Genomic DNA, 70209 nt, shown 5'->3' with positions numbered 1-70209 from the left:
CCCCCTCACGAAAGCGAGGTTCTCCTGCTACAGGTGACAGCTCTGCCTGGCACATAAGGGGTTGTGCTGGCATTACTTTCACCTGTTTCCCAGTCTTATTGACTGGGAGTTTTGTCTCCTTGCTAGTTGCAAGGGTCTTTTGCTTGCCGGAGTGGCAAGTGGAATTTGAATGAAAGTTTGAATTTCCACATAAAATTGTGGTGGTTCCTAGCGATGCCAGGGATCAGTGTGATATCAGACAAAAAGTACTCAAAAAAGTGTAAGGTGGGTGTCCTAGAACCCAGCTGTGAGTATCAAATATCTATGATTCACAGTGGGTAGGACGATAGTGACCTCCCTGGGTCACGTGACCCCCTACATACATGGACCGTGACCTGACAGCATGCCCGGTTCACACCCTGCGAGGGCCCCTCTGCCAGGCGATACATCTGGACCCCCTCTACCCTGAATGCATCCCTGACACTGCACTACTTATGCTACTGCCCAGAAGGCATGCCCTGACATGGATCCAACATCACCTTCCATCCCCCCAACTCTTCCCCTGTGTCAGAGTTAAGTCCGGACTGCTTACACACAACTGATGACACACCTGCCCCATACCCACACAGCCTGATCATCATCCCCAGACTGGCACAGACATTTGTTATATTTCCTTCTGCAGAGCGGCCCCGCTTCGCCGGGTATACTGACTTTATCATTCCCTGGGTAGCGAGTGAGGAAGATAACTTTCTTCTCTCACTTCCCCTCGCTGCTCAGCTGGAATCCCTATCGCAATCCGCTTTGCTGGGTTCCCCCATTGAGACTGATCCTGTCCCCCTCGGCCTCAGCTCCAGCGAAGGCTTGGGATCCCTCAACTTAGAGTCCGAGCAGCTCGGTACCCTGACACCCTGCCAATCTCCACTAAGGTACAACCCCCCATTCCATCCAGTACCCTGACCTCAGACAACCACACCATACCTCCTGTGAGGTCTCAGGGGGGTCACTCAGCATGTTAGATATGGCAAGTTTGGATGACTCTGGAATGGAATCAGAGACTTAGTGTGGAAGGAGCTTGGCCTCAGCAACTCAGGTGGAGCACTGTGCCATTGCTGGTTGTCCTGGGGGTCCCTGATTTCAGATCTAGCAGAGGGAAAGTCTCTTAGGGGGGAATCAAGTCGATTTTGGACTGAGGTTACAAGTTACTAAGTACATTGTATATAAAGGAGGGGTCTGGAATCAAAATGAACAAGGGTAGTCTGGAAGTAGACAAAGGGAGCTGGAAGGGGGAGCAACACTGAGGGTCAAGGGTTTGACTCAATGGTGTTTCCCAAAGGAGGAGTGAAGGGCCAAGGCCCAAAGAGGAAGGAAGGAGGAAGGGAGTCAGGAATGGCTAGCTGACTGTCAGGGACAGCTCCAAAAGTGGCGAGGTCCTGGTGTGGGGGACTTGATGGGACGAGTAGCAGCTATGTGTAGTGGTGGTCCCATCACAGGCGTTAGATATGGTGGATTTGGACAACTCCAGAATGGAATTGGAGACTTAGCATGGAAGGACCTCAGCCTCAGCGACTCATGCGGAGCACTGTAGGCAGGCACAGCCAGTACAATGCAAACGAGCTGATCATCACGATTCTACCACCCATGTCAAGCACCTCACTTCTCAAACACATTTACCACTGTTCCAGATACCCCTCCCATGTTTCTCATATTTTTTCCGATTTTCTTTAACCATTCCTGACCATGCACAACCATCAGTTTCCAAATTGGGTAACTGTCACCCGCATATTCCACCGCTTCCTCTGTATCTCCATCAATTCTCCACCGATCCGGACGAATTTGGTATCGTTGGAAAGCCCTTGTCAACACGGATCGAAAAATATTACGAGTGACGCATTTGGTTTAGCGGTTGTCCCGATCGCCATGTTTCTTTATTTCCTTAACAACATCAATATTACTTTGATATTACTTTTTTCTTATTTGTTCCTTGTGGATCTGTTGCCATCCTGAACCCGTCGGATCATTCGGATTTACACATGTATTTCTTTCATATTTATAGTTACCTCTTTCCTGTATTTACAAAGAGGACTCCCCCGACAGAGAGGTGGTCCCAACAAGAACATGAAGTTTTAGCAAGAAGTTTACCAGCGCTGTAGGTGGGATAATCACCCATGCACAGACTCGGCTCGGATACCCGATTGTAAGTGTGTGGTTATAAGCGCCTCACACTCCCGGTCCGTCACACAAATACACTTTAATGAGCTATATTGTTAATGGGGGAGTAAAGGCTGAGGAGCCTTTCCTCCTACCTGCATGTCTTATATATATATGTGTATTTACATGATGTAATGTGGCTTAATATTATACAGGTTGTTTATGTTACTGGAGCACAACTGCAGTCGTGCTAGATGTGAAGTATGGAAAAGACAGACAATGTGTGGGTACACATTGTAAGTCCTTACACTCTCCTCCCTTGCGATATTCAATATCGCAAACGAGAATCAAAAAAATATTCTATTGTGAGCAAGAAATAAAGATATACAAAATTTAACAAGAAATGCGACAAACATGCATTCTGTCATATCCCGGATTCCTGACCCTGTGCACTCCCACCACACCACACCTTCCTAACAACTTCACCATCCCCTACACCAAGCCTCACCACTCCCCAAGTCACCTCCCTTCCTAACTGTCTCAGCTCTGGTCTGGTTGCAGCACACCGAACCTTGGCCACTCCCACCCCGGAAGCTCAGTCCCAAGTCGGAACATTCGGAGACTCCGGATTTGCTCCAATACCCCGATGGACCTCTGACATCCCGTGACATACCCCTAAACCATTCCTCCACCCATTTCATTTATTGGAGTCACCCAACATCCTTTGGATACGCAACTCCGCTTTCGGAGCTACCCGCATCCTTCGGTGACCCCTCTCATGTCATCATTTATTAGTCACCTTCCATTCTTAGCATGACTATTTTTTTCTTACCATTCAGTCAGCTAACCCCCTCTTACCCATTTCTCGTTCCCATTCATTCTCTGGCCTCTTACTCCGCCCCCCTTGACCCGACACCTCGGTTCCCCATTAAAGATATCATTCGGCACCTTTTGGTGTTCTTTATTGTCATTCGGACTTTGACTAAGTCCTTCCCATTCCCCCTTATAAATACCTGTAGATTAGAACCTGTAGTTTTCCTCAGTTCTAAAAAGCTACCCCAAGTCCCTCTGAGTGAATCCCAACCCCTTCCTACAAGATACCTCAGACATAAGAAATACAAGGACTAACTGAGATGTAACGGAGGCACAGCGCTCCCTCCGAGTCGCTGAGGCCACATCCTCCTTAGAGCCTCTTGTACCATCCAGCAGAACCGGGCTTCCTGGGGAAGCTACCGGAGCTCCCAGATCCCATCTAGTTGAGCCCCCGCCTGCATTCAGACTCACGCATTTTCCCCTACGATCCCAGGGGGTTTTTGACACATTCGACAAGAAGGTAATTAACAATAGACACAAGGAAACAGAGGTGGTCAGACCCCAGTTTCTCTTTGTGGATGCCAAGGCACAGGCAAGTGGTTAGACCTCAATTCGCTCTGCATCAGAGTCGCAGGCCTTGCAGGTGGTTAGACCTGAGATGCTCAGTGTGTTAGAACTGGGCGAGGGTGGACGATTCCAGAGGGGAACTGGAGACTTAGCAAGGAGGGACCTTGGCCTCAGCGACTCAAGCAGAGTGCTGTGCCCTTGCTGTTTGTCCATCTTAATTTCATAGGCAGTGAGCAGGAAGTCTCTAGGGGGCATTTCAGGTCGATTTTAGACTAAGGGCCTAAAACGAGTATGTACAAGCACTGGTATATAAAGGAGAGGGCGAAAGCATGAGGAAACAAGAAAGATCCGAATCAGAACTAAGGCATCCAAATGGGACAAAGGGAAGACGAAAGCGGAGCAGTACCGAAGGTCATAGGTCAGCACCCATGGTATGTCTGAAAGGAGATAGGGAGGGCGAGGCCCAGAGGGGCAGGAGGGTGAGGGGAAGTGGGGATGATGTCAGGGTCCGGCCCTTGTTCTGTGACGGGCCCAAGGGGATCCTCCGAGTCGCTGGGGTATCTAGTCCCAGTCCGAGGTCTTCAAACTCACTGAGGGGGCTAGCCCCAGCCTTCACAGGAAATGAGTTGAGAAGAAGGGTAACCTTCTCAACCTCCTGTGAAGCCGCTACAAATGGGAGCCGGGAACTATACAGTTTTCGGCTCTTTGCCGACTTTCCATAATTGGCACCCCCCCCGTGGGAAGATTCTGGGCGAGCTGCTCACCCAGAATCTTCCCACGGTTGTGGCTGTGATGGTTTCTGGGCGAGTAACTCGCCCAGAACGTTCCCACGGTCTGCATGCATGCGGGATTGTGGAACAGTGAAGGGAAAAATAGGAGAAAATGGGGAAAGGGTACCTAAGGGTGTGTGGGGTCAGGGGCTGTGCCCTGACAGATGATGACTAACTGGCTAGAATGGGAAGTAGCAGCAGTCCAAATAAGGATGAGGGAGAAATGCGAAAGATACATTACAAGTGGCGAAAGTGCCGAATATGATCTGTGGAGCTCGGAGGTCACAGAGCTTACGGAGCTTACGGAGGTGGGGTTGAAAGTCCAAGGGATATTGGTAATGGTGTTTATGTAGTATGAGGTCACCAATGCAATGGACTTAAGCCAAGGTGGAGTCAAAGTCCGAGGTCAGAACTATGACAGGATCTCAGAGCGAAGGTATGAGCGATGTCCAAGTACAGGGTACGGAGTGGCGGAAGGTTGTAACTTGGCAGAGGTATGGCAGGAGAGGGTCAGAGGGAAGAGGGAGAAGAGAGGAGTGGGGTGAGGAGTGGAGGAGAGGAGAGGAGTCAGGTCCAAAGGTGAGTATCGGAGTGGATGGGGGAAGGGTAGGAGAGGGACAGAAGGGTGGAGGTGTTGTGAGAGGAGGAGTGGTGTCAGGTCCAAAGGTGAATATTGGAATGGACAGCAGTAGGGTAGGACTCTGAAGGTGGTGAAGAAGGAGGTCTGGGAGTCGGATTGGGATCAGGTATGTATGGATATGACACAGCAAGGAGAAGGGTGGTAGCCAGGGCGGTTAGGCCCCAGTTACTCAATTGAACAAGAATAATTGGGCAGAGGTGGTTAAACCCCAGCCTCCTGGAACAAGTATAGAATGCGACGAAGGTGGTCAGACCTTCAACACTCTTGCAGAAGTTAAGCTAGGCAGCCAAGGTTGTTAGACCTTTTCTGCTTGTTGGGCAAGAAACACCCCATCCCACTCATCGAGTGTGGGCAGGGGTTACCAAGGGGACATCAGTCCTTCTTGGCTTTGCCCTTTCAGGCGGGCATGGACCCACTAGCCTGGGGCCCTCTAGATGGGCCTGCCACTGCATTCTCAGCAGAGGGGGCCTGCATCCTTTGGGCCACCGGGAAACGTCTTGGCCTTGGGGCCTCTTCTACCACACCGTCATCCACCAACATTCCCTCAGTGTGGGGAATGAGGTTATGGGGCAGGGTGGGTTCTATTACCTGCGAATATGGCAATGGTGGATTATTATCCACCATTGTATAGTGAGGAGGTGGAACCTGGGGGGTCCTGAAATGGCAGAACTGTCAAAATTGTATCCGGTGTGACTACTAGACTTATCCGGAGCTCCAATTCAAATGGCTTCAAATCCAGGTCACATGGCAAGGACATGAAATTATGGACAAGCCTGGTATCAAACCCAGTGTCACATCCATACCAACTCCACCTCACCTCCACTCCACTCCACCACCATTCCGGACCACCTCTGGTTTGTCCTCCCCCTGCACCTCTGCTATACCCTCCGGTTCACCTTCAGTTCACCTCTGCTTCCAATCTCTGGTACCTTCTCTGGTACCTCTTATCTTCATCTTACACGTTTATTAATATTTCTATCTACCCAATATTACTATGGACCTCCTAGGACCTCCACTCACTCTGCAAAGGTTCTCCCACTTCTAGTAGCTGTCGCTAATTCCACCCTTCACCTACCCACTCCACAATGCTTGATAAGGCGATTCTCTCATGAGCTCACTGACCCGGCAAGTGGGTAAGTCCCCCTTGGGTTTTCCCCTTTGTTCCCATTTGTCCTCTCTTATGTATATAAGTAGTTGATGGCACCTGAGTGCAAAATCGACGACTACTCCCCCAGAGTTCGCACCCTCTTGTTCTCAAGTTAAGGACCAGACTCCTAAAGCATTACCGAACATAGGCACAGCGCTCCTCTCTGAGTCACTGAGGCCACAGTCCCTCTGCTCATTCTCTACCTCTGGCCTCCTTCTGGGGAAAGGTCCAGGGACACTGCCCTCCTCGTGTGTGCTTGACACCCAGGACCTCTAGCATGCATTCATACACTACTCACCCATGAGCCATGCCAGTATAGGCTGTTAAACTCTATACTATTGGGAACATATTATATTCTCCAACAAGAACCAGGGTCACTTACCTGCAACCTGGAATGGCCATATGCAGTGGTGCTAGTCACCTTCATTATTTGTGCCGCTTCTGAGTGGTAGTGTTTCCAGAGGCAGTGTCATATCCATACATACCTGATCCTGATCCAACTCCTGGACCCCCATCCTCACCACCTCCAGAGTCCTACCCTATCTCCATCCGCTCCAATACTCACCTCGGACTGAACATCACTCCTCTTGCCACCCTCCTCCTCTTACTCCTCATGACACCTCCACCCTTCCATCACTCTCCTACCCTACTTCCGTCTGCTCTGATACTCACCTTTGGACCTGACACCTTTCCTCTCCTCCACTCCTCACCCTGCTCCTCTCTTCTCTCTCCTCCCTCTGACCCTCTTCTGCCAAACCTCCAGCAAGTTACGACCTTCTGCCATTGTCCCATACCCTGTACTCAGACACCACTCATACCTTCGCTCCGAGATTCCATCATAGTTCCGACCTCAGACTTTGACTCCACCTCAGTTGCATTGGTGACCTCATACTACGTAAACACCATTGCCAACATTCCTTGGACTGTCAACCCCACCTCTGTAACCTCTGTAAGCTCCGCAACCTCTGAGCTCCATGGATCATACTTGGCACTTTCGCTGTTTGTAATGTATCTTTCACGCATTCCCCTCATCCTCCTGCCCTTCTGGGCTTCACCCTCCCTATCTCCTTTCGGATGTGCCACAGGATCTAACCTATGACCTTTTGGTGCCGCTCCACTTCTATCCCTTTGTTCCTGTTCGGATGCCTTTGTTCCATTTTGGACCCCCTTTGATTTCCTTGTGCTATCGTCTCCCTATTATATACAGGTGCCTGTACATACTCGTTTTGGACCTTCAGTCTAAAATCGACCTGAAATGCCCCCTAGAGACTTCCTGCTTGCTGCCTCTGAAATTAAGGACCAAATGGACAAACAGCAATGGCACAGCGCTCTGCATGAGTCGCTGAGGCCAAGGTCCCTCCTTGCTAAGTCTCCGGTTCCCCTCCGGAATTGTCCGCCCTCGCCCAGTTCTAACAGGCAGCAAAGAAGATACTTCTTCCCTGCCTCGTTAGTATTTTCGAAATTTCGGGGACGATCCCCAAAACATCCATTGAGTTCAGTGGCAGACATGTTCTGTCTGTTCACGAACTTAATGTCAAAGAATTGACCATGAAGTTGATGAGCCTCCAGCGAAGCACTGTTGAACCCATTCCTCATTTCATGGTCAAGCCATTTCAAGTCCACCATGAACTTGAACCCTTCAATCAAGTTCAAGAATGGGTGAACCCAGTCATTCCACCGCTTTTGGTGGTGGTTATGACTGTCCAACACAGGCCAGTTTTGGCCACTGATAGTGACACCAAAGCAGAAGTCACCCTGGAAAAACCGTGCCTGGGATAGGGACATTTCTCCAGTTCCCAGCAGCGGGAGAGCGATTCGCCTCAGCGAACCACGAATACCCCTCTGGGACTAAGTTAGGCACCTTGCTGGGTTGGGGAGGAGGAGGTGCTGTCATGGCACCAAAAGAAGATGAGGGCCCTTGAGGCCCCAGGGGAGGAATGGGAGCCGCATGGTGACCATAATGGCTGTCCATGAGGCCAGCAAGAGGAACCCTTACCCTTGTTGGGACAGGAGGTCTTGCAGCGTGGTTATGCACCTCAACATTTGAAACAGACATAGGGACCACTGGTGCCCTATGCTGGCTGTGTTGAGATGGTATGGGTGGTGTACCTACTCTCGACATGTGAGGGATCTTATGAGGGCGAGAGCCCTTGTAGGTGTTAGCTTCCTTTTCCATGTGATCGATCTGTTTTTCGAGGTCATTGCACTTGTCTCGGAGCCATGATTGGTGACAGGAATAGTTTCTCAACTTGAGATCGAGATGAACGTTCTCGATCTTGAGCCCGTGGAAATTCTCCTGTAATTCCTTATTCTCGTTTCTGAGGTTATTTGTTACGGATATGGAGTCTCCAATGACCATATCCATTGCATAGTCAAAGACTTCTCCTCTCTATTGCTCCCCCTCTTTCTCCCTTTTGCCCTCTATCCTGATACCCTACCCTCCTTACTCGTTCTACCCCTTCCCCCCCTTGTGCAAAGCTTTCCCCATTGGGGTTTTGGTGCTGGCTGAGGTTACTTGTGTTTCGTGGGATTTCCCATGACCTTACCATTTGTAGATAGTCACGTGTCTTGTACGGAAACTGCCAAAGGCGGTTCCCACTAACTAACAACTACTCTCTACAACTGTCTTGTGTGTCATCTTCTGTAACAACCCTTCCTGTGACTCAACTGAACCTGTGTGACTGTACAACTCACAACATGTCTTATAAGTCTGGTTATGTTGAGTCCTCTAATGGTCCTCACCATGAGAACTCGAGGTCGCGAGTCGAAGACTCTCAACATGTGTATCATCCTATGGAATCTGTACCCTATGGGACTTCATCACTCCACTCTCCCCCCAACACTTGACAGATGACGTCACATCACGATCTTGGAGATCATGAATACTCTGAGGTCCACTTTCCCATGATGCCGGCACGTTCGCTATGTGAATGCCAAGTAGCTGTCCATCCACCATCTGTTCCCTCCTTTGTCAGTCATCATATTCCCCTGCCAACGGTATGTTCCCTTTGGGAACGCCAAGTCACCGAAGGCCCCGTTAGTCAATCCTCATTGCATGCTCATGATATCAACCTGCTACCAGTACATTTGCGCTGCGAATGCCAAGTACCTGATGGCAGTTATACAAAGTTCTCACCCACCTCATGAGTCGCGACCTCGCACACAGTATGCTCCATTGAGGAGCACCAAGTACCCATGGCTGACCCATCCGTCCTGACGTCTCCGACTACCTACCATCAATCCCTTAATAGCTCACTACATCACCAATCACAATCAATGGGAATTTGATTGTCCACTCCCATGCAAGACTGGGATCATTCATCGATTACATATCCCATTATGGTACAGACTAGATACAGCGTTCATCATCCCACTATAAGAACGGATCAAGGAATGGGGATTTCCCCCCATCCCCGTAACATTGGTGCCCCAACCCCAGTGCGAGAAACTCGCACCATGCCACCAAAGACGGTGTCCCTGTTGGGAGATGAACCAGTCACCCTGGTCCACGTGACACACGAACCATATCCTCCTTCCTGCCCCACAAGGATCAGTCAGTCAGATTGTAGATCCAACTCAAGAGATACCTCGCCAGTAGGCAAAGATGTGCATTCCTTGCCTGGCGCATTCCTAAGACAACAAGCTCTCAGGCAAGTCATTGAAGCTCTTGGAGAGTTTGAAGGTGGAATTTTTGAGGATTCGAATAACTACATGAAATGTATACGAAATTGGCGTCATCTCGCTCCCGCTGATCTCAAGAAAGAGTCTGTTGGAGCCAGTCTCGAAGGAGAGCCTTTGAGATATCGACTAGGGACTGTCTGGCAGGTCGAGCTAACCGACCTGCTCATGAAATTACCGAGTTCACCCAGCTAGCCACCAAGGCCAACTTAGCCGCAGGTGATTTCGTAGTGGATCCCCAAGGCGACCTCGCCCTGATATTCACCATAAGAGGATGGTCATCACCCAAAGAGTTCAGCATTGCATGGAACTTCCTAGACCAGCGCTTCAATTCCTTCGAAAAACATTTCAACGCCATCAAGAAAGCTGCTCATCCTTCACAGGAATTTGACGAGTCGCACATGAGTGGACTCAGGTTGGTGAATGTCTTGCCCACCAAGATTACGGATCCTGGGCAAGTCGAGGAGGTGTGGTCGACTGAAATGCGACCCACTCATCAACCTGAAGCCCTCCCGTCAGGATGGACCACATTTGAGGATCTCATATCTCCCGCTGAAGGGACCACTTTCGTTTGTAAATGCACCCAACTGTCCAGGGCTTTCCCGGTGCCTAGACCAGTATTAATGTCACTGCAGGGATGCTACCCAGAGACGAACCCTCGATGCCGTTCGTCACAATTCATCAAGAGACCAATGCTTTCGAGAACCCCAAGGAGAACGTGGGTTACATGGAATTTGTGAGAGGTTTGAAGGTCGGAAGGAAGACAGAGCTGGGACCTGTCAAGGAGAGACTCGATCCTGACAATCGTGGACCCAAACCCCCTCATGTTCCTCACCATCTGGCGAATGAAGGACCCATTGGATCCAGAGATCCAGATCACGATCCAAGACAACTGCCTCTCGACCCCTGGCAGCCACCACCACGAGGTGCGGGTCCACCACCCCCATCAGGACCACCACCTCCACCTGGACCACCTCCTCCACCCGGTGGGGCTCCATACCCGGGGCATATTCTACCTGTCAGATATGCTGGGGCACCACCCCCTCCCCCACCTCCCGGACCTGGAGTGTTGGCAGCGCCTCAGCAGAATCCTGGATACAGACATCCTCCTCTCAACTGCATGCAACCTTATGTGGATCGCAAATATACTATGTCAGACTTCCCGGAGTTCAATGGTTCAATCGACAGCTATATAACATGGTGCAGCATATGTCAGAACCTGGCCAGGCACTCGCCTGCTTTCGCCCAACAAATGACCTGCATACTTCCTGATCGTTTCAAGGGTGCTCTGGCAGACTGGTGGTCAACTGTACCGGTCGCTGACAAGTTGTATTTTACCACCAATTGGGAAGATCTACACAGATATGTGCTACATTTCTTCTTAACACCCGCCTTCCTCGACAAGATTCAAGATCGATTCCATGCTTGCAGGTACTGTAAGGGTGAAAGGTACTCTAAGGAGTCCCCACACGACTTCGCGACATGCAAACTATGACTCTTATGCATCCTATATCCACTTGCTGATGTTCCCGGACCAGAGGTCTTGAGGGGCAAGGCCCAAAGACTTCTAGAAGACATCCCGAAAGGATGGTGGTGTCAGGGCACACCCGCCTGACCCCGCATCCCGCGCCGCACCACCCTACTCCGCTTCCCCCACTATCACCCCCCGTCCCTCCTTCCTCACTTTTCCCCTTTCTCTTTATTTCTATTCCACGGTCGATTCCCCTTTTGTCCATGTATTACTATATACCTAACCCCATTCCCCTGATCGCCGCATGCGCCGCACACACTCCTGCCTACCGAGCAGCTACCTCCGGGATCTCCCGCGGAGACACCCGGGAAGGTGCGGCTGTGCGCGGAGATGACGCGGCCTCCTCCACATGACCCTGACCGCATGTATATAATAGCGCCTGGGGTGGGAACAGAAGAAGCAGCCTTCTTCTCAACTTCCCACTTCAGGTAAGTACCATAGCTGTTCCCTTTTAATGATAAACCAACTTCCCACTTCAGCCTAAGTGGTCGGGGACGCTCACCCCACGACAGGACCGCCGCTACGCATAGCCGACACCTGTCCCATCGAGTCCCTTGCGCCGGGACCTCGCCGCTTTCGGAGCTGTACCTGACAGCAGAAGAAGGCTTTAACCTCATTCCCCCGCCTCCCCCATCTCCCCCGCTATGGTGACCGAAGAGCAGTATGACGAGCTGCTGTCCCGATTTCAAGAGCTCCAGGCTATCGTAGAAAGCCAAGCCCAGAGCCAACCCCCAGCTGCGCCCGCACCCGTGCCAGCGCCCGCACCCGCGCCCACACCCGCCCCCAGACCCAAACCGCCCAAAGTTGCCCCCCCCACCCCCTTCTCCGGAGCAACCGAAGACCTTGACCGCTTCAAGGCTGAATGCGGCATCTACTTCCATGTTCAGGCGGCGGAGTTTCCCGACGCCCTCTCCCAGATTCTCTTCGTCCTGTCTTACATGAAGGGAGGGACCGTGGGAGCATGGGCGACGCAGCGTACCATCGCGCTGTTGACAACGGGCTCCCCCGGGCTTACCATGGACGAGTTCAACACGGAGCTCGACGCCATGTTCCAAGACCCGAACCGCGAAGCCACGGCCAGGCAGAAGCTGGCCACCCTGCGACAGGGCACCGACTCTGTGGACAAGGTCATCCAAGAGTTCGAGATCCTCGGCCCCACCTCGCAGCTAGGAGATGTAGGGCTAGTAGACCGCTTCGAGCAGGCGATCAACTCCCGGCTCCGAGAGAGCATCTATCGCCTCCGCCCCATGCCAACTACCTGGGCCGAGTGGAAATGCGAAGCCACCCTCCTTGACAACCAGTGGCAGTGCTTCCAGGCAACGCAGCCCCGCCTACCCCCAGCCAGACCCCAACTCCCACCCACGAGACCCCCGCTCCCTACTACCTTCCCGCAAGTGCGCCCAGCTCCTCCATCTCTTCGCCCCCCAACCACCGCCGCACCGCCGCCTCCTGCAGCGCGCCCCGCGGTGGGAGGAGGACCACAGCCCATGGACCTCGACCGCTCGAGGATAGACCAGAGACGGAACGGGCTGTGCTATAACTGCAACGCACCGGGGCACGTCGCGCGAGACTGCCCGCAACCGAAAACTCGCCGAGCCAGGCGAATGCACCCAGAGGACCTTAGGGCACTCATGGAAGGGCTGAGAAGGCAGTTGGTAGACGAACCAGAAACGGATGGAGGAGACGGGCAAGAGGCAGAGCCCCAAGAGGATTTTCGGGAAGGTGACCGGTGAAGGACGCGCTCCGGCCGCCTGTAGGCGATAGTAGTAACTCGTGTAGATACCGTGAGGCACCTAAGCAAGTGCCGACCTCCAAATTCCACCGAGTCATCGCCAAGAAAAAGAGGAAAATCGCATCCTCGAGTAGTAAGGGCAAAGAAGCCCCAAGCGCAGCACCGAAGGTAGCGGTCCCGTCACCCGCCATCTACGTGCTGTCCAAGCAACCCCCCAGATCCCTCAACATGGCTGTAAAGCTGACCACCTTAACCTCCCTCGCCACCGTCTCCGTATCAGCGCTCCTAGACTCGGGAGCCACCGGGAACTTTGTAAGCCCCGAGTTCATTAGGAAGCATGGGCTCGAGACGACCCCGCTCCCAGAACCCATCCCCGTCCGCAACGTCGACAGAACCCCGAACGAGAATGGAGCCATAACCGAGGAACTAGAGGCCCTCCTGACGTTCGGGTGGCACACGGAGCGGGCCCGTTTCGCCATCGCAAACCTTGGGCGACAGTCCCTCATCATAGGACACTCGTGGTTGCTGCACCACAACCCAGAAGTAGACTGGACGCAGCAAAAGGTCACCATGTCCTGCTGCCCGTCCTCCTGCCAGTCAGCATGAAGACAGGCTAACCCAGACCCCGTGGTGGAACCTGGGGATGGGATTTACGCCACTATCATCCCTCCGGGGTGGGGACACGAGCTGAGAGCGACCACGACGCCATCCCAGCGGATGGCCCAGGAGGCCCGCGAGCCAGAGGCGGAGCCGGTGCTGTTCGAAGCGCTAGTCCCAGAGCAGTACCAGGACTTCAGAGACGTATTCTCGAAAGAAGCCTTCGACCAGCTACCCCCACGGAAGCCCTGGGACCATGCAATAGACCTAGTGCCAGATGCCAAGCTCCCGAGGGGGAGGACCTTCCCCCTGTCACGGCCAGAGCAGAAGGAACTGGACGAGTTCCTGCGCGAAAACCTGCAGAATGGCCGCATACGGGCGTCCAAATCCCCGATGGGAGCGCCGGTCTTCTTCGTCAAGAAGAAGGATGGGTCGTTGCGCCTAGTCCAAGATTACCGAAAGCTCAACGAGATCATGGTCAAAAACTCATACCCCCTCCCGCTCATTTCGGACGTCCTTGCATGCCTCCGAAATGCCAAATACTTCTCAGCGCTAGATCTGCGCTGGGGATTTAACAATGTCCGCATCAAGGACGGCGATGAATGGAAAGCGGCATTTTCGACCAACAGAGGATTGTTTGAGCCCACCGTCATGTTCTTCGGCTTGTGTAACTCCCCAGCGACGTTTCAGACAATGATGAACGACATTCTCCGAGACTTCATCGATCGGGAAGTCGTCATCTGCTACATGGACGACATCCTGATCTTCACAGCCACCCTAGAAGAGCACCGGAAGGTCGTCCGAGAGGTCCTAGAGATGCTGCGGAAGCGGAGACTCTTCCTAAAGCCGGAGAAGTGTAAGTTCAAGCGGAAACAGATCGAGTACCTCGGCCTCATCATCTCCGAGGGAAACGTCGCGATGGACCCCGTGAAAATCCGCAGAGTTCTTGACTGGCCAACCCTGACCAAGGTCAAAGAGGTACAATCCTTCCTGGGATTCATCAACTTCTATCGCCGGTTTATCAAGGACTTCTCCGAGACGGCCCGCCCCCTCCATGCGCTAACCCGCAAAACCAAAGCATGGGCCTGGGGACCAGACGAGGACCGTGCTTTCCGCGCACTGAAAGACGCCGTCACCTCCGCCCCAGTCCTCACCTTCCCCACCGATACAGGCCGCTTCAAGCTCGAGTGCGACGCCTCTAACTTTGCAACTGGCGCAGTCCTATCCCAGCTCCAAACAGACGGAGAGTTCCACCCCGTGGCCTTCATGTCCAAGAGTTTCACGGATGTAGAGCGCAACTATGAGGTGTACGACAAAGAGATGCTCGCAATAGTGTGCGCCCTCGAGGAATGGCGGCACTTCCTACAAGGAGCAGAGGAGAAGGTGGACATCTACACCGACCACCGCAACCTAGGTATTTCCGCACCGCGCAACGGCTGAACCGGCGCCAAGCGCGGTGGTCACTCTTCCTCTCCCAGTTCCACTTCACCCTCATCCATCGCCCTGGGAAGCTCATGGGAAAACCCGACGCGCTCTCACGCCGCGCCGACCACCCAAAAGGTAAAGACGACAACGAAGGGCTGACTCTCCTCCAACCTGCCTGGTTCGAGGCCCGTGCGGCGGAGGCGGTCCTAGTGGAAGGCGAAGAGATGACCATCCTCGAGAGGATCAGCAGGGCAAAGGACCTGGATGAGAAGGTGGTGAAGGCGATGCGAGAACTGGGGGAAGGCACACTTAGGTCAGATGAGTGGGAGAAGCAAGGAGAGCTGGTTCTGTACAGAGGGAAAGTATACGTGCTGAAGGACCCGCAACTCCGCCATGACTTGGTGCGGTTGCACCATGACGCGCAGGCGACGGGGCACCCGGGGCGGTGGAAAACCCTGGAACTCGTCTCCCGCGACTACTGGTGGCCACGGATGGTGGAGTATGTCGGGCGGTACGTTGTTGTGGGGATAAGTCCGTGCAGGTCAAACCAACCCTTATCACACATTTCACCCCCTACTGCATCAGGGACTAGGATTGGTGAGTCGTGGTAATAATAGGAGTTGTAGAGACTGTGGAGGTGGTTCTGACGAGTCCAAGATCGTCGGATTTGGTGGAGTGGTTGAGGAGATATGACTTGTTCTTTATTTTCCTTACTATTTTCTTTCATTCACGCATGTGACTTTCCTTTTATATTTCTATCGGACTCTACCATGACAACTGTACAGACAGTTAGTTAGAGGTTACACAGAGTATCAGCACCGTACTCCCAAGGACCATCTACCCTAGAGATAGAGAGAGACCTACCCCCCCTAGACCTGAGCCACGAGTCTAGATTGATAGACCCGTTACAACGTACGTGGATGTGACACCTGTAACCGCATCAAATCCTTCCCCTCCCGTAAAGTGGGGAAGCTCATCCCAAACAAGATCCCTGCTCGCCGCTGGCAAGTGATCTCGGTGGACATGATCGGAGAACTCCCCGAGTCAAAGGGTTACAATGCCGTACTGGTCGTAGTGGATCGCCTATCCAAGCGCATCCACGCGATCCCAACGGTGACGACGGTGGACTCAGCGGGAATCGCGCGGCTTTTCCTTGAACACGTCTGGAAGCACCACAGCCTCCCGGAGGAGATCCTCAGTGACAGAGGGAGCGCCTTTGTCTCACGCTTCTCGAAAGAACTTGCGGACCTCCTCGGCGTCAAGCTTACCCCTTCAACCCCTTATCACCCCCAAACAGACGGACAGACGGAACAAGTAAACCAAGAAGTGGAAGCCTACCTTCGGGTATTTGTCAACCACCGCCAAGATGATTGGGCGGACTGGCTCCCACTAGCGGAGTTCGCCTACAACAACCGCGTCCATTCCTCCACCCGCTGTACCCCCTTTGAGCTCGATACCGGCCAACACCCCAGGATGGGGACAGAACCCACACGCACATCTGAGGTAGAGGCCGCCGACGCCTTCTCATCGAGGATGATGAAGATGCAGGAAGAGGCGAAGGTGGCGCTAGAGCACGCGGCGGACGAGATGGCCCGCTACTATGACCGGAACCGCGAGGCGGCCCCTACGTACCAAGAAGGCGACCGGGTCTGGCTCAACACCCAGAATTACACAACCGATCGCCCAACCAAGAAGCTAGACCATAAATGGACTGGCCCCTTCACGATCGTTAAAGTCGTCTCCCCTGCTGCCGTCAAACTCCGGCTCACCGCCCGACAAAGAGGTATCCACCCAGTTGTATCCGTGACGAACATCAGACCGCACCACCCTGATGAAATCGCAGAACGCCCCGCTGACCCCTGCCTGGGCCCAGACCTTGTAGATGGAGAAGAGGAGTATGAGGTCGAGAAAATCCTGGACTCCAAGTGGCTACGCCAAAAACTCCGATACCTGGTAAAGTATACAGGCTGGCCACACTCGGAAAACCAATGGCTCACGCGCGACCACCTGACCCACGCCTCCGACCTAGTTGAGGAGTTCCACCGAACGCACCCCCACGCCCCGGGGAGAGAGAAGGAGAACCGCCCAGCCGCTTTGAGGCGAAGCGGCTTAAGGGGGGTGATGTCAGGGCACACCTGCCTGACCCTGCATCCCGCGCCGCACCACCCTACTCCGCTTCCCCCGCTATCACCCCCTGTCCCTCCTTCCTCACTTTTCCCCTTTCTCTTTATTTCTATTCCACGGTCGATTCCCCTTTTCTCCATGTATTACTATATACCTAACCCCATTCCCCTGATCGCCACATGCGCCGCGCACACTCCTGCCTACCGAGCGGCTACCTCCGGGATCTCCCGCAGAGACACCCGGGAAGGTGCGGCTGTGCGCGGAGATGACGCGGCCTCCTCCACGTGACCCTGACCGCATGTATATAATAGCGCCTGGGGTGGGAACAGAAGAAGCAGCCTTCTTCTCAACTTCCCACTTCAGGTAAGTACCGTAGCTTTTCCCTTTTAATGATAAACCAACTTCCCACTTCAGCCTAAGTGGTTGGGGATGCTCACCCCGCGACGGGACCGCCACTACGCATAGCCGACACCTGTCCCATCGAGTCCCTCGCGCCGGGACCTCGCCGCTTTCGGAGCTGTCCCTGACAGGTGGGCCCATCCCAACATCGATCAGGTCGACACAGCCGAAGAACTCTTACGGCTGACTAAACTTAAGCATGACAAATTAGTAGCTAGCAACAAGTTCAGTATCGACACTTTAGCAAACCGAGTCACCCACATTAATTTGGAGAGGAATAAACACGGAGGAGACTGTGTCGAGACCAGAAGCGTCGCCATCACATCCGGGAGCCAGACCTACCCTACGAGCGACTTTAAGTCGCGGAAGAAACCACCCAGACCGTGTCGACACTGTGGAAGTGCAAACCATTGGGACAATGACTGTCCCCCTAGGAAGGCTGATCGAGCCAGGAACAACCGTAAGGAGCGTGACAACTCGTCCAAGCTGGAAAGTACCTACTGATGGGCTTATGCTGCCTTAGTGGAAGGTCAGGAAGCAGAATTCGCAGTGGCCTACACAGAGTTTTGTACCCTGTTCGATTCCGAATCGTTGGATGTACCTGACATAGATAATGCCGAAGATTCTTCCTTTTCTTACATTGTGGCCTGTATGTGGAGGGAGATCCTGCCTGATGAGAGACTCATTGGGGCCACCCTGGTCCTGGGTGAGATATATGAAGCCCGCAAGATATTCGAGCGACCCCCAGGTCAGCAGTCCTTAGGATCTGACGCTTGTCGGGTCCATTGTCGCATCAATGCAATAGACAGGATCAAGATAGAAGCGTTGGCCGACTCTGGGGCAGCCTGCACGCTAATATCAACCGACCTGTATGACCGTATTAAAGGAGAAGGCACCCGCATAAGGCAAGGATTGAAATTGAATTTGGTTCAGCTAACAGGGAAGGCTAAATGCCAAGGCTACACAACGATTGACTTATACCTGCCCTCACAACAAGGTCACATCCTGTTGCGGGGTGTGGAAGCTTATGTACTCAAAGGGATGACCATCCCTCCGTTGATAGCCGAAGACGTGCAGACAGCGTTCCAGCTGCATACTATGCGTCCACCTGAACGAGAATTCTGGCAAGTGGCAGACTCAGACCACCAGGTTCCCCTCAAGAGCCAGATTCATCACGCACCCGCCTATCCAGTTATAGCCGGTCCTTCTCGTTCTCGAGAACCTAAATGAGTGAACGTCTCGGGTACAGGTCGACTAAAAATCATGGAGGATGTGACCTTAGAACCGTACACAGTCCGCCTGGTTGGGGTCACTGGTAACTTCGACCACAACTCGGGAGTATGCCTCGTCAAAGGACGGAGGACGGGATGGAAGCAGGGTGACTGTCTGCCACCTCCAACCATCCTCATAAACACTGCCCATCCCCTTAGGCTGCCCTTGACCAATCTGAACCCATACCCGATCAAAGTCCAGAGCGGGACAACGATAGCATCCATGTGCAATCCTAACGAGGATCTGGATGGTGCCAAACAACTAAGCAAGCCTCAGATCTGTGAATTCCAGAGTAAAGGACTACTAATACAGGCTGTCACAGTGGAAGCCAATGTCCTGGGACAACCTGAGGAAGTCCATGATATCAACGGAGCTTTAGTCGGACCAAAGACAGCGGAGACGATACCCAGAGACGAAGTCCTTCCTGAAACCTTGGTGGATGTGGTAGACATAAACCCAGAGTTATCGCCCAAAGAAAAGGAACAGCTCCGAGCCTTGGTGGAGAAGCACGAGAGGGCCTTCGCTACGGCTGGGAACCTGGGACGATATGATGTCTGCGTGCATATATCATTAAAAGAAGGCACGAGACCCATCTCGCTTCCACCATACCACACCTCCCCTCTGAAAAGAGAGATCATCGATAAACAGTTAGATGCCTGGTTAGAGATGGGAGTGATCGAGCCATCCCAGAGTCCCTGGGGCGCCCCGGTTATAATCATCAGCCAAAGAGGGAAGAATAGGCTCTGCATGGATTGGCGAAAACTGAATGAGGTCACTATCCCGGACGAGTTCCCCATTCCAAGACAAATGGATATTCTACAGGCCGTTTCCGGCTCCCAATATATGTCAACCTTTGACGTGCTATCAGGGTTTATGCAATTGGAGTTTGATCAAGAATCGAGAGATAAGACGGCCTTTCATACCCATCGCGGATTGTTTCAATTTATGAGGATGCCCTTCAGGTGGCGAAACAGCCCACCCATGTTCCAAAGAGTCATGCAGGAAGTCCTAGCTCCTTTCCTGTGGCAATTCACCCTAGTGTACATCAACGACATCGTAGTATACTCCACGTCCTTCGCCCAACACTTGGCACATATAGATCGAGTTCTTGACGCTATAAAAAGGGCTAACCTTACGCTTTCACCACCCAAGTGTCATTTAGGATACCAGAGTTTGTTGCTACTGGGTCAAAAGGTATCTCGCCTGGGACTCTCCACTCATAGGGAAAAGGTGCAAGCCTTACTGGAGATCGAAGAACCCCAAAATAGGAAGGCACTATGTACCTTCCTTGGAATAGCGGTTTACTTTTCCTCGTTCATACCTCAATATTCACTCATTGCCAGACCCCTCTTGGACTTATTGAAAGATGGGGCTCCCTGGATCTGGCACGAGCCATGCAAACAAGCCTTCTCATTGCTGAAATACGCCCTAGCCATGGCTCCAGTCAGGGGACACCCCATGAAAGGGTTGGGTTATAGGCTCTATACTGACGTGTCTGACGTAGCTTTGGTGGGTATGTTACAGCAGATACAGCTGATGACTATTAAGGACCTCAAGGGGATGTGCACCTACAAGAAGTTGAAACTCGCATATGATCGGCAGGAGCAGATCCCTGAGTTGGTAAAGAAGTTGAACGCTGGGTGAGATGATCGCCCCCTACCTGCACAGTGGGCATCCGCTTTCGAAGAATCTACCGTCCAGGTGGAAAGAGTTATTGCATATTGGAGTCGAACGTGCAAGGGTCCTGAGACCCGATACTCGGCAACCGAGAGAGAAGCCTTAGCAGCTAAGGAATTGTTAGTCAGGTTCATGCCATTCATCGAAGGCGAGGACCTACTCCTAATCACGGACCACATGGCACTGCAATGGGCAAGGACCTTCGAAAACTACAATTGTCACCTAGCGGCATGGGGTCTAGTCTTCACAGCATTCCCGAAGATGACCATAGTCCACTGTCCAGGCCTTGCACATTCTAATGTAGACCCCTTATCTCGCTTGGCCTGGACCCCGGAAAGATATCCACGAGTGGAAAAGCTACTCAGTCTAGAAACCAGCCTGGCTCAGGAGGACCTTATCCAAAGTTGGAGCACGTATCTGTGCAAGGACCCAGCGGAAGGAGCCTTTGTGGTTACCAGGGCACGGTCTAACGCCGTAGATAAGTTAGACCTATCGCATAGCATGGACATAGTGGACGAAGATCAAGTGGAAAAGAGCATGCCAAGTTTATGGTTGGGCTTAGCCCCGAGAACAGCTGAGGAATTCCATCTGGCCTACTACACGGATGAAGAATTTGGGGACATATACCGCAAAACTCTTAAGAGGGGGCCTAGGGTTCCAGGGTTTGAAAAATCCCTAGGGCAGGATCCCTAGCCCTAACCCGGGTCATCCTGCCCTAGGGTCAAAAAATTCCTAGGGACCAGGTTCAGCTTGCCCTAGCACTAGGGCATCAAGCAGTAGGGCACTCTAGCAAGTTTTACTTTGGCTTGCACATTTTTGTACCCCCTGGAGGAACAGAGTATGCATCACCAGTTCGGTCACAAAAATTGTGACACAGATGCACTTCTGTTCCCCTTGGAGGAACAGAGTATGCATCACCGTTTGTGTCACAATCTTGTGACAAAACTTTGTGACAGATGCACTTCTGTTCCTCTTGGAGGTGCTGACACTCTTTCTATTGCAATAGGCTTTCCTCAAGCTGACGAAAGCACACAGATCCCTTTAGAGTGGGGGTGGGAAACCCAGGTTAGTTCCATGTTCTGATTATGTAAGGACAATGTATTAGTCGAGCATCACCAAAATGTCCCATGTACTTTCTTGCCACACACAACAAATGAAGAGAAGTGTTAGATACTGATCCGGGGTCGGGCACCGAAGGTCACCGATGCGGACCGCTAAGGGCCGTGATGGCCGCGATGCCTCAGACAAGGCCCGAGGGTAGGGCATTTGGCCTCAGCAACTCTAAAGGGAGTGCTGTGCCCCCTAGTTGTCTCTTGGCCCTCATTTCGAACTTACTGGGGCTGCCTTGTTGGGGTCAGGGCTTGGGGTCGTGGTCAAGTCGATATTAGAGCTGAGGTACTATAATGTAGTATACAGGATATATATATGAAGATAGAATGAATAGAAGCGGACCCGGGCCGAAGGCCGAAGGGTCCGGAAGCAAATAGGAACAACGAGCGGGGTTGGCCGCACAGTGGCCGGCAATGACCGAGGGTCAAAACAAACAATAACAGATAAATAAACGAAGGGGTGTAGGGCCACGATAGCGGCGATGGTATCATAGCGGAGTAGGCGATGTTGCGGAGTCACGCTAGGTCGGTGCCAGAGGCGGACTCGGGGCAGGGAGGTCGGTGTGGCTGTGGGGGAGTTGGCCAGGTGCAGGGGAGCCTAGGGGCAAGCAGGGAAGTGAGCAGGGAGTCCTCATGGAGGATAGGGCTGAGGTTGGGGCTCGCACTCGCGCTCGCATAGCGGGAATGGGCTCGGGTGGCATCGGGATGGGCGGCTAACGGGCGGGGATGCATGGTCGTGACAAGAAGCTTCACTAGTAAACATCGATCAGAATGACCTAAAATATAAATCGGACAGAGGAATTTTTGAGAAAATCAAAAATAGCTTTGTTGTGATCAAGAAAGCAAGTCCATTTTGCCCATATCTTCATTTGTAGGGACATACATAAAAATTCCTCTGTCCGTTTTGTAGAAATACACTATATACACCATATACCTGATTTATGAGTTCTCAAGATGATCATGGAGAGAGAAAGTACAACCGGCGATTTTTATTATGGTTTGTTTGTACTTGCACCCTGATGCGTTGGGGCAAACACCACCCAGCTGCTTGATCTTGGCTCATATTACTAGAATCTGACCTGTATTTGGTGCTGGTACAAGCAGGGGAAGCCAGTATTTGCACCAGCGCCAAATACAGGTCAGATTCTAGTAATATGAGCCAAGATCAAGCAGCTGGGTGGTGTTTGCCCTGACGCATCGGGGTGCAAGTACAAACAAACCATAATAAAAATCACCGGTTGTACGTTCTCTCTCCATGATCATCTTGAGAACTCATAAATCGGGTATATGGTGTATATAGTGTATTTGTCACGACCATGCATCCCGGCCCGTTAGCCGCCCGTCCCGATGCTGCCCAAGCCTATTCCCGCTGTGCGAGCGCGAGCGCGAGCCCCAACCTCAGCCCTATCCTTGTCAGGGACAGCTCCGAAAGCGGCAAGGTCCCGGCACGAGGGACTCGATGGGACAGGTGTCGGCTATACGTACCGGCGGTCCCGTCGCGGGGTGAGCATCCCCGACCACTGAAGTGGGAAGTTGAGTTATCATTAAAGGGGAAAGCTATGGTACTTACCTGAAGTGGGAAGTTGAAAGAAGGCTGCTTCTTCTGTTCCCACTCCAGGCGCTATTATATACAGGCGGTCAGGGTCACGTGGGAGAAGCCACGTCATCTCCACACACAGCCACGCCCCCCCGGGTGTCTCCGCGGGAGATCCCGGAGGTGGCCGCTGTAGGAGAAATAATATTCAAAGAATAAAACAATGATCTATCAGAATAGTCAACGAACAGGTGACAAGTTCAGACGTTTAACAGATCTCATGATCTTTATGAGACTGGACAGACATTAGAAATCATTATAAAATATCTACACCCATGTAGTATGAGATTTAATCTACTACAATCATGCCTAGAACTTGGCATAGGTGTAATATTCAAAGAATATATCCCTACAACAAGAAAATAGCACATAGATGGCAGAATAAGAAGGAACATTGGGAAAGAAATGTAAATATCTCGGGAACCAGCAAACCTTTGACTGTAATCTTTTTACCATCTGGAAGGACTGTTTCTTAACTTTATCCACGGTTTTGTTTCATTCTAAAAGCTTCAAAACTGACGGAGATATCGCTCAAACGGCGAAACACCTTATAATTCATATATATTTATTTGCTAATTCTTACAAAAAGTAATGTGACTCAAGGGAAATATATTGGCGCCCGGAAGTCTGGCGGACCGAATACCATATGATAGAGTATTCCCCGGCGCGGGCGGACAGTTTTTGATCGCATCAGAAGAGGAGAAAATGCTAAAAAACCGGATCTTGTATATTTTCCTATGATTCATCAAAACTTTTTGATTTTAAGCTCAAATAAATCGGAACAAAGGAATGATTGATGATCTGGATTTCGGATCATAAGCATGAAGTGATTCAGAAGTCCGCGGATCGGTTAATTAATTGGGAAGGCTCTAGAACATTAGTAATGATGCGGCTTCACAAAAAGGGGTCAATTAGAGAACAGTCTAGAAAGTTCCTTTATAGCCGAGTCATTTCTAAAGATAACCGTTCGTAATTAAGGCGGTGTAGAGCATAGCTTCAGCGCTACAAGATCCCGTCAAGATCGGCCCAAAAGACAAAGAAATGAATTACTTATTGCTGAGTCATGTCCTAAGTCCATTATTAAGCTTACACAGCCCAAGCCCCTATATCATTCTAGAACTATCTATAATACAAATGTAGCACATGTAACTAGTGCGAGGCGTGGGAGTAGAGAGGCCTCTGAAAAGCATAAAAGACCACCGCTTCTGCCCCCTCTCAAAACTCAGGTAGAAATAAAAGTTTAATTCTCCTCACCAGTGGTTGGTTTATTTGCTCCAAAAGATAAAAGCAAATATTAGTTGTTAGCTAATATAAAACTAACACGTCACTCTAAGCGTGAGTTAGGGTCAGTTAGACACAGCTGAACAAAAGTGTCATAGTGAGAATTAGTGAGAATTTGGTGGAGGGACTTCTTAATTGAATAATCTCTCAGCAATATTTGGTTATCACACCACAGGAGAAAAGTGAGCGATCCTGAACCTGCTAGATAACTAGCACGCACTCTAAGCGATAGAAAGAGCAGTTTGGTCACTCCTGTATTGAGTAACATTTATTGTGGAATTATTTTATTAGTAGTTTTTCCTTCAGTAAATTGTCAGGAAAATCACATCCTACTGAAAAGTGGTATATCTAGGTGTAATATTGACTAGAAATCATAGTAAAGTCAATATAGAATTTTATCCGTAGACGATCTATACGTCAGGTGAGATCGTTGGGGGGTGTTTATTGTTGTTTAGACAGTGAACAATCATATATTTGGCAACCAAAACACGGTCAGTACACAAATCAGCACAAACTCTAATATCGTTATTGGACGTAGGAAACTGGTTACATAAGGTGATCCAGCTCCGCTCCTTCACTGCTCAGTAGGCGGGAGAGTGTGCGCGGCGTGTGCGGCAATCGGGGGAGTGGGGTTAGGTACATAGTGGTACATGGAGAAAAGGGAAATCGACCGTAGAATAGAAATAGAGAGAGAAGGGGAAAGTGAGAAAGGAGGGACAGGGGGTGATAGCGAGGAAAGCGGGGTAGGCGCGGGGTGCGGCGCAGGGTTGGGCGGGTGTGCCCTGACAATCCTCCCTGAGGGCCCCCCGCTCACTCCCCCACTTGCCCCTAGGCTCCCCTACACTTGGCCGACTCCCCCACAGCCACACCGACCTCCCTGCCCCGAGTCTGCCTCTGGCACCGACCTAGCGTGACTCCGTGACATCGCCTACTCCGCTACGATACCATCGCCACTATCGTGGCCCTACACCCCTTCATTTATTTATCTGTTATTGTTTGTTTTGACCCTCGGTCATTGCTGGCCACTGTGCGGCCAACCCCGCTCTTTGTTCCTATCTGCTTCCGGACCCTTCGGCCTTCGGCCCGGGTCCGCTTCTATTCATTCTACCTTCATATATATATCCTGTATACTACATTATAGTACCTTAGCTCTAATATCGACTTGACCACGACCCCAAGCCCTGACCCCAACAAGGCAGCCCCAGTAAGTTCGAAATGAGGGCCAAGAGACAACTAGGGGGCACAGCACTCCCTTTAGAGTTGCTGAGGCCAAATGCCCTACCCTCGGGCCTTGTCTGAGGCATCGTGGCCATCGCGGCCCTTAGCGGTCCGCATCGGCGACCTTCGGTGCCCGACCCCGGATCAGTATCTAACAGTATTTCTACAAAACGGACAGAGGAATTTTTATGTATGTCCCTACAAATGAAGATATGGGCAAAATGGACTTGCTTTCTCGATCACAACAAAGCTATTTTTGATTTTCTCAAAAATTCCTCTGTCCGATTTATATTTTAGGTCATTCTGATCGATGTTTACTAGTGAAGCTTCTCTTCATTTGTTGTGTGTGGCAAGAAAGTACACAAGACATTTTGGTGACGCTCAACTAATACATTGTCCTTACATAATCAGAACACAGAACTAACCTGGGTTGCCCACCCCCATTTAGAGGAACAGAGTATGCATCACCGGTTGGGTCACAATTTTTGTGACACAAGTTGTCACTGCATTTCTGTTCCCCCCTGGAGAAACAGAGTATGCAATCACTGCTTGTGTCACAACAATTGTGACAAAAAGCCATTTTCTGTTCGCCTTGTGCATCACCGCTTTTGTCATAGTTGTGACACAAACTTTGTCACGATAACTGTTGGCACCACCTGAACATAAAAATGAGAACTTGTAGGTTAACTTCACCACATGGTCTCCACCCTCCTCCATTGTACTGAACCAGGATGATGCTGAGGCCAACTCACAATTGGTGATGTTGAGTCTAAGCAGCGCTTGTGATCTATGTGTGTTTCCTTTCTCAGAACAGTTGCTGCCAAAGAGTCTCTTCACCATGGCAATATTAGTGAAATTTCGATGCTGAAATTATGTCATCTTCTTTCCCCTTATTACTCAATTCTCATTACATCTTCGCCAGATCCTTTCCACATGTCTACTTTCTCCATTCTGCACTACACCCCCACCGTTGTCTGCTCCCACTCTCCTTTTGTCCTCCTTCCCAATCCTCTTACATGTGATAGTGTTATGTATGTGCTAAATGGTGTCAACGCTCCCCTTGATGGTGTTCCGATGTCTGCCACAAGTATTCCATCGTTTGTCCTTGAGCACTGTAGTCTGTAAATGCATATGGCAAGTCCACCATTATTTTCCATCAGGCCACCTTCAGCCATGAACAAGTCTATCGTCTGCACCACTGGAAAGAGCAGTATTGTATTTGCTCCCAAGTTTTCACTGGCAATCGCTTTAAGCAATATTGGTGCCAGTCATATAAGTTACACTGAATGCCATAATTTTTCCCCCTCCCTCAGTTCTCCATATCAAGACTGAGGTGATACCATTTCCTTCTTGCTATGTTTGCATATAACTCATTGTACTTTCATGTTATAGTTGATGTGTAATAGGTAAAAAAAAACAATAATATTAGTTCTCCATATGGAGACTGAGTTTACGCATAATAGCTCTGTCAGAGACCAGATTCGAGACGAGGGAGTGTCTCCGTAGCGGAGGGCTTTGGCCTCAGCGACTTCTGCCAAGAGCGCTGTGCCTAGTGACACGTCCGTGCCCTAACTTACTGACTGGCAATCAGAACCGAAGGGGGGGTAACTCTAGTTGATTTTATTACTGGAGTGTAACCTATGTACAAGCGGGATATATATATGGTTACAGCGAAGATGGGTCCGCAATTGGCGGAGCCGAATGGAGCGGAGCTAACAGGGTTAAAGCATTAGCCGACTGAATATTACCGACGAGTCAGGTCGTGGGGTTAGCGGTAAGGCAGGCGAGTGTATTTCCCAGCGGAGGCGGGGGTGCACTAGTGGACGTCAGAGCTGTCCAGAAGTCTTCGGAGCTCTGTACTTAGGGAGGCATAGGTAATAAATTGAAATGAGGGGGTGGTGACCATTGAGGGGTACTGAGAGGATTGCGGAATACGGGAGCTCCGAGGTTAGTGAAGAAGGAGTGGAGTTAGACCGGAGGGAACGGAGGGACCGGAAGTCGATGGCCGGGAATGGATATGACAAGCTCCTATTTTAATATCCTCTGCTCGGAATCATATTCCCTGTCTTTTTGCAGTGCCTATGCAAAGCCAGCTTGTTCCATTGCATTTGCACTGCATGATGCGATGTCACTAGCACTGCTCCAGCCATGGTTCTTCCCCCATGTGCTATTCCTAGCTGGTCTCCTTTTCCTACTAACAGTTTCCATAGCATCCTGATATGTCGCTCTTTGCACTTCCCATGTCAACAGTAACAGAGGAACTGTCCATTCCTTGTCATGGACTCACATTTGCTGTGTGAGATACAGATCTGCCACCAAGTTTTGCATTCTTTCCATAGCATTGGGTCCTTCGGTTCCTTCAAATGTTGTAATGGGTTGATCGCCTTGACTTTGAGACAGAGAAGAGGGGGAGGGTTGTAGTGATGTGCAGGTACAGGTTGGGAGGTCGGGTTTTGGTCCGGGGGCGCTACTAGGTCTGTAAAAACCTCAAACTAACACTCACCTGGATGGCGTCTTTGCCACTTGGATGTAACTAGTTTTTTACTCCTTCAAGGGGCTATTCAGTACTAACTTGTTATGTACAAGGTTTCTCTATTTTATATGGGCTGGAAATAAAATGAATGCAATGGAAAAATGCAAACAGGCTGATAGGCAACTGTAAATAAAGAATGTCCAATCAGGGACAGAGAAACCATAAAAGATATAGAATGAATGGGGGAATTGTGACAATGGATCCAAAATGGAAATTGTAAGGGTTAACTCCACAACACTTCGCTACAGCGCCCGCCTATCCTCCCGTCAGCAACCTCCCTGTCTCCAGCTTTCCAACGAATCCTCATTTGTCCCGATTGGTGCAGTAGTTCCTGAGATATGGCCATTGATAGGTGCTGTCAAGACCACGTGAGGCTCTACACCGTGCTGAACCATCCAAGTATGGGGTTTCCATTCTGGGAAATGCTCCGTGGGTGAAGGGGGGAAGGTAGAGCATCACCATCGGGCAGAAAAATGGCTATGTTTGATGTGTAGTTGTGGAGGTCTGGGGAGGGGGTGAAATTGGCTGTGTGGTTGGGTGTGGGAAATTGACCTGGGACTGTCAGGAATGATGGGAAAAATATGGAAAAATAGGGAATTGGTGTATGTAGTGTGCGTTGTTGGGTAGAATCCACAGAATCCGACTTTTTGCGGTGCATGGACTTGTCCCCACAAAAACTTGGTTCCTTGGGTTGATTGTAACCCAAAGACTGGGGGGGCCATTTGATTGTTTGACTCCAGATTTTGCTCCGAATTGAGGCCCTGTGGTTGGAAGATACCAAAGGGAACAAGGGAATGAATGGTCTCTGCAAAAACACCCATCTTGATACTGTAAGCACCATCCAATGTGTTCAATAAATGTGGGGGGGGGGGGGGGGGTGATCCCATTCTCCTTTGGGTATTCTACACCTGTAAGGGAATAGGCAAGGGAATGCCCTTGAAGAAAAAGCCTTGTTTAAAAAGGGAAATGAGATACTAGAGCAAGGGATGATGAATACAGAACTATGAACATACCTCGACATCATCGCAAATGTAGTTGTTGCATCGTTTTCTTGTGTTAGAAAAGGAAAATCATAGCACCTAGCGATCAAGGAATTTTTGAATCTCACCACTCTTTCCTCAGTTCACACACTACGGCACTGAGGTGAGTCTGACTATCCTCCTCTCACTGTGTCCATCATCTTGTACTGATTCATGTATACCAGCGATATACCGCTAGGTAATTACTCTCCCCTAGTTCATGTGCTACTGGACTGGGTGATATACTCCCCAGTCTTCCATTTCATCTTGCCCAGAAGATCTGTCCCTTTTAAATCCAGTGCATGCAGGGAGACCAGGTTGTCGCCACCAAGTAAGTCAGCTGGCCACTTGCAAGTTGAGATGAGTCCCTCCGACTGGCTCTTTATTCCAACAAGTTGACACCCTTCGGCTTGAGAACAGTCCAATACATCATTTGCAAAATACGTTAAGTTCTCAGACCGTCATCTGTCGCACAATCACTGGGCCAGCACATGATCATATAAGACGAAAAGATGGACTAGCGATGTTGTCGCTGGTGTATGAAAGTTAGTATGAAGAATGAACAAGATCTAACCAACACACCTCAGTCCCATTGTACGTGAACTGAGGAAAGGTTGGGTTGCCCTAAAATTAAGATTTTAGAGTCAGGCGCTATGAATGCGCACTGACTTTGGGACGGGTGTCACCAAGAAAGGTAATTGGCGAAAATCAGATGCCACATGACTCAACATCACCAAATGTGAGTTGGTCATAGCATATGCCATTATACCAAGAATTCTAACAGATCATGATTCCTGTGGTCCATGATCTTGGATTAATCCCCGCTCTCTACTACCCCTTGCCCAGGAGTTTCCTTTCCTGGCACAAAGACCCAGCGGCTGCCTTTCCTTTACCATTATTTTCAGGATCGCTCCAACCAAATGTTTTCGCTTGGAAGCTGCAGCAATGCCCAAAATGTCGGACTCAGCTGTCGTGCCAGGCAGGGCCCCCAAGTTGTAATGTTTTCAACCATCCAGTGAGTGTGCTTGGTGGAGTCCATCAACCATTTCACTGGGGCATCCACATTAGAACCCGGGTGAGGAACATGAAACTTGTTGAAATGATGATTGGAGTCATCAAAGTGGAGGCACACTTCGAACCGCAACTGCACCCTGAGTATATTCGTCAAGCTGAAGAGTTGTAGACACCTTCGCACTATACAGATCTACGTTAAGTCCAAATTCACATGTGTTCACATCCATTAGGACCGTCAATGGCCTCTTGACCTTCATCAAGGTGCCGGCCATGTATGCCACCACGTCCTCTCTTGGACAATGTGTTTGAGGGGCATTGGACCTGTCCTTGCACCCGTGCTTTGGTTTGGCCAACTGGTAAGTTTCCCCATGGCGTGATGGGACCTGTAACTTATGCATGCTGACTCGGCAGTACTAGTCTCTGCAAAATTACACTGCATCTTCAACCGATTCATCGCATGCGATCTTGTGGGTCTTTCGCTGTTGCGAACCACTCACTTCTTCACTGAGGCGCTTGACCTTGTTTGTTCCTTCTTAGTTCTGCCTTACCCTTTCATGCATCCCACCCCTCCCCATCGCCTCCTGCTGTACCATTGACTGCCCCTGTATCTTGTTTCGACTGTTTTTCTTTTGTTTGCATTTAGCGCTTAGTGATAAGTGTTTGCGCTGGGATTGGTTCGACATTGTTTGTAGCTTGTAACTACAGGCCGCCATGTCTGTCTTGTGCAATCGCATTCGCTGCTGGCCCACTGCAGGCTGGGTCCACTACACTGCTGATCCAGACTGAATAGGTCACTGGCAGTTGAGCGAGTGGGAACCGTCACCAGCATCTGTGGGGAAGTCGATGCGAGAAAGGAAAGGTGGTAAAGGAGTCAGCACTAGCCATTTCAACAACACCAACCCAAATGCTTACTTTCTAGCAGGAGAGCACTGCAATATTGTGCTCCTGCACAGCACGGCTATGCGAAGGACCAACAGTTGTTCAAGAGCCATCAGAGGCAATGGGATGATTAGGAGTGAATGGAGAAGTGGGAAGGTTCCCACCTTGTCATCATTGATGCTTGGAGAGGTGATCTCGCTGGCGACATGAATCTGCAGCGCTCGAGCATGGTGTTTTCATGAATGGACCACTTCAGTGGTTAGATCCAGAAGCTATCTAAGTTCCAGGTTACCAGCCAGGGACTCCTGCAACATGATTGGTGTGACCTCCGACTCCGATTTTAATCAAATACACTGCAGGCCAGTACAGTCCGAGTTGATTTCTGTGGGAAAGACCAAGTCGAGATCGCTTCATTTACATGAACAATCACAAGAGTTTCAGAGTGGATTGGCAAGCGCTGCATGTGAAGCCGAAGATACAAAAACCACTGCATGGAACCTGCATCCAAAGAACCCCCCAATCCTGATCTCATTTGCGGCATCATCTCCCTAAATGGTGAACATGTATAGCCCCACAAATAGATGAACGTCACTCATCCCTGCTCATGCTCCAAAGGAGGTCTCCGCTATCGCCTTACATTTCTCCCCTTTCAAGGTCAAAATTCCTTGCGCTCGCAGGTTGACATTAACTGGGATCTTCATTGCATCTGGCTGGTGAAGAATGGTTGATGCTTGCAGACTGGCTGCCAGGTGGGCATTGTTGGTAGGCAAAGGAGAGCGGATCGCTTCCTCAGCAAGCAGATTAGTCAGTGGAATGGGTAACTGGAAGGCAAGGAAGATTGGACCACCATCACATGTGTGATCACGAAAAAGAACATGAGACTGGGATGGTTAGGACCAAAGAGGACCGCATCAGAATCTTGTGACACAAAACTTTGTCACACTGGCTTCGCAATCTCCCGAAGGCCGGCATTTCTCACTACCAGCAGGCTCACGTGGCATTCGACACCATGTGGAATCATTGTGGTAAGGCAAATATCATCACTTCTCCACAACCGCTGGGCCAATTGCCCTGAAACTTGACATTCCTAGGTAACTTTTTTCCCTCTATTATGAGTCCATCACTCTCAACGATGAGCAGCTATGATTTTAGAATTTGGGTGACATTGTAAACTTTTTTTTTTTAGTTCTAACACACTCTGTGGACATCGTATAGTTATTTCCCCAATAGTCCATCGGTCAGTTGGCAGTGTTATTCCACACCTACAACCTTCCCCCCTGGCCTCTCTTTGTGTGTGGTAGGAAACGAGGCAGTTCTGGAGGACTAGCTTCCCTCATGACCTCCCTGGTGGCTTCTCTGGCTGCATCCCTGGTGACCACTAACCCAGTTACACGTGGCCTCACACGAGGACGAGATGCAACTGAGGAAGTTGGTACAATGAATGTACCCTGAGTTGTAGATGGCACTTGAGTGGTGTGATTGGGTGTAGATATATGGCTTGAACCAATCGCTGGGCCTTGCACAGCATGACCAAGAGTGGATGCAACACAGCTTGGGGCAGTGCCAGCTGAGGCAGAAGGACCCACACTCCTTGAGCCAATGCCCAACCCTCTGGATCCTAAAAAAAAGAAAAATCACGTTAGACAACATGCAGTGATCATTTGCCCTTGCACTGACCACTGCTGTATTTGCCTCCCAGTTGCAACTCGTCCAAATCTGAACCCTCTGAACCACCCATGTCACCAGTTGGCTCCATCCGGCCTGATTGGTTCTCTACACTCTAAATCAGCATGCCAGTCGTGAGGGGTGATGCAGAGGCACAGTCTTACCACTCCAACTTTGGCTCCCCATGTAATCTGCCTGTGAGGTGCCAGTTGGATATGAATCCATCGATGCATATCTCTCCCAAGGTCAAATTAAATTATGTACTGGCCTCATGATCTGCATCACTGGGGGGAATTCTGGCTTTTGCTGGATGCAACTTGTAGCTGCTAGCATCAGAGCTGGCCAGTGTGCTCGCTTTATCTGCCTGCAACCTCTTGCCCTTGGTGTTGGTTGCATCAGAGGATCGCTTTTTCCTCTTGGAGGTTGAAGCCACTGACTCTTCCATGCCCTCTTCCACACTATCCATGGCTGCTTGGGCGCTTCCAGTTATAATTATTGCCTCCAGTTCTGTATGTATGTCTCAGAATCTGATGGACGATCAAAAAAGGACTTTACCTTCTCTGTCCGCCTGGTTAGTGAAAAGCTGAAGCTGGAGTGCCTTATGCTTGGATGTATTCAGCATGAACGTGTCAGCAGAGTTCACCGTGCACATATGGTAGCAATGGACGGGTGATTTCTGGGGTTGCCTGTGGACTCTAGCAATGATCTGATCTGTATCTTGCTGGCTCCATTGGGAATTCTAGTGGTAGGTGAATGTCAAGCAGAAGGATGACATGTTGATGCACTGAGAGGGACTCACCATAAGAATCAATCGATCAGCAGCGCTCAGATTCACACCAGCCTTCAGAACATTGGTAAAGATCAGGACCCTAATGTGCAGCCCATTCACGACCTCGCCACACCTCCACTTGTCAATGATAGGCAACCGGACCGATGCATCCTTGTCCCCATCCAGAACGAGGGCACCGATGTTGAGTTTGACATGGATGGTGGAGGCAAAGGCTGGGGCATTGGATTTGAACTCCATAAACACGGTGATCTTCTGATTCTGGGTAGGCTTCACAGTTGCACCAGGAGAAAGTGCAGGAATCTGGATCTCCCCAGCCTCATTCACGGTGCAGGGGGGGATGTCATCACGAAGGCAGTCATGCTTGATGATCTGCAGTGCAGTTTCCCACTTGGCACAGTGCTCCAACCCACCGTTGTGTTCTTCCAGGGACCCAAAAATTGGTGCTGACATGCCGCAAGAACAGGACACACAGTGATCTGTCCCCTTCCTACCCCTGATGAGAAATCTCTGATTTGTGTCATCAGCCCATAGTACACTCCACGGGAACAACTAACATCACTTATGCCATATTCTTGTCCCATGGTGCCACTGAAGGTGGCAGGGTGAATACCTGTATCAAGTGCTGAAAGAGAATACTAACTTGTCCACTGCTGCCTTCGTTATGCCTGACAGTGCATTCTCATGTGCTGAACCCAACTTCACCCACACCTGGATCTGGACGAGAGGTGGCAATGCAACAAGAAGAGTCCCATCACGACGCTTGGACTCCAGACAACAATGCAGAATCACCCCTTTGAAGTGCTTCTTGAGGTCTATGATGGACTCATGGATTAGGGCACGGTAACCAATGGCAGTGTCATCGGAGTTGATGGTGCTGAAATCTCCCATTTCCATCGCCTTCTCCAAGTCTGCCTTGCACCTCTTGCTTAAAGCTCTTTGCATAGATGCAATGCTCCTCTGAGTGTCCCACTGTTTGGAGGTGACGGCAAGGTCCATGAAGGTGGGGATACCGAGTATCCAAGGTTCAACAAATCCTGTACTTGGTTAGACACGATGTCGCTCTGAGGAATGGGATGTGATTACCTGGGGCTCTGTGATGAGTGGTGTGCCAGACATCCCGATGACAAATTGTGAGCATTCATGCATGGGTATCAACTCTGCCGGATTTTTGCGAAACACATGCACCTCATCCGCGATGAAGGTGCAGGGCCTGAGACAGAATATGCTCCCATCTGTGGACTGATTTGGATTGCGGCAGCATGGACATTCCCATACCGGTTGGCTCTTCATTCCAGGATGGGAAGGGGATGAGGGCTTGTTGAAAAAACGCAAAAATTCTTTCTTGTACAGCTGGCAGCATAGGATGGTGAGTATCTGAAATTCAGACGTGTCAAGATCTTACTGAATCAGAAACCACAACAATCTGTTGTTCCAGTGGCAACTGTGAGGCGTTCCAGGGGCCATTGCCTGCCCAGAATCCATTGGCTGACTTGGACGAGTACAGAAACACATCCACAGTTTGAGGTGCAAACCAGGTTCGAATCTCCTGCATCCAGTTCTCCATCAGGGACACTGAAGAGATTACCACATGTGGACCACAGTGTACGTTGGAATCCTTTGACCCAACTGGGAAGGGGCACTCAGCTATGGTGAAAATGTATCAGGGTATGTTCCCCTTGAGGTATTGGAGTGGTCGCTGCTCACCATAGATCGATCCATCAGGGAGATTCATGTTGTGATGTTTCTGTGCTGCGATTCGCGACATAACCATGGAAATGAATCCGAGTGCTTGCCTGGAAGAAAACTTCTTAGTCATAGTCCCAAGATGACCAAATCAACACCACTGCTTACGCAGTCTTCCCAATGCCCATAGTGTCAGCAATGAGGATGCCGGTTTTTGGGGAGGGTCGGGGCCGGAAAAGCATGGAGTATATGCTGTGGAGCCCATCTAATTGCTGCTCCTGAAGATGGAGAGGCTGGATGTTTCCACTCTGGCGATAGTCCTTCCAGGTTTCACGATCCCAGGGAGAGTAGATTTGCGAAACATCGTATTCCGTGTTCAGGAAACCAAGCTGCCGAGATTGTATGTGGCCAAGATTGAGGCCAAGCTTTTCCTTGAGCTGCTCCAATGAAAAGCCTCTTGCAGCTTCGATGCCCAGGTCTTCGATGCCCCATGATTGTTGACCACCAGAGGGAAGGCAATTGGTCAGTTGCACCTCTCTGAGGTCTTCAGGTCCCAAGCTGTACACATCCTGATCCCACAGCTTGACAAGGTAGCGCTCGAGATCCATACGTTGCTTGTCATTGGCAAGATTCTGCAGGACATACAAGGTGGTTGCAGTAACTGCAACCACCACTACAAATCGTCGGTGAGTATGAGACAAAACATTACTAAGGGTCACACACTCTTGTTCCCCACAAGCTTGTTCTCTGCACCCTCAACACGCATGTGATGCAGAAGCCATTCCATGTAGGTCTCCATCTCCATGATTTCCTTTCTCCAATGTTTGTCAATTAATAGTCTGGCCTTCTCCCACCATGTCAAGTATGAACGAATGAAACTATGAATCTTTGGCATATTGAGTTTGTCTGGCGTATTACCATCCAGGCATGCTCGAATTTCTGTGTTTGTTGTGTCACTGTGACGATGTAGAAATGAGGTCCTCCAACATACCATCATACTTGCGAAGAATTTCCACATGCAATTCTCCAGCTTCCTTTTGACTGCGGGACGTCTGGACCTGGAGATTGTGCCAGATGATACTAACCATTTTGTCGATTACATCCATCACATCCATGGAGATCATCATTTCGCCATCGTTCCTGTTGATTGTAGAAATTTCAGGGCCAAAAACTTTGTTTGCAATGTCCTGGTGCAGGTTGCCAAGGCTGACAGGTTTCGATGGGAACTTGACCTGACCCTCCCGCATCATTATTTGGTGAGGGTGGCAGGCATTCCGATGTAGGAGCTGAATGATGAGGTTATAACCATCTAGCCATTTCCAGATTTTCTGTTAGAAAGGTGCAGACTCGGACGACTCCGGAATGGAATCGGAGACTTAGCGTGGAAGGACCTTGGCCTCAGCGACTCAGGCGGAGCGCTGTGCCATTGCTGGTTGTCCTAGGGGTCCCTAATTTCGGATCTAGCAGAGGGAAAGTCTCTTGGGGGAATTCATGTCGATTTCGGACTGAGGTTACAAGTTACTAGGTACATTGTATATAAGGAGGGGTCCGGAATCAAAAGGAACAAGGGTAGGATGAAAGGAGACAAAGGGAGATGGAAAGAGGAACAACACCGAGGGTCAAGGGTTTGACTCAATGGTGTTTCTCAAAGGAGGAATGAAGGGCCAAGGCCCAAGGAGGAAGGAAGGAGGTTGGGAGTGGGGAATGGCTAGCTGACTGAATAGAAAGGAAGCAGCAGCCCAAATAGGAATGAGGGAGAATAGCAGAATTGAAATGGACAATGCAATAGTTGCAAGGTCCGGAATAAGTCCGGAAAGTCCGAACTCGGAAGTTAAACTCCGGAATATTGGCAAAGGCAATTAAATGGAATGAGCTAACCAATACAATGGGTATAAGCGGAGGTGGGGTCAAAGTCCGAGGTCGGAGCTAAGACCAGAGACGGAGACGCGAACGGGATTCTGGAGTGGAGGTCTGGAGTCAGGAGCATAGGTTTTGCATACTCGTCTGGAAGGTGTCAAGGTTGGGGTCGGACCCGGAATGTCCCGGAGTCGGACCGAAGGTGGTGTCCGAGCCGGAGGTGGGATAACCTCTTGGGAGTCGGCAAGGAGAAAGTGATGGAAGGGAAGTAGGGCTCCGGAAGTCGGAGTTCGGAGTTCCAGGAGCCTGGAGTGGAGGTCGGGATTGTATGGATATGACATTTTCTTCCAAGCATCCTTCCAGAGTTTCTTCACAGGCGCCAGTTCTGGGTGCGTTTGAGATGTGAAGAGGATTCCGATTTGATCAGCAGACTTGTTGCCTGCAACCTCAAAGAGCCGCTGCACAGATTGCATCTCAGAGTGAGTCCAGCCAATGTATTCCGGGATGAGCGCAGCACTGTCAGGGAAGAGTCCCAACTGGAGCTGAGTGGCCTGCCTCCAGATTGCACCAATGAAAGGGAGACGAAGATGTTGGTCCACATCAAAGTTCGCCCCAAGTCCCCAAAATATGGGCATTATGCCTACAATTGGAAGTTGAGGCATCGTAGGACTACCTTGGTGGATTAGGTAGTTCGTTTTTGGTAGTTTACCTGTAGGGGGGAGTTTGGACATAGACATATCAAAATCCTTACGGCATTTTTCATCACAGCATGGGGACACTGCTGTGGACTGCCGGCATCTGGATGAAAACCCTGAGATCTGATTTTGGCCAGATGCCATGGTCATTGTTAGCAAGGTCTTCTTTAGCAAGGTCGTCACACTCAGGAATGATTCATATCCACTGAAATTACGTGTCATGTTGCCACACATGTCATGACAGGATGGAGGTGGCTCCAGAGGAACCAATATGACAATATATGACAATAAAACTCGGACAACTCCCACAATACAGCTGAGGTCGTAACTAAACAGTGGTCTGTTCCTCTGGTGTGGTATTCCTCATTCCTCATTGCACTATTCATTCCTCAACGTGAGGAAAGCCTATTGCAACACTGTACAGCCACACATACACAGACAGTGGCTGTTGCTCATGTCAAGGAACAAACAGTGACATGAGCAATGGCAATGCCACACTTGGAGGAACAGACCTTGTGCTGGCAGTACCGTGTCGATAGGAAAATAAGGCAATGCTTGGGGCAACTCTGCAACCATGTGAACACTAACATGTGATTCCACAGAGTCAATGCATATCACATTTGAGTTGTGTGGCTGTACAGATGTATAATAGGGTATCCTCATGTTGAGGAACCAGCATGTGGGGCAGATTGGCTTACATCATGACACATATATAAGGATGGGTTGTCAACTCTCCCTTCAATTCCCCTCCAACAGCCCCACTCTCACGGATCAACAAAGAATGCCCCCACGTGATCATGCAAATGAACTCCTGGATTTTCAGTTCTATACACTCCAAGAGTTCACTTGGGAATGTCGGTCTCTTTTGAAGCCATGTGAAGGGGACAATGAGGATGATTCAGATGCAAGAGTGGTTGAGTTTGCAACATCTGGCAGACACCCGGACCTTGCCATGCAAGCCTATGTTGATGTTCTGGCATATGTGCCCCCCGATAACACAGAGTTCACACTGACAAGGGATTTTGACTCCCTCATACACATCTCACGGACACTCGGGCACATCAGAAGAGCACTGAGCGTCTATCCCATCCCTCAGTTCAAACACACTATCAGGTGGCCCCTCCATCTCCAGTATTCTTTCCATCCAGGTACAACAGTAAGCAGTTGCCTCTAGAACACATTTACCTAGACTAAAACTATGCTTCCCAGGCAAAATTACACAAGATCCCCAACGTTGGCTTGGCATCCATTGGTGAACGCATCACCATTAGCCTCTTCCTCCTTGGTCTAAGCTCCGAGGAACATGATGGCCCTGTCAGGGACAGCTCCGAAAGCGGTGAGGTCCCAGCACAAGGGACTCGATGGGACAGATGTCGGCTATGCGTAGCGGCGGTCCTGTTGTGGGGTGAGCGTCCCCGACCACTTAGTCTGAAGTGGGAAGTTGAATTATCATTAAAAGGGGAAGCTACAGTACTTACCTGAAGTGGGAAGTTGAGAAGAAGGCTGCTTCTTCTGTTCCCACCCCAGGTGCTATTATATACATGCGGCTGGGGTCACATGGGAGGAGCCACGTCATCCCCACACACAGCTGCACTCCCCTGGGTATCTCTGTGGGAGATCCCGGAGGTGTGCCGCTCTGTGAGTGGGAATGCGCGTGGTGGGCGCGGCGATCGGGGGAGCGGGGTTAAGTGTGTAGTAATACATAGAGAAGGGGAAGTCGACCATGGAACGGAAATAGAAAGAAAGAAGGAAAGGGGAAAGAAGAAACAGGGAGTGATAGTGGGGGAGCGGAGTAGGGCAGCGCGGCGCAGGGTCAGGTGGGGTGTGCCCTGACAGGCCCCCAACTTACACAGGAACAGATGGCCACGCTATATCAGCAAGTCAAGTCATCAAACTGGCAGCGCTCACAGTACAGCCAATGACAAAGAGTTCATGGCCCCCATCTTACCGCACCGAAATGTTTCAATGCTCACATTCTGGTGGAGGGCTTTCGTTTGGATCCGTACTGGTCGCTTCCGATGATGCTGCACTCTTTGGTGATGAAATCGTGCGTCTCCTTGGCACATATCCCTGGGGTCGGCATGCCTTCTTTCTCACTGATGTGCATGGTCACAAGGATGCATGTCGCCACGCTGCCAAAGCGCCTTCAGAGCCAGCGGAGGAATTCGAGGTGTGGTCGGAAGTGGAATTGCGCAAAATGGCTGGTGGTCTAGATTTGGATGAGATGATGGTGACAAATGACAGGTTCAATGCCTGCTATGTCGACGTTGGATTGGAAGTGTCTACAACAGACAATTCAGTCTTCTGGCATATGGATGCCCATCACCTAATCCTACAAGAGATGTTCCCCACCTGGAATGAGGCCATTTTGCATGCACATACTAGACCCTTGCACAAGAATTACAAGCGTGACCTTGTAGCCCAGCTCACTGAGATTTCTGGCTTCCGATATGAGGTATGTTGGCCAAATATTTCCTGGTCCCACTGACAGAGACATCTTCAGGTGCCTGTCAGGCAAAACCAAAATGGGGCTCAGTACCTCAATGTCTATCACACAGACAAGGCACTGACCTACAGACTCTCTCGCAAGGGAGTCACCAACTCTGCAGAGGCAGATGCTGTCATCCTCACAGGGCAAGATTCTTGGTTCCAGGGGATGTACAATACGTACTTCAAGGCATATGAGGAACGCTACACTGGTGCTGCCTGATATGAAGCATGAGTGCAGATCACCAAGGCACATGTGGTGCTGACGTTGATCTCCTCTAACATACTGTTCTGTGCAGCATTAGTCATTCCTCCCAAAGTGATATGGTGAGTGTTATTGCTCTTGCAGACCAGTGGAGGTGAATTGGCCACCATTTCTAGGGAATTCAAGCGCGTCTGTTTATTAGCACTGTTGTCAGGGACGCGTCCGGGGTCGAGAGGGCCCGGGGGTAATGCCCGGCACTGAGGCCATCGTGGGGTGTGGAGCGGGCGTGCGTACTGGTGGGCCCGATCCAGGACAGTGGTCCCTGGCCACTCAGGCTGAAGTGGAGAATGTGTTATTATTATTCAAGGGGAAAACTATACTACTTACCTGAAGTGGAGAATGTGAGAAGAAGGTTACTTCTTCGGTTCCCACTTCAGGTACATTTATGTACATGCGGCTTGAGTCACATGACGAGTGTCACATCATCCTCGGGGGCAGCCACAGGCATCCGGGTGTCCCCATGGGGGATCCCGAGAGCGTCTGCTGCATGCGCGCGTGCTGGGCACAGTGGGAAGCCGTCCGGGGTGTGTGGGCCGGACAGGTCAATAGTACATCGATACAAAGGAAGGTGGTCCGTGTAGATAGAAAGAAATAAACAGGAAGAGGAAGATGAGAAGAAAGAAATAAAGAAAGGGGAAGGAAGAGAGAAAAGAGAGGGGAGGAGAGGGAGGAAGGAGGGGGGAGGGGGATGGACAGTGGGGAGTGGGTGTGGTGTGGCCAGGTGGGTCCGGGTGGACCCGGGTCAGGCAGGTGTGCCCTGACAACTGTGGACTGTCATCCGATGGCAACAGAACAGTTCAGGCAACAACGCAACCAGGGAAGAAGCCCTTGCCTTACGGGCAACAATACTTTGGATGATGAACTCGCTTAACAGTCGTCCACATGAAGGTCAAGCATTCAGACAACTTGGAGACTATGCCCTCCCACACACTTCGGATGCTGAAGAAAACATCTTCACTGGGAAGCCAATCATCCTCCCACCAAACTTCAATAGACCTTGTACAGACATGCACTATTGGGACACAGAACAGCAGTCACAATGACAGCAGCCACAGCGACGACAGCCTCAACAACGGCAGCAGCAGCGAGAAGATGACAATGACGACGAGGATGATGACAGTGACGAAGAAGATGAGGATGAGGATGAGGATGGAGATGAGGATGGAGAGCAGGAGCAAGGTCGCCAAGGACTTGTGCATTTTTCCTACGTGCCATTTGGGGTGTTCATGACTCGGAGGCTGGTTCTCCACCCACACACAGACTGCCCCCGATTCGAAGTGTCACACTGGCATCGGCTCCCACGTGAATGCTGGCCTGTACTGCTCAAGTATGACCTTTACACGCTGAAGCAAAAGGTCTCCAACCTGCAACTCATTCACACCTCCCACCCAGACCATGTGGTATGCTCCAACAGGCCAACGATGTTGGTTGATGAGGCACCTGAAGGAGCGGAGGAGGTCCCCTTCAATCTCAGTAGACTCCACAGAACAACATTGAGGATGGGCCACGATGACGGGGATGACCTCCCATTCCAACAACAGGTTTCCCGAGGCAGCCAAGATATTCAACAAATGCTCAAAGATATTTGGTGAACATTCCCAGTTGATGTCTTTATAAAATCTCCAGGGGTAAAAGGTGGGCGGGGTGCTCACATTCGCCTCAACGACTCAGAGCAGAGGTCAGCCACGATGGACATCTTTGAGGACTTCAATCTCGCACATGCCTTTATGCATTGCAAGGTGAAGCGCATTGACCAGTATGACTGGGTTAAGAATTTGGGGCTCTTCTTCCTCCCAAAAGGAGTGCAAGCACCTCCTGGTGGCAAGTCCTGGACCCACCTGGCTTATTGGAATGAGTGGGGCAGTTTCAAGGAGAACCAGGACATCACTGAGAGAGACGTGCAACTGGTCCGGAAGCAGATCTTCAAGCGTTTTTCAAGGGCAGTCTGGCTTGTGATCGCAGCATCCGATCGCCTTTGGAATACCCGCAAGTGGATGGAAGGTGAGATGTTCCCAAGGGGTGCAGATCCCAACCTCACTGCTCCCATTGTACTTCTCAACCCAGAGTTCAGACTCAGCCAGATCCAATGGCTTCGTGGACTAAGAAGTGCCAGAGACAGAGAGCGTCAAGCGGTGGTGAAAGAGGCAGAGGAAAGTGAAGAGGATGGACGGATGTGTGAAGTGCAGAGTGTTGGGCATGACTCTAAACTGGTTATTCTGACTGACACGGAAGAGGAGCTAGTCATTTTGAGTGACACAGACGACAAGCTAGTTGTTCTGTGAGGGGTGCCCTGTTGTGAAGGATAGAATCGGTACAATTCCATCTAATAATTAATAGCAGGGGTTGTGTGACTCATGACAACAGGATATCGTGCATGGTGCTCTTCCGACTTGAACACGCAGTCACATCTATTAGTATGATTCTGAGAGTAACGCTGCCAATGTAAACCATCTCTCGAGAAACACTTCTTATAAAACCATTTTCTTTATGCTTTCGACATGTTGAGGAAATAACACTTTTATGTAATCAGTCTCTCGGTATGACGATGCATCGGAATTACACCCAAACCCTAACCAACCCGGAATCCCTGCTTTTCAGACGTTCCTGAACCCAGATGAATGGCTGCGGACTTCAGTTGCGAAGAGAACTCTGTGAGTCCCAACTGCAGTTAGAGTATAGGCAGAGCTTCAAGCACTAACCTGGTGTGGGACATTGGATCCAAATTCATAAACTCTTTCTGTATGTGCCGACAAGGGACAGTGCAGATGATGACTCAGCTGCATAATGGTGGAGCCCCTTACGAACTGGTGAGAAATGCCACAGCCTCACAAGCAACATTTGGGAAGCGACACTCCATGCAGCCGGAACATTGTGTCCTCCCAAATCACTTGAACGCCACTGCCTGCAGTGCCATGAAAACGAGTTCAGATTGCACCTGAAGCTGGGAGTCTGAGTATTCCAAGTCCATTGTGAACAAGGCAAGGAAGGTTCTTTTTAGAAGCCAAAGGAGTGCTGATTAGTATTTCTGACGATCTGCAGACCCATCCAATGGAGTTGGAACGAGCAGATCTCTCCTCTGGGCATATTGTGCACATGCATGTCGGCCAACAGAACATGGCTGTCACCCACTGCTAAATGAGTTACATACAAATGAAGGGAAGCGGTGCCAATGATGGCCACTCACAACAACTCCATCGCTTTGCGAGGAACATCAGCTCCTTGGTCATTGAAGGCTTGCAGGTTGGTGTGATACTTGAACTCCTTCTGGATGGAAGGCGAAGACAGTGTACATCGAAAATCTCCCCTTCTTGTGTCGCACTATTGCCCTCTCTAGGGATGAATCGAAGAATGCAAGAGGGGAAAGAGGATGACCAAAAAGTCGTATTTGGCCTGTATGTTGCGTGTTGTCTAAGTACCACATATAGACTGACCATTCGACGCTGCTGCACTGCAGTAAGCCATCGACCCAGGGTGAATGATGTTGAAGCGGAAGTGGCAGACAAAAAACTGGAAGGTTGTAAAAGTAAAAGTGAGGAAGGTCAGGGCAACTCAGGCTGGAACACATGTGTGATTGCAACATGTGGAACACCTGTTGAGTCGACGAAAAGAGGCTTTCATAAAAGTATGGATGACCATGACCTTCACGAGATTAGTATGATCAGACTGAAGGTCTGCGATGAGCTTGTTTGGCCAATGCCAGTGTCATAGCAGGCGGGCAACTCACAGCGTGGGTGGAGTAACTTGAGGAAGCCAGGGAGGGGGGGCGACAACTAAAGGAAGGGGAAGAGGTAGGATGGTGCAATCGAAAGTGTTGTCAGCGAGAAAGAAAGGTGGCAACAGCTGACCAGTCGACCCCAGAGCAGACCTGCTCTATTAGGGCATTGGAACCAACTGGCCAGTGTGAAACAAGAAAACCTGCTTTCAATTGTCAGCTAGTTCCAGTGTCTGTGACATCTGTAAGTGTTACAGTGGAACCTGACATTCAATACTTTATTTTACGGGGCGGAACCCCTCCAGGTCCCAGCTTAGTTTCCAAATGCTGGCTCGCCCTTTGTGGTAAGTTGCCCTGCAATGCAATGGGACCTGTAACTTATGCATGTAACACTGGTCTCTGCGAAATTACTTTCCATCTTCAATCAAATTCTCATGTGCAATCTTGAGAGTCTATCATGGCTGCGAACCACTCACTTCCTCACTAGGGCGCTGGCCCTGCTTCATCCTTAGTTCTCATTCTTAGTTTGGCTGCATTACCTTGATCTTGATCATCTTACGGTCAGGGTGCTGAGTTACGTATGTCGTATGATAAAGCTGGACCTACTGAACGCATTGAGTCGCCAGCAGGTGCAGCCACCCTCCAACAACTCAATGACGTTGGTCAGCTGATTCGGAGCAAACCAGATCCCTCTTTGTGAAGTCTATGGGCCCTTTTGGATGCAATGAGCAAACCTTCAGTAACAACGAAACGCTACCTTTACTGTGAGGTCTTTGGGTAGCTCAGCACACAAGGCTGTAAGTGATACAAGTATGTGTATTTTACGGTGGTGTGTAAGCAGTTATCCGGAGGTTCCCGCTTACCCACGTGACTATATGTATCTAATTTACATGTGACTCGGGGTTCGGGGCTATTGCCCTGACATTCTCCCCCCTTGCATTGCATTTGCGATGCATACAAGGTTGATAGTGAAATAAAACAAAGTTTTAATAATTGATTTACATTGAGTTTGGAATTATCAATGAGTGTTTTGTTGTCGCCACTTTAAAGTGGGCCAATTTATACATGTCGGTGAAGGAGAGAGAGAGGGTTTAAGGAATAAATGAGTGTGGGCTGTTACTTTGAAGTGAATGGTGATACATGGGTATCGCAGGGAGAAAAATAGTGGAGTTTGTTGAAAATGAATTTCGACCCAAAGGTTGTATGTCTTTGTTGTTCCTCACTTGTTCCGTGAGGGTTCATGTGTAAGTGGTGTTTACACATGAGCAGTGGTGGATGTGGGTCTTTTGGCAGAGTGGAGATTTCCGCAATGTTACTTGCGGTTCCTCACATACAGTATTGTGTGTGGGGCCTCAAGTTGGGGGAAGGTGTTTTCACAGGCGCCTCGATGGTGTATTACCGTGTCACTTTCCCTTTTCTCAAGGGTGGAGTCATTGCCCTGGAGGAGGGTTTTCCTCCAGGTTGTTCATCTGGACATCTGATTGCTGCGTCGGATGCGATGACATAGCCTGGGCTACATTGTCGGGCTGTGGGCTCGACGAAGTGGGCGCTCCCTGGGTGGGAGCAGATTGTTGTGTTCCTGAGCTACTTGGCTCAGGTGTGGAGTATGGTAGGTCTACCGTTCTTCCCATGGGGAAGGGTGGTCGTTGGGCTGGTTGTCCAGCGTGGAGACTTGCGTCTCTTTCCCAGTATTTGGAAGCTTTCGCTTCCTGTTCTGCAGTTCTTGCAGCATGTTCTGTTAGAACAGGCAGATACAGACGACTCCGGAATGGAATCGGAGACTTAGCATGGAGGGACCTTGGCCTCAGCGACTCAAGTGGAGCGCTGTGCCATTGCTGTTTGTCCATTTGGTCCTTAATTTCACAGTAGGCAAGCAGGAAGTCTCTAGGGGGCATTTCAGGTCAATTTCAGACTGAGCCCAAAATGAGTATGTACAAGCACCGATATATATAATGGAGGGGGCAAAGCACAAGGGAACAAAGGGGATCCGAATCAGAACGAAGACGTCCAAACAGGAACAAAGGGTAGACAGAAGTGGAGCGGTACCGAAGGTCACAAGGCAGGACCTGTGATATGTCTGAAAGGAGGTAGGGAGGGCGAGGCCCAGAGAGGCAGGAGGATGAGGAGAAGTGGGGATGATGACTAACTGGCTAGAATGGGAAGAAGCAGCAGTCCAAATAGGGATGAGGGGAAAACGCGAAAGATACATTACAAGCGGCGAAAGTGCCGAAGGCGATCTGCGAAGCTCGGAGGTTGCAGAGCTTACAGAGGTTACGGAGGTGGGGTTGAAAGTCTGAGGAATATTGGCAATGGTGTTTACGTAGTATGAGGTCACCAATGCAATGGACTAAGACCGAGGTGGAGTCAAAGTCCGAGGTAGGGACTATAATGGAGGCTTGGAGCAAAGGTATGAGCGGTGCCCAAGTATGAAGTATGGGACAGCGGTGGAAGGTTGTAACTTGGCAGGAGGTCGGCAGAAGAGTACCAGAGGGAGGAGAGAGGAGAAAGGTAAGAGGGAAGGAGTGGCGGAAGGGAGAGTTGTCAGGTCCGAAGGTGAGTATCGGAGCGGATGGGGAAAGCCTAGGGGGTGACGGAAGGGTGGCAGTGTTGTGAAGGAGGAGCAGAGTATGAGGAGGAGGAGTAGTAGGAGGGTGGCGAGAGGGGCAGTGTTCGGTCCGAGGTGAGTATCGGAGCGGATGGAGATAGGGTTGGAGAGGTAAGGAGGGGTAGAGGTGGCATGGGGGGTAGAAGGAGGTGTGTTGCCAGGACCGAAGGTGAGTATCGGAACGGGCAGCGGTAGGGTATGACTCCCGAGGTGGGGAAGGAGGAGGTCCGGAAGTCGGGTCGGGATCAGGTATGCATGGATATGACATGTTCCTCAGGAGTCCTGAGTGGTTTGAACTGAGACTTTAGATAGGTGGCTTTGCCTAGACTTTCCCAGGAGATTTTTCCCTTCTTCTCCGGGGAATTATACTCCTCCGTGAGTCTTGCAATACTCGGGAGTCCCAAGAAGTATTTCTCGGTTTCCTTCGCTTTATCTCAAAGGGTTCTGTGTACCTTGCCGCTTTTGAAGGCGGCTTCGGCCTGTTCGTACCAGTGTATGCATTCTTTCCCGCTCATGCTTGTCCACCAAGCATATGCGGCGTTGTGCACCACTTCTGACCCTGCTATTCTCCTCATGGGGAAGTTGGGGTTGAATGTTACATCAACTGGAGCTTCGACTTTGCCGAACTTGTTGAGTTCGGCAGTCTCGTATAGCATGTGGACACTTCCCTGCAGGGTAGCTTGCCCATAGGGTGCTGAGGTACTCAGTGGCCCGCTGCCTCTGGCAGTGGTCCCCGTTTTAGGGTCTGCCATTGGTTGCCTACCGCTCTCCCTCTTCCCCTCGACATGGGTTTGCCCTTATGCAACCCGGACAGGGTCGCCTGCCCATGGGGTGGCGGGATAGTCGGTGCCCCACCCCTTGATGTGCTAGTCCCCATGTGGGGTCGCACCTCATGAGGCCCGGAACCGTATCCCCTCCCCCTGGGAGGCCCCCATCATGATGGGTTTGGCAGCGAGGTCTGCCAGTGTGTGTGCCTCTCTGAGCTCGCATTTCAGTAATTCGATCTCCCTTTTTTGGAGATCAACTTCTCTCTCTGTGTCTTTCAGAGAGTCGAAGATGCCCTCAGCATCTCTTCATGCTCTGTTGTATTCGCACCTCCAGTGGGCGCAATGGTCACAGGTGTCTTCTGATGCCCTCGAGTGATCAGACCGTGCCCGTTTGGGCGGTCTGGACAAGGAGCCACTGTCGCTCCCTCATCTCCCTCCTACGAGGGATTTCATTTCTTTCAGCTCCTCATGGAGCTGACCTGTCTGAGCAGCTACGGCTGATGCGATGGCTGATTCCCAGCCTGCATTTGGCTGGGGTGTTGTTGGACCTGGGCCGAATTGGCCAATCCAGGGGTTAATCTGGCCAGGGAAGTTCCCTGGGGAGTATGCCTGGGGCTGCAGCAGCAAATGCCGCCCCTGGAATGGTGCTTGTTGCGCCATCGGTGCAGTTTGCACCATGTATGGTTGGAAGCCCCTCTGAGGAGGCTGGGGGTATGCAGTGCCTGTTAGCAATGCGGATGGTTGTTGGTTCACGGCACTCATTTGTGCTGCATGCGTCATGTAGTCCATGGCGCTTATCTGCGCCTGGTGTTGTTGTTGTTCCAGGGAGCCTTGCTCTCTGGGTTGTCGTATTTCGATGTCCGGTGGCTTGTTTGGATCGAACCAAGGGTTGCCTCCCCCAGAGAACGACATTTCGTCATTATGTTTCTCATGGTGGTGGGAGGGGTTTTCGTTCTTGCGTGCATGGGATTCGCCACAGTTGTGTGTTCTTTTGCACATGAGTTTGTGGTTCACATGGTCTAGGCGAGTTACTTGCCTGGCCCATGTGATTTCTAGTACATGGTGTGGCTGTCCGGGCGAGTTACTCGCCCATCGTCCCTCAGCTTTACTTTCTCCACCTCCGTTTTTGGGGGCGTAGTGATGCCGAGAGTTCCCTGTCTTCTTTGATAGGGAGTTTTTCTGGTTCCCTTACATTTTGTAAGGTGAGGTACTCGTCCAGGTAGATGAGGTCATTGCAATTTCCTAGGGGTTCCCATGTGGTGTCCCCTAGTTCCCATTTGACCTTAAACCAGAGTTCATTGTGAACCCACACGTGGTTTAAGATTTTGTGAACTACTGCTTCACGATCGGGGTCTTCCCCAAAATCGTAGAATATGTTTACTTCCCTATTTGGGAAGATTTCTTGGTCATTCGGCTCATGAGGTACGAGCCGGGATATGTGGAATCTTGGGTGGATTCCACGTTGTTCAAGTTGTGGTGGCAACTTAAAGATGTAGTTTGACGTCTCTGGAAATGTTTCCAGAATTTCGTAAGGCCCTATGTATAAGGGCTTTAGTTTTCCTGCCCTTCCTTTGGGTAGGTTCAGCTTATCCGTGGATAAGTATGCAAGCTCGTCTTTTCTTATTTGCCTGGATTGTTTGGGCAGCGCAATTGTGTATTATCATGTCATGTGCTGCCATGAGGTTTTCCTTCGCTTTTTGGGCGAAGTCATTTACTCCCGGGTAGTCCGAGAGTGGTGCTGTTAGGCACATCTTTGGCATATGGCTGTAGATTAATTTGAACGGGGCAAATCCTGTCGATGTGTTCGAGCTCGCATTGATCGTGAATTCCGCCATCGACAGTTTCGCTGCCCAGTCGCGTTGATCTGGTCTAACCATCGCACATAGTATTTGTACTACTTTTTGTATCATTCTTTCCGCTTGGCTGTCGCCTTGTGGGTGGAATGCAGTTGTGAATTTCAACTGCACACCGAGTATTTGGTGTAGTTCGCACCAAAATTTTGATGTGAATTTCGAATCTCGATCTGATATGATCGAGTGTGGTAGACCATGGAGTCTTACAACTTCACGAAGAAATACAAATGCTAGTTCTAGTGCGTTCGTTGTTGTCTTTATTGGAATTAGGTGGACATTGGACATCAACCTACAAATGATTACCCAGAGGTAATCATATCCCAAGCTTGTTGGGAATGGACCTGTGAAGTCCATAGCTATTGACGACCATGGTGTCTCCGGGGTCGGGAGTGGGTGAAGCATTCCGGGATTTCTCCTGGTGCTTTTCTTTGTCGTTTGACAAGTTCCACAAGACCTACAGAACTTGTGGGTATCCTTCCTCATCAACTTCCACCAGAAGTGTTGATGGAGGGTTTCCACTGTTTTCTTGGATCCTAGGTGTCCAAGTGTTTCATGGATGTTCTCGAGGATTATTCCTCAAATGGACTTTCTTTCATAGTTCCCTTTTGGGACTACTATTTGGGTCGTTCCTCCTTCTCCAAGTCGGGTTATCAGCCCATCTTGTATGGAGAAGTTTTTGAAGTTCCCCGGGTTCTCTAGGATTTCCCGGTGGATCTGGCTTTTCAAGTATCCAGATTTTATTGCCTCAATGAGGTCTTTCTCTTCGAATTGTTTTCAAAGGATCTCTGGAGTTATGATTTCTTCCACATTTTGGGCGCTCCCCCCTAGAGTTTCCTCTAGGTTATCGCTCCCCCCTAGAGCTTCCTCTAGGGTATTACTCGTGCATATTGCTGCGAGTCTCTTTCTCTCTGAGTTTTTACTCAGGGTACTGCTTAGTAGCAGTTCTTCATATTCCTCGATTCTGTCAGGGATAATATCTTCTGCATTTTTGTCCAGGTGGATGTCCACCAACACATAGTCATCGAAATGCAGATCCTCGTCCATTGATGAGTCATAGTATCGTGAGAGTGCATCTGCCACTTTGTTCTTGTGGCCTTCCACGTATTTTATTTCGCAATTGAAGCTTGCGAAAAAGGCTTGCCATCTCAGGTGTCTACCTGAGTTGTGGTTTTTCGCTTTGAAATATTCCAAAGCTTTGTGGTCCGTGATTACTGTGAATTCACGGCCTCCCATGATGTCATATCTGTGCATACCCGACCCCGACCTGACTTCCGGACCTCCACCCTCTTCACCTCCGGAGTCATAACCTACCACTGCCGTTCCGATACTCACCTTCGGTCCTGGCAACACACCTCCTTCTACCCCCCCACGCCACCTCTACTCCTCCTTACCTCTCCGACCCTATCTCCATCTGCTCCGATACTCACCTCGGACCGAACACCGCCCCTCTCGCCACCCTCCTACTACTCCTCCTCCTACTCCGCTCCCCCTTCACAACACCTCCACCCTCCCATCATCCTCCTACGCTTTCCCCATCCGCTCCGATATTCACCTTCGGACCTGACAACCCTCCTTTCCGCCACTCCTTCCCCCTTACCTTTCCCCTCTCTCCTCCCTCTGGTACTCCTCCGCCACCCTTCCGCCAAGTTACAACCTTCCACCGCTGTCCTGTACTTCGTACTCAGACACCGCTTGTACCTTTGCTCCGAGCCTCTGTCATAGTCCCTACCTCGGACTTTGACTCCACCTCGGTCTTAGTCCATTGCATTGGTGACCTCATACTACATAAACACCATTGCCAATATCCCTCGGACTTTCAACCCCACCTCCGTAACCTCCGTAAGCTCTGCAACCTCCAAGCTTCGCGGATCGCCTTCGGCACTTTCACCGCTTGTAATGTATCTCTCGCGTTTACCCCTCATCCCTATTTGGACTACTGCTTCTTCCCATTCTAGCCAGTTAGTCATCATCCCCACTTCTCCTCATCCTCCTGCCCCTCTGGGCCTCACCCTCCCTACCTCCTTTCAGACATATCACAGGTCCTGCCTTATGACCTTCGGTACCGCTCCGCTTCTTCTACCCTTTGTTCCTGTTCAGACGTCTTCGTTCCGATTCGGTTCCCCTTTGTTTCCTTGTGCTTTTGCCCCCTCCATTATATATATCGGCGCTTGTACATACTCATTTTGGTTCAGTCCGAAATTGACCTGAAATGCCCCCTAGAGACTTCCTGCTCACCTACTGTGAAATTAAGGACCAAATGGACAAACAGCAATGGCACAGCGCTCCACTTGAGTCGCTGAGGCCAAGGTCCCTCCACGCTAAGTCTCTGATTCCACTCCGGAGTCGTCTGTATCAGCCCCATTCTAACACATGAGATCATCTTGCCATCTCATGAGTGCTTCGAGGACACCCAGTGCCTCGAGCTCGTAGGCGAAGTACCTACATTGTGTGTTTGTGAACTTTTTGGACATGAATGCAGCTGGGTGGCAAGTCTGCCACTTTTTGCCTTGTCCAATTAATGTGCCCATGCCCGCTGGGCATGCGTCTGTTATGACCCAGATGTGGAGTTTAGTCCTCTCTTCTTCTGAGAGGCTTTCCGGTGGGTTCCACTGGATGGGCTTCAGGATTGGAGCCCTGCATGCTAGATGTTTAATCTCGTCGAAGCATTTCTGGTGGAGTGGTGTCCACCTGAATGTCTGCTTGTTTGAGCAGATTGTTTGCAGTGGTCCTGCGTAGCCACCGATGCCTGGCATGAATATTCTACCATTCCCAGGAACCTTAGGACTCCTGTGTGGTCTACTGGCTCTCGCCAGTTGCGGATTTTTTCCATTTTATCCGCTTGAGCATGGATGCCCTGTTCGTCCACATGGCTTCCTAGAACGTCTAGGATTGGGGCAAATGGCTGGAATTTTTTCCGGCTTATGTAGAATTTCGCCCCCTTCAGGCGAGTGAACAACCACAATAATGCTTTATTGTGGTTTTCCACCGAGCTTGTGCTGGTGAATATATCGTTGAACCAGACATGTAGGCGTCTGCCTACTTCTCCTCATAGTTCCCAGGTCAGTGCACGCTGGAAGGTGCAGGGAGCGTTGCAGTCTCCTTGCTGCATTGTGTTTGAGTTGTACGTCCTGTGGGGTGTAGAAAATGTCGTCCTATGGACATCGTCTGGATCCACGCATATTTGTTCGTACACATCTGACATATCAATCTTGGATCGGTATGTTGCTCTGGTGACTGATTCTTGGATCAATCGCATGTCTAGCATTGGTGTGACATCAAGGATCGTGTTTGAGTTACGATTCCTCGCGTCTATTACCATGTGCAAAGATCCATCTGCTTTGCGGATACACAGTAGCAGGCATGCTCGCTTGCTATTCGCAGGATACCACCATCCTGCTTTTACATAGCAATCTATTCTGGTTGCTAGTGCTTCCTGCAGTGCTGCAGGACATCTTGGGGTGTTTTCCCGAAATTTCTTGTTTGGATCCTTCAATGGGATTTGGTGGTTCACTTCCCTCAAGGGAGGCATTTCTAATGGTGCTGGTGCCATTACAGTTTCGAATTTCTCTCTCCACCACTCCCTGAGTATTTCGAACTCAGGGTTGTTCATGGAGAGGCCTTCCAGATGTGGTACATCTGGAAGTTCTAGTCCTTCCGGACTAGGATTGGGCCAACCTTCAGGGTACTTTCTTTTGATTACCCTGAGGTGTGTTTCAATCCTGCCTCCCTGTCAGGGGGGCTTCTTTTTTGGTTGTTCTCGAGCTCTTGCTCGAGTTTTCCATCCATGTGATCTCATCACATGGTCTTCGCTTATTCCAAGGGCGTCTATGTTGCCCTTGTTCACCGTTCTCACTTTGTGGGACCGGAAGTCTAAGCTTGCCTGGTTTTTGTTTAACCAGGGGGCGCTGAATATGGCATCGTATATATTGATGTTAATTACATCGAAGTAGTGTTTTTCTACATGGCCATTGATCTCAACGTCCACATTTGTTCCAAACAGGATCTGTGATCTTGTTTCTTTCATCCCCATTTGAAGGATGACTGGGTTCTCCAATTGGAGAATTGGGATGTGGACTGTGCAGACGAAGTCCGGCAATAAAGCATCCATTTCAGCTCCACTATCGAATAGCGCATAGGCTTTTATGCCTGCTATTTTTATGTGAGCCGTCAGCGTTCTCTTTGTTGAGAGCGGTCTGTTTGCAGGGTATTTTCCCACATCTTTTGAGATGCGGAATTTCGCATCAAACAAGGGGGACTGGGATTCGATGGACTTTTGGTCCTTCTTCCCTTTGTCCTTGTTTTCCTTGGGTACTTTGGTGTATTTCCCCAAGGTGTCTTTTCTTGGTGCTTCTACCAAGGCTTTGGCGACTTTTTCGTCTGCCATGTTTTCTAACTGGCGTGCTACAGCCAGTTTGATTTTGTAGTTTATGTCATTGTGATCGATGACTGACATTGGGCCCATCCTTATGGTCCCGACGTTGACTTCCTCACCCTCTGAGTTGGGTGAGTATTGAGGTCCTTCGTATGGGTCCTCTACTTCGAAGCTTGATGCTTTGGAGTTACCAGAGTTGTTCTCTGGTTTCTCATCTGATGAGTCTTTCGACTCTTCTTCCATTGAGGCCGCGATCTCCATGGCAGCTATGCGCCTTGGTTTTTCATCACCTGTTACATTGTGTCTTGGGCAATCTTTCGTTTGCCCTATTTTGCCGCATTTGCCACAAATTGGAACTGACTTTTGGTCAGTTTTCCTCAAGTTCTTCGAGGATGTATCCTCTTTCCATCTGGGTTTCAGCTCTTCACCCTTCTTTCCTGATGGGAGGGCTCTGCCGCAGCTCATGGTTGCTGTGGTAGTTGTTCGGGTATAGTAACCTGATTTGTAGGCTGAAGACATCTTCAGCCCATCGATTATCTCGTCTACATGAGATATTGCTTTTACATCTCCTTGTTTGAGGAGAAGTCTGCTCTGATTCTATCATGAGCAATCATTTCCCTCTTCCATTCAAGGGGAATGTAGTTTAGGAACCTGGCATTGAAGGACACCTGGTCTGGCAGCGTCACCATCTGGGATGCTGCTTTGGACAGTTCTAGGTAGAACTGTTTTAGGCCTTTTTCCACTTCATATTTCACGTTGCGGTACTTCTTTGTTGCGTTCAGCGTGGCAGAGGCTTTAATGAAAGTTCTCATCAATATGTTGAGAACTTCGAGGAACATGCCCTCATCTCCTCTGAGGAGAGTTTCGTCTCGGAGTCTTATTCCAAGGTCGAACGTGGGCCCCCCTAATCCACAAATCAAGCAGTCCAGGTGGACTTCGTCAAATTGGGGACCTTTGCATCCTCGCGAGGCGAGGAATCCCAGTAGTTCTGTGAACCACTGCCAGAACAATTCCATGTCGTTCTCCCCTGACCATTTCTTGTCAGGGAATGCCAGCCCATTTTTTAGGGCTTCAGGCTTCACTCCTTCTGGGTAAGGAGTGAGTATTCTCACTTCGGCCATTCTTATGGCCTTTTCGTACCATTTCTCCAGGTACTCTTCTTGATCCCCTGCCTTCATGGGGTCACTATCCAATGGAGATCTCTCCTTTGGGGGGGTTTTTGCTGGGGGAAATCTTCCTCGCAGCATTTCTTTGGTTTCAGGCGAATTTGCCTGAAGTTGTATTTGGATTCTCTCATTGTTTTGAGAGGGTGTGTTTGAGTTACCTCTCTATTCAAGAGGTCTGTCATAAGTGGATGTTTGGCCGAACCTTTGGTACGTGCCAATTCTCCTCCTAATCTCTGAACGATGCCTTCTTTTGGCATCGTCTTCTCCTATCCTTGGGAGAAGGATCTCCTTAGCATCTCTGTTGAGTCGCTGATGATATTCCAGTGTGCTTTCACTGGTGGTTTTTTCGTGAATTTTTCACGAGTTCTATGTATGTCCTGGACCGTGGTCCAGGGGTGTTTATTTGTTTCCTCACTTTTTTGTGAGAAATTTATTTCCTTCAGCAAGTCTGTCTGTTCGCTGATTTTTTCAGTCAACGCATCGATTGCGTTGGCCATTCTTTCTAGAGTTATCTCTAGATGAGCCGTACTGTTGTGGTTCATTTCCTCGATCTTTTTTTGGATCGAGTTTATCGCGTTTATTATGCACAATTCCTGGTTTTCCAGGAGGAAGTTTGGTTGGGCGAGCAGGGACTCTCCCCAGTTGACATTACCACTTCTGGGGGTTCCAGAATGGGTTCTTGGAGTGAACACTCCACGCTCGCTTTGTTTAGGCAAGGCCACTGTGGAGGGTGCTTCCCTTTCATAGAGGGGTCTGTTCACTAGTTTTTCCTTACTTTTCCATAAGGCTTCTTCAGCGAACTCCCTCATTTCAGTTTGCCTCCTCTTCATTATCTCAGAGACCTCCTCCGAGGTTGGTGACCTTGCCTTGTCTGGCATGGCATGTGGGAGTGTAAACAGCGGAAGTTCTTTTGGAGCTTCTGCGCTCTGGGAGATCCTGCTCTCAGGGCGTATCTTCGCACCTTCTCAGGCTTTCAGCCTGAGAAGAAGTTGGTCTTCGCTTTCCGTCCTCCATTTGGATGGAACCTGGAACAAGTCCAGTAGTTTTTCGGATAGTCGATGCGGGGGCTCTTCCCTTTGTTTCCCTTTGTCTGCCTTTGGGGCTTGACTTGGGGGCGTGAGGGGGGACTCTAGGGGATAGTTGGGCCCTGGAGTTTCCTGCCACTCTATCCAATCAGCTTTTTGGGCTGATCGTTCGGCACTTACACGTTTATCACGCAAGTCGATCACCTTGTGAGGAGGTGAGGGATCTTCCCCAGTTTGGGTTAGATCGGTATGTTGTGGAGTTCTGGGGGTATTAGGCCCCGCACTTACTCCACATAAGTTTCTAAAACCTTCAGGGGCCAGCCCTGAGGTGGTTGCTAATGCTGGATCATGTTGATCCTCGTTGTCATCTGACGATGGCTTTTGGTTTGAATCTCCCATGATGGGAGATTGCAGTTTCTTAATAGTGTCGCTGCAGATGCAACTTTGCCCTTGCAGGCATGTTTAGGCGCCATATGCGCTACCGAGTCAAATGTTAAGAGTAGATAGTTGTTGTGGGTTGTGTTGTAAAACACACCTCATACACTTAAAAAAGTGTGAGGTCTTTGGGTAGCTCAGCACACAAGGCTGTAAGTAATACAAATATGTGTATTTTACGGTGGTGTGTAAGCAGTTACCCGGAGGTTCCCACTTACCCATGTGACTATATGTATCTAATTTACATGTGACTCAGGGTTTGGGGCTATTGCCCTGACATTTACACAGTAAGGGGCGGAACTGAAGGAAAGTGTTGTTAGAGCACTCAGTGGGACACTTGAATGGGAGGGAGAACAGAACTTAAATCATATTGCAACCGCATGGCAGTATAAGTAGCTAAAGTAATAACAGGATATCAGACAAAAGTAATAAAGGAATAAGATGCACATAAGCGCTACATGTGGAACATATGCAACAGTGAAACATAGAGCACATGGTGAAAAGGTAACCGATATCAGCATGATGTATGTACCGGAGCATCATCATGGCTTGTTCATCCAACAGAAAGTGCTGAGGCCCGAGTATGTGCAAGGGCCGAGGCCAGCAAGAGCTTCAAGTTCCTGCTTCTGATGACTATTCTGAGCCCACACACGAGTTGGTGCCTCTGCAAAAGATGACCATGATGGTGTCAGAGGAGGGAGGTTGGATGGCACGATGAGAAAGTTCTGAGGTCACATGGCATTCGACACTGTGTGGAGTGGGACCTTTCCTTTGTTTCGTGCTTTGCATCCTTGCCTGCATGCACAAGCAAAAGAATGAATCTTTCTTCATGGCAATGCTAGAATCTCCCCTTGAGTCTTGAGATTGTTGACCATGCAAAGTACTTGAAATGTTATACACGTGTGCTGCCGCTGCCAGACTTTGAACCTTCGTGTTGTGAGACAGCAACAGTTGACTCGGTGCTTTAGCGCAAGGATCGACTTACATTATGTTGGTGAGACATCTGATTGATGTTAGGTTTATATCTTGTCAGTTCTTATCACTTCATGTTTATTTAGCATTTATCTTCTTTTTTCCGACCTGTTGGTCACTTAACGTTTACCCCTGTTACATTCTAGTAATGGATGCTTAAAAGCTCGATGTTTACACTCACGAGACTGAGGCTGATATACCTTTTACTATGCTCATGCTCATTCATTGACTTATCTCATATCTTTACTAGTATCATTTAGCTGTCCTGTGTTAATTTGCTGCAAAAACATGGTTTTGGAGCACATGGATAGTAGTAACATGTTACAAGGCTGGGATATGCTGCACAGCTTGCATCATATCTTGACGGAGGAAATCTGCTTTGGACACATAGTCCTTGCGAACATCAGGATCAAGGTCATGCAGTTCATAGGCACGATTGGCGATTCTGGGATCGTTGAACTGATCCAGGAGTAGAGAGCAGTCAAGGGGCTGCTTGGTTGCACAATAATGGCACAACCCTTTAGCCATTTCGCGTATCTGTGGCCTATATTTCCCAATGAACATCAAGGCCATGGAGCCCAGTGAGAATAGGTTGATAATGGAAGGTGAATGAAGAGGCTCTTCACCACTTGACAGCGCATGGGCAGCTTTCCACACCATAGCCATCAAACACACAGTGACCGTAGAGTCCTCGCTTGTCGATTGGTCCGAGGAGCTCTGATCCAGCCAGCTTGCGAAAAACGATCGCTTCATGCACCCAGTGGCAAGAAATTATGAACTCTGCATGACACACCAGGGGCTAACCTGGCCCTCTACAGCAAGTGTCGCATAGGCATAAATCTGCCCTGGGGGAAAGATGCTAGATAGCTATGTTAAACGGATGTTCAAACGACAATAAAAGCCACTCACACCGTTTGACTGGGGGAAACGACAAAGGAAGAGAAGCGAAATGGGGCTTCATAGAGGTACTCGAAGCCAAGAGCCAAGGGCAAATCAATGTCATTGAAATTGAAGATGATGTGCTGGTCATCTCGTAAACGGGGGATGAAGAAGATGACATGCCCAGTGGCACAATAAAGGCTCATGCCAACACCGTTTGGAGCCTGAATGGGAGGATGGATGGAGCCGATGGCTGAGATCACCAGCCCTTGCCAATTTCGGACATGAACAGGGATGTCTCTTAGAGGGAAATCTGCCAGTGCTGCATCATGAGTATTCAAGAGCCTGTAAAGGTGTAAGCACATATAATATAGATAAAAGAACAAACACAATACCTCTCTATCGGCTGATAGAAGCTGGCGGCATCTGGGGCATGGGTAATGATCAATGGCCTCGATGTCTCCCAATGATACATTTCACAGATAACATCGCCTGCATGCATATCTAGTGCTATTCCAGTTGATGGGGGATCGTTGAAGTCTAGAATGAGGTTGATGGACAGGAAGTAGTGAAACGACATACACTCACCCATAAACTCAACCTTGGACTGAAAATTCAAGAGGCCAAAGAGCATCGGAATGTCGAACTCTATGGGGTCTGGCTGGCCCATTAGGACGATTGGAGTACCACCATCAAGATTGGCCTGGAACTCATGTGGTGACATGGTCAGCACCTGCTTAGCCTCCATCATGACTGGCATTGTAACGGGTCTATCGCCTAGACTCGAGACAGAGAGAAGGGGGAGGGTGGTAGTGTGCGTGGGTGTGGTTCGTGAGGCCGGGTCTTGGTCCGTGGGCACTACTGAGTCTGCAAAAACCTCAAACGAACACTCACCTACGTCTCTCTTGGACGTCAAGGCTGAGTATTATGATGTGAGGGGTCTTAGACGTGAGCAACTAGCTCAGAGGGGGCGTTAGGGTCGTGGATGGCGTCTTTGCCACTTGGATGCAACTTCTGCTTGTCCCTTCACGGGTCTATTCAATACTAACTTGTTATGTACAAGCTGTTATCTATTTTATATGAGTTGGAAATGGAATGAATGGGGTGGGGGAATTTAAACGGGCCGTTAGGCAACCGTAAATGATGAATATCCAATTGGGAACAAAGAAACAATAAAAGAAATATGAATGAATGGGGAAAATGTGACAACGGGTCCGAAATGGGAAATGTAAACGTTAACTCCGCAACGCTTCGCCACAGCGCCCGCCTATCCTCCCGACAGCAACCTCCTCATCTCCAGCTTTCCAACGAGCCCCTATTCGTCCCATTTGGTGCAGTAGTTCTTGAGATGTGGCCATTGACAGGTGCTGCCAAGACCACGTGAGAGTATACTCCGTGCTGAACCATCCAGGTATGGGATTGCCATTCTGGGAAATGCTCCGGGGGTGAAGAAGGGTGGTAGAGCATCACTATCGGGTGGAAAGACGGCTGGGTTGTGAGTGTGGGTATGGAGGTCTGGAGAGGGGGTGAAATTGGCGGTGTGGTTGGGCGTGGGAATTTTGCTTGGGGTTGTCAGGAATGATGGGGAAAATATGGAAAAATATGGAATGAGTGTAAGGAGTGTTGGATAGTGATAGAATGGGTATCGTGAGCATCAGCGGATATGTACTGCATGTTGGTGACCAAATTCCACAGAATCCGACTTTTTGCGGTACACGGAGTTGTCCCCACAACAGCGTCCAACCCTCAGAATCATGCTGCAGTGAATTTACATAACACATCAGACGACGTGAAGATGCCTGCAGTGCTGTCAGCAGCTGCCTGAGCAAGGAAATAGGGAATGACTCACCAAATCATTGAAGGATGGAAACAGAAGTCAGAATTATGAAGGGATGCCTTCCCATCAACAAGAGAGCCAACTCGTAAGGTTACATGAAGGTGGGACTGTGGAGTTCTCAGCCTTGTTTGCCTGACAACAAATATGGAAACTTTACCTTGGGGCCTGCATCTGGATCAGGACCAGCATTCTCTGAAGCCTCACTTGAAGTCAGTGTTGTGTCCACAGCGGTGACATCGGGCCAGGAGTGAACAGCATCTTGAGAGAGTAAGAAGGACATTGTTTGCTCCTTGATCATGCGAATCAGTTGGATGCACCCATTGGAGTTAAGCTCGTCTCTTTTTACGAGGTCGAGGCCCATTCCCCCCCTTGTGTTTGCATTTCTGACAGGTGGAAGATGGCTCCTGAGTCTGCAAAGGCAGTATGGTTGTCTGGGCATCGCTGTTGATGAGGCTCCTCTGCTCAGTATCACATTCCCCTTGGGTTGCAATGGGCTCAGTAGGTACCACTTGTCGATATGCAGTGGAAGACATGGCTGGGACTGATCGGCTCCTCCGGGTATCAAATTGCCCTTGGCTTGGTGCAGGTTCTGGACCCTCACTGAAAATGTGAGGTCGAAATTGGAGTGGGGCAGATTGGCTCCTCTGTCCAGTACTGAACTTCTCACCAGAAATCCTCTGTTGATCAGCGGAATGTTGGGGGGGTGATTGAGGTTGGGGTGTGTGAGCTGCAGGAGGGTGGGGAGCTGGTGGTCGATGTTATGGAAATGGGATTTTCCCATTTTTAGCCTCTTATGGGCTCTATGCAGTACAATATCACGTGACATGTAAATAATAACAACCTAACCAACAATTATCACCCAAAACACCCGATGTCCATGTTATTGTAAACCCCATTGTTACAACATCTGTTACATTAATTGTAACATCTTCTCAATGTCACGGCCCCCTCCTGCACCCAGACGCTATAGAAATGGGCCAATTAGGCCCCATTTTTATAACAGTTGAGGTGTAGAAGAATGACGTTGGGGTGTGGGTGGTTGAGGTGTAGGAGGATGTTGGGGTGTGGGTAATCGAGGTGTAGAAGAATGTCCAAATGTGGATTGGGACGCACTGGTGGTTGGGCCGTGAAAAATTCCGACAGCTGGGCTGAGGCTGGTGGCTCGACCATGGACTTTGGAGCGAAAGATGATTGGAATTCGGGGGGTTGTGAAATATAATGGGCCACAGATGGCCCAGCAACTGATGAGTTGGCATCCTGGTCAGAGACCGATTGCACAGTAGACCCTTCATCCTCCGAGTCAGAGAGGGGGTCAGAGACACAGTTGATGGACTCTGGAATGGACAGCGAAACCATTTCCCATGCACTCTGGAGTGCATTGAGGCTGTCTTGGGAAATACACCCATTCTGGGTGACAGAAAATATGAGCTTGAGAATAGTGTTCTCGAGCACTGCCTGGGGGCCATTGAACTTCTGAAACCCACCACGCAAGGCAGCATGTGTCAACATGGTATTGATAGTCAGGAGAGTTGTAGGGTTGGTGAGGGTGGTATCAAAGAGTAAGACGAGCAGGGAAATCAAGATAGCCATAATCAATGGGCTAACAAATGATTGACTGGAAGATTGTCAGTGGGAGATCCATCGAGAGAACGGGAAAAACCTACTGCTCAGTGGAAGCACAGAAATTCAGTTCCTGTTGGAACTTTAGGATCCTGCAAGGAAGAAACTTGACAATACTCACAAAAAATCTTTCAGGGCCCAACTCTGCGATGTTTTTCAGAGCAGCAGCACAGTAATAGACATGACTCAGCAGACATAGTTGCTGAGATCCGGTGTCAAAACGCAACCTGTGCTGGATCAACTCTTCTGAGGTGTGAACAGGACTGTGGGGTAGGGTTTGAGAAGCGAGGAGCTTGTCATAGACCGGATTCGAGACGAGGGAGTGTCTCCATAACAGAGGGCTTTGGCCTCAGCGACTTCTGCCAGGAGCGCTGTGCCTAGTGACACGTCCGTGCCCTAACTTACTGACTGGCGATCAGAACCTAAGGGGGGGTAACTCTAGTTGATTTTATTACTGGGGTGTAACCTATGTACAAGTGGGATATATATATGGTTACAGCGAAGACGGGTCCACAATTGGTGGAGCCGAACGGAGCGGAGCTAACGGGGTTAAACATTAGCCGACTGAATATTACCGACGAGTCGGGTCGCAGGGTTAGCGGAAAGGCAGGCGATAACCCAGAAATGGAAAGGAGGGATAGGCCCGAAGGTGGGCTCTGCAGGGCAGGCGAGTGTATTGCCCAGCGGAGGCAGGAGTGCGCTAGCGGACATCGGAGCTGTCCGGAAGTCTTTGGGGCTCCATACTTAGGGAGGCATAGGTAATAAATTGAAATGAGGGGGTGGTGACCATCGAGGGGTACCGAGAGGATTGCGGAATACGGGAGCTCCGAGGTTAGTGAAGAAGGAGCGGAGTTAGTCTGGGGGGAACGGAGGGACCGGAAGTCGATGGCCGGGGATGGATATGACAGAGCTGGAAGAAACCAGGAAATAGGCCATGTAGCCCAACAAGGCGTTCTGGAATCCTGCTTAGCCAATACCGTACACTCCGCTTGGTCGCCTCAGGAGGAGGATAACTGGCTAGCCATGAGGAATCAATGGGTGCTATGTCGAGAGGGGGGTCGTTGTTGTGGGGACAACTCCGTGTACCACAAAAAGTCGGATTCTGCGGAATTTGGCCACCAACACATACCACATACCCTCTGACGCTCCCGATGTTCATTCTATCACTATCCAACACTCCACAAACTCATTCCTTATTTTTCCCTATTTTCCCCATCATTCCTGACAACCCCAAGCAAAATTCCCACGCCCAATCACGCCGCCAATTTCACCCCCTCTCCAGATCTCCATACCTACACATACAACCCAGCCATTTTTCCACCCGATAGTGATGCTCTACCTTCCTTCACCCCCGGAGCATTTCCCAGAATGGCAATCCCATGCCTGGATGGTTCAGCATGGAGTAGAGTCTCACGTGGTCTTGACAGCACCTGTCAATGGCCACATCTCAACAACTACTGCACCAAATGGGACGAATAGGGGCTCGTTGGAAAGCTGGAGACGAGGAGGTTGCTGACGGGAGGATAGGCGGGCGCTGTGGCGAAGCGTTGCGGAGTTAACTTTTACATTTCCCATTTCGGACCCGTTATGATATATTCCCCATTCATTCATATTTCTTTTATTGTTTCTTTGTTCCCAATTGGATATTCATCATTTACGGTTGCCTAACGGCCCGTTTACATCCCCCCAGTCCATTTATTTCATTTCAAACATATATAAACTAGATAACAGCTTGTACATAACAAGTTAGTATTGAATAGACCCGTGAAGGGACAAGCAGAAGTTGCATCCAAGTGGCAAAGACGCCATCCACGACCCTAACGCCCCCATTGAGCTAGTTGATAACGTCTAAGACCCCTCTCATCATACTACTCAGCCTTGACGTCCAAGAGAGACGTAGGTGAGTGTTTGTTTGAGGTTTTTGCAGACTCAGTAGCACCCACGGACCAAAACCCGGCTTCACGAACCACACCTGCGCACACTACCACCCTCCCCCTTCTCTCTGTCTCGAGTCTAGGTGATAGACCCATTACATCGTCCACCATCCAATGAAAACGAACTGCCAGCATACAGGCAGTAAGCCGAGGAAAAATATCCCTGGCAGCACTCCATTTGAAAGTGGGTTCTGGAAATTTGGTGCTCAAATGACGATGGGGTTTGGGTCCTAAGGTCAACCATTGGTCCCGTGTCTCAGGGCTCCAGGCAAGAACACCAAGTGCCAAGTCATCTTCAGGCTGGAATCCTTTGTCCTCGAAAATGATATTGACAAAGGATGAGAATTGTTTGGGCATTGCTTTGCGTGGCATTGTGTGTTATCACGATGTGTCGAGTGGCAATCCCATGTCGGAAAATCGCGAAATCAATCAAAATCACGAGACTTGACATTTAAACACCAAAATTTGACGTTTAGACATGAAATTTGGCATTTAAGTGCTGTGGTAAATTGTTTAGGGTGTTTTAATATAATCAAATCTGTTTTTATACCCCTGAAACGCTCTGAATATGTTTTTAACAATTTAACAAATGTGTCATAAATGCTTCTTGCCGCATCGAAATCATCAAAAACTTGTCTCATCTAACACATAAAGTACCACCACATCTGGCCAATGCATTCTCATCGGCTGTTGGATGGTTGTTGTAAAAAAATGCCATGAAATGTTTACCGGGCATTTAGATGTTATACGGGATTTTCCGACACAGGAAGATGGGCAGCACGTGATGTGAATCAAAACCCTACTTGCACAGCTTTAAGAGAATGAATGGGTCCGATTTGAGTATGTACATTGAACGCTATAGTACAGTAATCTCTCTTCAACGGGAAGAGAATAGTACAGGCAAACAAGAAGGGCATTCATCCTTGGGTGAATAATAATTAGAATGGGGCAAAACACAGTTTGAAACCCTAGCTTACAAATGGTGTGTTTGGAGGGGACGCTGTGAGGTTGGCAATGTCATTGAGAGATTTGGGCCCATCACCAAGATAATGCAGCTCTAGAGGTTGGTGTTCGGTGATTTTTTCGAGTATGCATTGAGTGGCGACAAAATCACCAGGTTTAAGGTCATAAATGTACAAGTCATTCTTGTCTTGCTGAAAATTGTAGGAACCTAGAGGTTTCACATCGTAAATTTGAGTCTTTTTCTTTTTATATATTTCCTTGCGCTAATTCGCAACTAGGTAATGATTAATAACATTAGTTCACATCTTTGGAACTGAGCGCTAATTCGTGACTAGTTCATAACTCCAATATGATTTGCAATCCTAAGGTTGTTGAATTCGGCCACAACCTCTGCACAAGATTTGGGATACAGCAGGTTCTCGACTTGCCTGGGTTTGTATATAAATAAGTCTTTGCAGTCCAAACACTTAAACAACGAGAGTGTGCTTCGCATACTCTCACGATTTCGACACATTGATCCTCATCGTAAGAATATCTCCAGCCCCTGCCTCTCCATCGTGAATCCAGTGTCTCTGATACACATGCTGTTGGCTTTGTTCAATTAAAGCGGTGACTGCTGGGTTTTCAAAGTGATGGGGGCTCTATATCTCAAACCTGGGTATCGTTCCACAATCTGGTCCTCTCACATCGCCTGCGCTCTCTGCAACAGTCTGGCCTTCAAATTGAGACTCAAAATTGTGGGCCCTCTCATTCGTATTCGATGGAAACAAATGGATCTTACTGAGGGGAATGGGTGCACAGAATGCGACCTACATAGTCAGGGAATAAGGGTGGTTCTCTGGTGGGGATTCCATCCTTAAACTGTGTGTCTGATCTCTCCACTTGACCATGCTATTGAAGATATGAACTAGTCGCAAATTAGCGCTCAGTTCCAACATCGTGAACTATTGTTATTAATCATTACCAGTGCTAGGCAATATTCCAAGTGATGAAAAGGGGGTTTTACCTCAGTTCCAAAAAAAAAAAAAATCGCGCGAGGTGGCTTTTAAGCCATCCTCGACTGCATTCATGTCAGGGACGGCTCGAGGAAGGCAGGGGTAGCGGTGTAATGCTTGGTGCTAGCGGCCCGGACGGCGGCAGGGCGGTGAGACCATATAGTGGACAGCCCTTACTCGGGCTTATGTCCCTGTGTGGCTTCTTAGGCTGAAGTGGGAAATGTATTGTTATTAGGGTGGGAAGCTAGACTAAACTAGGGTACTTGCCTGAAGCGGGAAATGAGAAGAAGGTTACTTCTTCGGTCCTGCTTCAGCTTAGTTTATATACATGTGTGAATGGGTCACGTGGGAGTGCCACGTCACCTTCGGACGAAGCCAGGTTACCGCGGGTGGCTCTGCGGTCGATCCTGAGTGTTGGAGGGGAAATACAAGTAGGAGTGTGCGGCGCGTCCGGCGTGGCAGTGTCCCTACAGGGTGCTCAGCGTCGGGCGTGTCCGTGCTACAAGTGTAGGAGAGAAAGAGAGAGATCGTCTGTATAAAGATAGAAAAAAGAGAAGAGGGAAAGAAGAGAGAAAGAGAGGGTGAGACGAAAGGAAAGGAGGTGGCAGCGGTGGCGACGGTGGCGTGCCCTGACAATTCATCAACATGGGTCCCGAAAGTATAGCATCGGGCAATCCTTCATGGAAATGCCTGTGTGCAAGATCTATACATATGTCCGGACACAGTCGAGTAGTCCACAGCGTACAACCAGGAAACAAGATATTTCAACACATGCAAGGTAGTTTTTGTAGTTTTTCCTTAACATCAATGGGTGGAGAGTGCTTGATGCATTGTGGGACTACATACACACTGTTTGGCACGGTCCTCAATGTATGCTCCCATCAGTTGGTATTGTTGTCATGGCAGCCTGACGCCACATGAGGACAAAGGGGAGGTGGAGCTGCAGGCAAACCCTTAGTCGCACAAAGCGCCAGAGGCACTAGCTTCACCGTTGTTGTCTGCTTTGTTATATAGTTAGATAGACATAAAAGGGCGAGGATTACCTGAGTGCGATGCTCAACCACATTTGACATCATGCTCTAGACATCACACTCTAGTCTTTCTCCCGCTGATTAACAGGTATGATTGAAATTCATCCTAGGTTTTGGGTCATGTGCAGGTGCAAAATCGCACAGTGTCCTCGTTATCCAATCCATGAGTTCTGTTAACCCTTGCCTTATCGGCTTTCATCGGTGTCTCTGATATGCTCTGGACTTCTGTCACTTAAACCGGTGGCCGATGGGCAGTACGAGGGATTCTTTATGTACTTCAAGCCTGGAGGGTGTTTCTCAAACCGTTTCGTCCCCTGTGAATTCCTGAACGATCAGCTATGTTTGCTGAAATTGAGACTCAAAATCGAGGTCCTGCTCATTGCCACATCGTTTTGCAAACACATTATTGTTCTGTATGTCTACATAGAATGGGTCATACAGTGTTGTCCACACAAAAAAGGAACAGGACATGGATCTGGGATTCTCTCACATTGCTGATGGTTTAACGGATAGGGAGTGCTGCCTTGAGCTCCTGATAAAATGAGGCTTGCACTGTGCTGATCCTCTGGTTGGGAGCTCTCTTTAGATGGAGTCGTGGAGAGAGTTGAAAAAGACATGGAATCGGACGTTGGCAGCAATGGAGAGATGCATATCAATGCAAGTCGGTCTGGGACTGGGATGAAATTAGTGTCGCAGCGCACTTATGGCTTGTTTGTGGCCACTTAAGTAGCTTGGAATATCAATATTGGTCCATGCACTTCACCAATATTTTCTCAAACACGATATCAATTCAAGATACCATATATATACCTTTATCATTGTTTTCTTGGAGTTCTCATTGCCGGCTATAGCAGGCAGAGCGACATTAGTGCCAGTTATATAAATAAGATGCACTGTGCGTCAAAATTTTCATTCCCCCTCACATGGGCCCCCAGTTCTCTCATTCGAGACTGAGACAGCTTATTTTCATTACCGCAGATAAACGATCTAGGAGTGAAGGGGAACAGAAGCGGATTTACGGGGAATTGTGCAGCGGGAATGAACAGAGATGCTGCATGCATTGGGCAATCGAAATTGCGAAGGGAGACCAATATTTTGCCTGACAGCACATCGGACGCTGTTGGCTAAACAGTGGTGCAGGTGGCCACATCGCATTAGGCTGACACACTAATTCACGAGTGCCATGGCGCTTCAGGACACATCCTGAGATGATGCCACAGGGCAGTGGCAAATGACAGCAGGCATGATGACTCAGCAGGTAGCATATGTTGCGCTGGGACGCAGTGGCAGCAGAGACAGGTCAGGCAGGGTCAGGCGGCAGGGCCACCATGTCGCAGACAGCGACAGCAATGGCAGTGCAGTCAGATAAACACCAGGCTGCAGCAGCGGCGCAAAGTTTCCCAAGCGCCAGACAGGTCGCAGCCGTGTGTGTAGGCAGCGTTAGTGCAGATGGAAATTGATGTGGGAGTAGAGAGATATTGAGCATTATGGTCCCGAGCACAACCTTGCACTGTGTCCCCAGCCCCAATCGACAGCGAGTTGGGTTGAGTGAGGCTAGGACACCGTTCCAATGAAGAGATAGATAGATATCCAGAAAATCGACCAACAGTGCTGACAGTGTATCAGACCAGAGGCACTAATAACTGAGGGGAAGGCCGCACACAAAGCGGCTTGCCACCATAGTAGATCTTGCATGCGTCGAGCAAATCATTGAAAAGCCAAGAAATCATCATCCATCCATACGAGAACTGAGGAACGGAATCGAGCCTGGAGCGCCAAGAAGAATCCCCAAGAGCACTTGATATGGCGACTTCAGTGGGTGCAAATGAGACGGACGGATGATTCAGTGGATGATACAAGCAAACCTTTATTCACATTCTTAACAACAGAAGAACAACAACGAAACCACATCGTTACTGCAGAATCGCTGCACAATAGCCATGACAAGGCAAAAGGATCTCGGATTGGATGCGAGCGATTAACGAAGAACATGGGGATGGAAATGGGGATGGAGGGAAAACCAAGGACTGTGTAGTAGGATGGAGACAACGGTCAGAGAGACGCTTCAAGGGGAATCAAAAGCTGATGAAGATGCTAAAACCAACAACACACCTAAAGCAAACCCCTCAGAACCATATGTATGTCAGAATCCATCACCTCCATCAGCGTACTAGCATGCAAAAAATGTAAAGGTACGACAAATGATGCAATAGATGATCTCGTGCCTCATTAAATTCAAACACAACATTGACACTAACAATTCCTCATACTACATACAATCTACTCTGTGCTGGAGTGAATGAAGTTGCTGACATGGCTGGCTCATGCATGGTCTCGAGGGGTCGGTGACTCTTGCAAGAGGCATGTAACTGGGAAGCCTTTGACTCAAAACAACAATTAATTCGGCCGACAATCTGGATTTGTATCACGTGACTACTAAAAATGGTCATGGGAAGTCCCATAAATATTAAAAAATCACTCGGCCAGCACCAAAACCCCATAGGGAAAGCTTTGCATGAGATTGGAATAAAAAAAGCCTTTTCCCCTCTCTCACCCATCCATATTATTCTCTCCTGCTAACTCCTCACAAGTCATTCATCACAGAAATCCTGATGGGATGCAGAAAAAATAGAAACAGATGAAAAAGTAAATGGCCCTGGCCATTAGCCGAGCCTTCAGCATGTTGTTCCTTGGCTGGACACCATAGTCGACTGTGCTCAAGCCGCGTTTAGGTCATCCAGGAGCACATCCAAGGACATCCACCGTGAAGAAGTCTATCTAATATGAACGAAAAGGATCGGTGATTCATCTGAAGGTCTTGCATGAAGTGACAAGTGAGCGACTCAACCTTAACTTATACAGACAGACTGTCAGGGACTTGTCCGGGGTCAAGGGAGCCCGGGTGTAGCGTCCGGGGCTGAGAGCCTGGCGGGGGGCAGATTGGGCGTGCATACTGACAGGCCTGATACAAGACAGTGGTCCCTGGCCACTTAGACTGAAGTGGAAAGTTGAGAAGAAGGCTACTTCTTCGGTTCCCACTTCAGGTTCATTTATATACATGCGGCTTAGATCACATGACAAGTGCCACGTCACCCTCGCACACAGCCGTAACCACCCGGGTGTCTCTGTGGGAGATCCCAAAGCCATCCGGTGCATGCATGCATGCTGGGCACAGCAGGAAGTCGCCCGAGGTGCCCGGGCTGGGTACATAGTGGGCATGCAGCAGATGGGTCAATGGTACATTGATACAAAGAAGGTCGTCCATGTAGAATAAAGAGAGAATAAAGAAGAAGTAAGATAGAAAGAAAGTGAGGAAGGGAGAATGAGGAGAGTAGAAGGTGAAGGGGGAGGAGGTGAGGGTGGGTGGACAGCGGGGTACTGGGTCAGGCGGGTGTGCCCTGACACAGACATGGGTGGAGGAATGATGGATGAAGCTGTGCAGGCACCTTTAACCG

The 70209-nt window shown here is 49.7% G+C and overlaps 8 protein-coding genes across 8 annotated transcripts; 3 read left to right on the top strand and 5 right to left on the bottom strand.

Moving 5' to 3' along the window:
• Positions 1-5680: 5680 nt before the first annotated feature.
• EI90DRAFT_3133622 (uncharacterized protein) lies at positions 5681-7163 on the top strand (the record flags this gene model as incomplete). Its single annotated transcript, XM_039064588.1, has 2 exons — positions 5681-5771; positions 6526-7163. 2 exons carry the CDS (start codon positions 5681-5683, stop codon positions 7161-7163), a joined length of 729 nt encoding a protein of 242 aa, XP_038909585.1.
• A 140-nt stretch (positions 7164-7303) lies between these two features.
• EI90DRAFT_3133621 (uncharacterized protein) lies at positions 7304-8429 on the bottom strand (the record flags this gene model as incomplete). Its single annotated transcript, XM_039064587.1, has 2 exons — positions 7304-7763; positions 7819-8429. The coding sequence occupies 2 exons, from the start codon at positions 8427-8429 to the stop codon at positions 7304-7306; spliced, it is 1071 nt and encodes a 356-aa protein (XP_038909584.1).
• A 19351-nt stretch (positions 8430-27780) lies between these two features.
• On the bottom strand, positions 27781-29255 carry EI90DRAFT_3021238 (uncharacterized protein; the record flags this gene model as incomplete). The annotated part of the gene is made up of 5 exons (XM_039057625.1): positions 27781-27962; positions 27989-28177; positions 28205-28248; positions 28787-29062; positions 29248-29255. The coding sequence occupies 5 exons, from the start codon at positions 29253-29255 to the stop codon at positions 27781-27783; spliced, it is 699 nt and encodes a 232-aa protein (XP_038909583.1).
• Positions 29256-32392: 3137 nt separating this feature from the next.
• EI90DRAFT_3084627 (uncharacterized protein) lies at positions 32393-33181 on the bottom strand. The gene is given in 5 exon segments (XM_039062091.1): positions 32393-32639; positions 32655-32764; positions 32824-32919; positions 32976-33017; positions 33076-33181. 4 exon segments carry the CDS (start codon positions 32995-32997, stop codon positions 32409-32411), a joined length of 459 nt encoding a protein of 152 aa, XP_038909582.1. The 5' UTR covers positions 32998-33017; positions 33076-33181; the 3' UTR covers positions 32393-32408.
• Positions 33182-37191: 4010 nt separating this feature from the next.
• On the bottom strand, positions 37192-37803 carry EI90DRAFT_3133615 (uncharacterized protein; the record flags this gene model as incomplete). The annotated part of the gene is made up of 1 exon (XM_039064586.1): positions 37192-37803. One exon carries the CDS (start codon positions 37801-37803, stop codon positions 37192-37194), a length of 612 nt encoding a protein of 203 aa, XP_038909581.1.
• A 1868-nt stretch (positions 37804-39671) lies between these two features.
• EI90DRAFT_3167791 (uncharacterized protein) lies at positions 39672-40564 on the top strand. Its single transcript, XM_039066304.1, has 3 exons — positions 39672-39883; positions 39953-40291; positions 40340-40564. The coding sequence occupies exons 1-3, from the start codon at positions 39755-39757 to the stop codon at positions 40544-40546; spliced, it is 675 nt and encodes a 224-aa protein (XP_038909580.1). The 5' UTR covers positions 39672-39754; the 3' UTR covers positions 40547-40564.
• Positions 40565-42276: 1712 nt separating this feature from the next.
• Positions 42277-42870, top strand: EI90DRAFT_3021235 (uncharacterized protein; the record flags this gene model as incomplete). The annotated part of the gene is made up of 1 exon (XM_039057624.1): positions 42277-42870. The coding sequence occupies one exon, from the start codon at positions 42277-42279 to the stop codon at positions 42868-42870; it is 594 nt and encodes a 197-aa protein (XP_038909579.1).
• A 14946-nt stretch (positions 42871-57816) lies between these two features.
• On the bottom strand, positions 57817-62811 carry EI90DRAFT_3167784 (uncharacterized protein; the record flags this gene model as incomplete). The annotated part of the gene is made up of 10 exons (XM_039066303.1): positions 57817-58242; positions 58300-58354; positions 58405-58719; positions 58770-58914; positions 58963-59077; positions 60369-60800; positions 61325-61826; positions 61876-61904; positions 61953-62123; positions 62743-62811. Coding segments are annotated over 10 exons (2259 nt in total), but the record flags the coding sequence as incomplete, so codon positions are not given.
• Positions 62812-70209: the final 7398 nt, after the last annotated feature.

The sequence above is a fragment of the Cantharellus anzutake genome, assembly GCF_015039405.1.
Source record: "Cantharellus anzutake strain C23 chromosome Unknown EI90scaffold_105, whole genome shotgun sequence".
Lineage (NCBI taxonomy): Eukaryota > Fungi > Basidiomycota > Agaricomycetes > Cantharellales > Hydnaceae > Cantharellus > Cantharellus anzutake.
This window is presented reverse-complemented; position numbering and strand designations above follow the sequence as displayed.

Bases quoted from the DNA above. Each gene is read 5' to 3' on its own strand.
- EI90DRAFT_3167791 (XM_039066304.1), top strand. From the start codon at position 39,755: ATGACAAAGAGTTCATGGCCCCCATCTTACCGCACCGAAATGTTTCAA. The intron at 39,884-39,952 runs GTGCGTCTCCTT...CATGGTCACAAG, and splicing joins CACTCTTTGGTGATGAAATC to GATGCATGTCGCCACGCTGC. The intron at 40,292-40,339 runs GTATGTTGGCCA...AGACATCTTCAG, and splicing joins TTTCTGGCTTCCGATATGAG to GTGCCTGTCAGGCAAAACCA.
- EI90DRAFT_3084627 (XM_039062091.1), bottom strand. From the start codon at position 32,997: ATGGGGAGCCAAAGTTGGAGTG. The intron at 32,920-32,975 runs GTAAGACTGTGC...TTTAGAGTGTAG, and splicing joins GGGGAGCCAAAGTTGGAGTG to AGAACCAATCAGGCCGGATG. The intron at 32,765-32,823 runs GTCAGTGCAAGG...TCTTTTTTTTAG, and splicing joins GGGAGGCAAATACAGCAGTG to GATCCAGAGGGTTGGGCATT.